Below are 72,089 nucleotides of genomic sequence, written 5' to 3' on the forward strand. Positions count from 1 at the left end.
AAAATCTACAGGTAGGCACGTTGCAAAAAACACCTCTGTTTTCTTTCAAAAAATGTGATGTGTCCACGTTGTGTTTTGGGGCGTTTCCTGTCACGGGCGCTAGGCCTACCCACACAAGTGAGGTATCATTTTTATCGGGAGACTTGGGGGAACGCTGGGTGGAAGGAAATTTGTGGCTCCTCTCTGATTCCAGAACTTTCTGTCACCAAAATGTGAGGAAAATGTGTTTTTTTTAGCCAAATTTTGAGGTTTGCAAAGGATTCTGTGTAACAGAACCTGGTCAGAGCCCCACAAGTCACCCCATCTTGGATTCCCCTAGGTCTCTAGTTTTCAAAAATGTACAGGTTTGGTAGGTTTCCCTAGGTGCCGGCTGAGCTAGAGGCCAAAATCTACAGGTAGGCACTTTGCAAAAAACACCTCTGTTTTCTTTCAATAAATGTGATGTGTCCACGTTGCGTTTTGGGGCATTTCCTGTCACGGGCGCTAGTCCTACCCACACAAGTGAGGAATCATTTTTATCGGGAGACTTGGGGGAACGCTGGGTGGACGGAAATTTGTGGCTCCTCTCTGATTCCAGAACTTTCTGTCACCAAAATGTGAGGAAAACGTGTTTTGTTTAGCCAAATTTTGAGGTTTGCAAAGGATTCTGGGTAACATAACCTGGTCAGAGCCCCACAAGTCACCCCATCTTGGATTCCCCTAGGTCTCTAGTTTTGAAAAATGCACAGGTTTGGTAGGTTTCCCTAGGTGCCGGCTGAGCTAGAGGCCAAAATCTACAGGTAGGCACTGTAGGAGGCTGGACTGGCTTGTAGTGAGTACCAAGGGGTACTTGCACCTTGCACCAGGCCCAGTTATCCCTTATTAGAGTATAGGGTGTCTAGCAGCTTAGGCTGATAGATAATGGTAGCTTAGCAGAGCAGCTTAGGCTGAACTAGGAGACGTGTGAAGCTACTACAGTACCACTTAGTGTCATATGCACAATATCATAAGAAAACACAATACACAGTTATACTAAAAATAAAGGTACTTTATTTTTATGACAATATGCCAAAGTATTTTAGAGTGTACCCTCAGTGAGAGGATAGGAAATATACACAAGATATATATACACAATAGCAAAAATATGCAGTATAGTCTTAGAAAACAGTGCAAACAATGTATAGTTACAATAGGATGCAAAGGGGACACATAGGGATAGGGGCAACACAAACCATATACTCCAAAAGTGGAATGCGAACCACGAATGGACCCCAAACCTATGTGACCTTGTAGAGGGTCGCTGGGACTATTAGAAAATAGTGAGAGTTAGGAAAATAACCCTCCCCAAGACCCTGAAAAGTGAGTGCAAAGTGCACTAAAGTTCCCCTAAGGACAAAGAAGTCGTGTTAGAGGAATAATGCAGGAAAGACACAAACCAACAATGCAACAACTGTGGATTTCCAATCTAGGGTACCTGTGGAACAAGGGGACCAAGTCCAAAAGTCACAAGCAAGTCGGAGATGGGCAAATGCCCAGGAAATGCCAGCTGCGGGTGCAAAGAAGCTTCTACTGGACAGAAGAAGCTGAGGTTTCTGCAGGAACGAAAAGGGCTAGAGACTTCCCCTTTGGTGGACGGATCCCTCTCGCCGTGGAGAGTCGTGCAGAAGTGTTTTCCCGCCGAAAGGACGCCAACAAGCCTTGCTAGCTGCAAATTGTGCGGTTAGCGTTTTTGGACGCTGCTGTGGCCCTGGAGGGACCAGGAGGTCGCAAATTGGACCAGCAGAGAGAGGGGACGTCGAGCAAGACAAGGAGCCCTCTCTGAAGCCGGTAGCACCCGGAGAAGTGCCAGAAACAGGCACTACGAGGATGCGTGAAACGGTGCTCGCCGAAGTTGCACAAAGGAGTCCCACGTCGCCGGAGACCAACTTAGAAAATCGTGCAATGCAGGTTAGAGTGCCGTGGACCCAGGCTTGGCTGTGCACAAAGGATTTCCGCCGGAAGTGCACAGGGGCCGGAGTAGCTGCAAAAGTCGCGGTTCCCAGCAATGCAGCCCAGCGAGGTGAGGCAAGGACTTACCTCCACCAAACTTGGACTGAAGAGTCACTGGACTGTGGGGGTCACTTGGACAGAGTCGCTGGATTCGAGGGACCTCGCTCGTCGTGCTGAGAGGAGACCCAAGGGACCGGTAATGCAGCTTTTTGGTGCCTGCGGTTGCAGGGGGAAGATTCCGTCGACCCACGGGAGATTTCTTCTGAGCTTCTGGTGCAGAGAGGAGGCATACTACCCCCACAGCATGCACAAGCAGGAAAACAGTCGAGAAGGCGGCAGGATCAGCGTTACAGAGTTGCAGTAGTCGTCTTTGCTACTATGTTGCAGGTTTGCAGGCTTCCAGCGCGGTCAGCAGTCGATTCCTTGGCAGAAGGTGAAGAGAGAGATGCAGAGGAACTCGGATGAGCTCTTGCATTCGTTATCTAAAGTTTCCCCAGAGACAGAGACCCTAAATAGCCAGAAAAGAGGGTTTGGCTACTTAGGAGAGAGGATAGGCTACTAACACCTGAAGGAGCCTATCAGAAGGAGTCTCTGACGTCACCTGGTGGCACTGGCCACTCAGAGCAGTCCAGTGTGCCAGCAGCACCTCTGTTTCCAAGATGGCAGAGGTCTGGAGCACACTGGAGGAGCTCTGGACACCTCCCAGGGGAGGTGCAGGTCAGGGGAGTGGTCACTCCCCTTTCCTTTGTCCAGTTTTGCGCCAGAGCAGGGCTAAGGGGTCCCCTGAACCGGTGTAGACTGGCTTATGCAGAATTGGGCACCTCTGTGCCCAACAAAGCATTTCCAGAGGCTGGGGGAGGCTACTCCTCCCCTGCCTTCACACCATTTTCCAAAGGGAGAGGGTGTCACACCCTCTCTCAGAGGAAGTTCTTTGTTCTGCCATCCTGGGCCAGGCCTGGCTGGACCCCAGGAGGGCAGATGCCTGTCTGAGGGGTTGGCAGCAGCAGCAGCTGCAGTGAAACCCCAGGAAGGGCAGTTTGGCAGTACCAGGGTCTGTGCTACAGACCACTGGGATCATGGGATTGTGCCAACTATGCCAGGATGGCATAGAGGGGGCAATTCCATGATCATAGACATGTTACATGGCCATATTCGGAGTTACCATTGTGAAGCTACATATAGGTAGTGACCTATATGTAGTGCACGCGTGTAATGGTGTCCCCGCACTCACAAAGTTCAGGGAATTGGCTCTGAACAATGTGGGGGCACCTTGGCTAGTGCCAGGGTGCCCACACACTAAGTAACTTTGCACCTAACCTTTACCAGGTAAAGGTTAGACATATAGGTGACTTATAAGTTACTTAAGTGCAGTGTAAAATGGCTGTGAAATAACGTGGACGTTATTTCACTCAGGCTGCAGTGGCAGGCCTGTGAAGGAATTGTCAGAGCTCCCTATGGGTGGCAAAAGAAATGCTGCAGCCCATAGGGATCTCCTGGAACCCCAATACCCTGGGTACCTCAGTACCATATACTAGGGAATTATAAGGGTGTTCCAGTAAGCCAATGTAAATTGGTAAAAATGGTCACTAGCCTGTTAGTGACAATTTGGAAAGAAATGAGAGAGCATAACCACTGAGGTTCTGATTAGCAGAGCCTCAGTGAGACAGTTAGTCACTACACAGGTAACACATTCAGGCACACTTATGAGCACTGGGGCCCTGGGTTACCAGGGTCCCAGTGACACATACAACTAAAACAACATATATACAGTGAAAAATGGGGGTAACATGCCAGGCAAGATGGTACTTTCCTACACAACCCCCCCCCAAACGAAGGACATTAAGACTAGCCATGACCTGATGAGTCTTCATTGTCTAAGTGGAAATATCTGGAGAGTCCATCTGCATTGGAGTGGCTACTCCCAGGTCTATGTTCCACTGTATAGTCCATTCCCTGTAGGGATATGGACCACCTCAACAATTTAGGGTTTTCACCTTTCATTTGTTTTAGCCAAAGTAGAGGTTTGTGGTCTGTCTGAACAATGAAGTGAGTGCCAAACAGGTATGGCCTCAACTTCTTCAGTGCCCAGACCACAGCAAAGGCCTCCCTCTCAATGGCAGACCAACGCTTTTCTCTAGGGGTCAACCTCCTACTAATAAAAGCAACAGGTTGATCCTGGCCCTCAGAATTAAGTTGTGATAGGACTGCCCCTACTCCTAATTCAGATGCATCAGTTTGGACATAGAATTTTTTAGAATAACAAGGGCTTTTCAGGACAGGTGCAGAGCACATGGCCTGCTTCAGCTCCTCAAAAGCTTTTTGACAGTTTGCTGTCCATAATACCTTTTTAGGCATTTTCTTGGATGTGAGGTCATTAAGAGGGGCTGCAATGGAGCCATAGTTCTTAATGAACCTCCTGTAATACCCAGTGAGGCCTAGGAAGGCTCTCACCTGAGTCTGAGTGGTAAGGGGAACCCAATCAATAATTGTTTGGATTTTCCCCTGAAGTGGTGCAATCTGTTCCCCACCAACAAGGTGTCCCAGATAAACCACCTTACCCTGCCCTATCTGGCACTTTGAAGCCTTGATAGTGAGGCCTGCCTTTTGCAGGGCCTCCAAAACTTTCCATAGGTGGACCAGGTGATCATCCCAGCTGGACCTAAAGACAGCTATATCGTCCAAATATGCTGCACTGAAAGCTTCCAGCCCTTGCAGGACTGTGTTCACCAATCTCTGAAAAGTGGCAGGTGCATTTTTCAAACCAAAAGGCATTACAGTAAACTGGTAATGTCCTCCAATGGTTGAAAATGCAGTCTTAGGTTTAGCATCTTCTGCCAATTTGATCTGCCATTACCCTGCAGTCAAATCAAAAGTGCTTAGATACTTGGCAGATGCCAGTGTATCTATGAGCTCATCTGCCCTGGGTATAGGGTGAGCATCAGTTTTGGTTACCAAGTTGAGACCTCTATAGTCTACACAAAACCGCATTTCCTTCTTTCCATCTTTGGAATGGGGTTTTGGTACCAGTACCACAGGAGAAGCCCATGGACTGTCAGAGTGCTCAACCACTCCTAGTTCTAACATTTTCTGGACCTCTTGCTTTATGCAGTCCCTGACATGGTCAGGCTGCCTATAGATCTTACTTTTGACGGGTAAACTGTCTCCAGTATCTATAGTGTGCTCACACCAAGAAGTGGTACCTGGCACAGTAGAGAAGAGTTCAGAGAATTGATCTAGGAGATTTATGCAATTATCTTTCTGCTCAGCAGTAAGACAATCAGCCAAAACTACACCTTCCACAAGAGCATCTTGTTCTGTGGAAGAGAAGAGATCAGGTAGAGGATCACTGTCTTCTTCCTGTCCCTCATCAGTTGCCATGAGCAGGGTGAGATCAGCCCTGTCATAGTAGGGTTTCAGGCGGTTGACATGGAGCACCCTAAGGGGACTCCTGGCAGTGCCTAAGTCAACTAAATAGGCGACTTCTCCCTTCTTTTCAACAATTGTGTGGGGACCACTCCATTTATCTTGGAGTGCTCTTGGGGCCACAGGCTCCAAGACCCACACTTTCTGCCCTGGTTGGTACTGAACCAAAACAGCCTTCTGATCATGCCATTGCTTCTGGAGCTCTTGGCTGGCCTGAAGGTTTTTACTGGCCTTTTTCATGTACTCAGCCATCCTTGATCTGAGGCCAAGTACATAATCCACAATATCCTGTTTAGGAGCTTTTAAAGGTTGTTCCCAACCCTCCTTTACAAGTGTGAGTGGACCCCTAACAGGGTGTCCAAAAAGAAGTTCAAAGGGGCTGAAGCCCACTCCTTTCTGGGGTACCTCCCTGTAGGCAAAAAGGAGGCATGGTAGAAGGATATCCCATCTCCTGCGGAGTTTTTCAGGGAGACCCATAATCATGCCTTTGAGAGTTTTATTAAATCTCTCCACCAGTCCATTTGTTTGTGGATGATAGGGTGTTGTGAACTTGTACATTACACCACACTCCTTCCACATGGCCTTTAAGTATGCAGACATGAAATTGCTTCCTCTGTCTGATACCACTTCCTTTGGGAAGCCCACCCTGGAAAATATTCCCAGGAGGGCCTTTGCCACTGCAGGTGCTGTAGTGGTCCTTAAAGGAATAGCTTCAGGATATCTTGTGGCATGGTCCACTACCACCAAGATAAACCTATTGCCTGAAGCAGTAGGAGGGTCAAGGGGGCCAACTATGTCAACCCCTACCCTTTCAAAGGGAACCCCAACCACAGGCAGTGGAATAAGGGGTGCCTTTGGTGTGCCACCTGTCTTGCCACTGGCTTGACAGGTTTCACAGGACTTACAAAATTCCTTTGTGTCCTCAGACATCCTAGGCCAATGAAACAATGGAACCAGTCTGTCCCAAGTTTTCATTTGACCCAGGTGCCCAGCTAGGGGAATGTCATGTGCCAGGGTTAGGAGGAACTTTCTGTACTCCTGAGGAATCACTAATCTCCTGGCAGCTCCAGGTTTAGGATCCCTATGCTCAGTGTACAAGAGGTTGTCCTCCCAGTAAACTCTGTGAGAGTCACTGACATCCCCATTAGCCTGTTTGACAGCTTGCTGTCTGAGACCCTCTAATGTGGGACAGGTTTGCTGTGCCACACTCAGCTCCTCTCTGGCAGGCCCCCCTTCACCCAAAAGCTCAGCAGTGTCTGCTTCCAGCTCCTCTGGTGTAGGTTCTGCACAGGGAGGGAATTCTTCTTCCTCAGAAGTTGAATCCACTGTAGAGGGAGGGATAGTAGGAAGTGGTTTGCTTCTACTAGCCCTAGCTTTAGGGAGCACTTGGTCCATTGTTCCAGGATCCAAGCTTCCCTGTCCTTTTTGCTTTTTGGCCTGAGCCCTTGTCAAAGCAAAAATATGCCCTGGGATGCCCAGCATTGCTGCATGGGCCTCCAACTCCACATCTGACCAAGCTGATGTCTCCAAATCATTCCCTAATAGACAGTCTACAGGTAAATCTGAAGCTACCACAACTTTCTTTGGACCAGTAACCCCCCCCCCCAGTTGAGATTAACAACAGCCATGGGGTGGCTAAGTGTGTTGTTGTGAGCATCGGTTACTTGGTACTGGTGACCAAGTAGGTGTTGTTCAGGGTGGACCAGTTTCTCTATGACCATAGTCACACTGGCACCAGTGTCCCTGTAGGCCTGAACCTCAACACCATTTATTAGGGGTAGCTGCTTGTACTTATCCATATTAAGGGGACAAGCAACTAAGGTGGCTAAATCAATAGCCCCCTCAGAGACTAACACAGCCTCTGTGGCCTCCCTAACAAGGCCAACCCCAACTAAGTTACCAATAGTGAGCCCAGCTACTCCCTTGGATTGGCTATTAGTAGGTTTGCTCCCACCACCACTGCTATTAGTAGGGACACTAGGTGTACCAGTAGGGGTTGTAGTGGTAGGAGGCTTGGTGCCTTTCTTTGGACAACTGGGATCTGTTGTCCAATGGCCTTTTATTTTACATAAATAGCACCATGGTTTCTTTTCCTTGTTCTGATTAAAAGAGGATTTGGGCCCACCACCCCCACCAGAGTGTTTTTGTGGGCCTGATGAAGACTCATTTTTAGATTTGTCCCCACCCTTGACAGAAGACTTACCATCCTTCTTTTTGTTGCCATCTTTGTCACCCCCTGTATGAACTTTTCTGTTCACCCTTGTTCTGACCCATTTGTCTGCCTTCTTTCCCAATTCTTGGGGAGAGGTCAGATCAGAGTCCACCAAGTACTGGTGCAACAAATCAGACACACAATTATTAAGAATATGCTCTCTCAGGATCAAGTTATACAGGCTGTCATAATCAGTAACTTTACTGCCATGTAACCACCCCTCCAAGGCCTTCACTGAATGGTCAATGAAATCAACCCAGTCTTGTGAAGACTCCTTTTTGGTCTCTCTGAACTTTATCCTGTATTGTTCAGTGGTTAAGCCATAACCATCCAGGAGTGCATTCTTAAGAACTTGGAAATTATTAGCATCATTTTCTTTCACAGTAAGGAGCCTATCCCTACCTTTTCCACTAAATGATAGCCATAGGATAGCAGCCCACTGCCTTTGAGGGACATCCTGTACAACACAGGCCCTCTCAAGTGCAGCAAACCACTTGTTAATGTCATCCCCCTCCTTATAAGGGGGAACTATCTTGTGCAGATTCCTCGAATCATGCTCTTTTGCAGGATGACTATGGGGAATACTGCTGCTGCCACCATGGGTTTCTAAACCCAGTTTCTGTCTCTCCTTCTCTACTTCTAAAGTCTGTCTATCCAAATCCAGCTGTTGCTTCTTGAGCTTCAGTCTGGTTTGTTCCACTCTCAATCTATTGAGCTCCCTTTCTAACAATCTGTCATCAGGGTGGGTGGGAGGGACATGCCTTGAAACAGAAGTATGGTGAGAATGGACAGAAGGAGACCTGTCCCTTACAGAAGCCACCCTAACAGCTTGGCTAACAGAAACATCACTACCAGTATGGTGAGAATAAATGCTTTTGCTATGATGTGAGACAACACTATTTATATGGTGTGGCTCATCATCATTACCAACTATGCTAGACTGTCTAGTAATGGGCAGGCTAGGAACTTTCTTTCCTGAATCTTTTCCTGGGGGAGTCCCTGGATCAGATTGAGAACCATTAGCTACTTTTTCTACAGATGGGGCACTTATGGCCTTATCCTGTACTCTAAGCATGTTAATTAACAGTTCTAAGGAAGGATTGTTCCCTACACTCAAACCTCTCTCTATGCAGAGATTCCTTGCTCCTTTCCAGCTAAGGTGATCATATGCAAGTTTGGACTGATCAACATTTTGGCCTGTGCCAGACATTTTTTTTTTTAGAGAGTTAAAGTGATAGTAAAAGATAAAAAGTTTGTCAGAGCTTTTAGAAAGACAGAGAAAAAAAACTTTTAAAACTTTTTAGAACTTTTTAGAAAGTTAGAAGTACTTTTCAGCACTTAGAGAAGAGTGAAAAGAGGAAATGCAAAACTTTTTGGCTATGTGTATATACACTGACCTTGTTTTGTATATTTTTCTCTTATGAAAAGTACAATGACAAGAGTGGTAAGTAGTCTCAAAGCACTTATCCCACTGCTGCACAACCAATGTAGGAGGCTGGACTGGCTTGTAGTGAGTACCAAGGGGTACTTGCACCTTGCACCAGGCCCAGTTATCCCTTATTAGTGTATAGGGTGTCTAGCAGCTTAGGCTGATAGATAATGGTAGCTTAGCAGAGCAGCTTAGGCTGAACTAGGAGACGTGTGAAGCTACTACAGTACCACTTAGTGTCATATGCACAATATCATAAGAAAACACAATACACAGTTATACTAAAAATAAAGGTACTTTATTTTTATGACAATATGCCAAAGTATCTTAGAGTGTACCCTCAGTGAGAGGATAGGAAATATACACAAGATATATATACACAATAGCAAAAATATGCAGTATAGTCTTAGAAAACAGTGCAAACAATGTATAGTTACAATAGGATGCAATGGGGACACATAGGGATAGGGGCAACACAAACCATATACTCCAAAAGTGGAATGCGAACCACGAATGGACCCCAAACCTATGTGACCTTGTAGAGGGTCGCTGGGACTATTAGAAAATAGTGAGAGTTAGGAAAATAACCCTCCCCAAGACCCTGAAAAGTGAGTGCAAAGTGCACTAAAGTTCCCCTAAGGACAAAGAAGTCGTGTTAGAGGAATAATGCAGGAAAGACACAAACCAACAATGCAACAACTGTGGATTTCCAATCTAGGGTACCTGTGGAACAAGGGGACCAAGTCCAAAAGTCACAAGCAAGTCGGAGATGGGCAAATGCCCAGGAAATGCCAGCTGCGGGTGCAAAGAAGCTTCTACTGGACAGAAGAAGCTGAGGTTTCTGCAGGAACGAAAAGGGCTAGAGACTTCACCTTTGGTGGACGGATCCCTCTCACCGTGGAGAGTCGTGCAGAAGTGTTTTCCCGCCGAAAGGACGCCAACAAGCCTTGCTAGCTGCAAATCGTGCGGTTAGCGTTTTTGAACGCTGCTGTGGCCCTGGAGGGACCAGGAGGTCGCAAATTGGACCAGCAGAGAGAGGGGACATCGAGCAAGACAAGGAGCCCTCTCTGAAGCCGGTAGCACCCGGAGAAGTGCCAGAAACAGGCACTACGAGGATGCGTGAAACGGTGCTCGCCGAAGTTGCACAAAGGAGTCCCACGTCGCCGGAGACCAACTTAGAAAGTCGTGCAATGCAGGTTAGAGTGCCGTGGACCCAGGCTTGGCTGTGCACAAAGGATTTCCGCCGGAAGTGCACAGGGGCCGGAGTAGCTGCAAAAGTCGCGGTTCCCAGCAATGCAGCCCAGCGAGGTGAGGCAAGGACTTACCTCCACCAAACTTGGACTGAAGAGTCACTGGACTGTGGGGGTCACTTGGACAGAGTCGCTGGATTCGAGGGACCTCGCTCGTCGTGCTGAGAGGAGACCCAAGGGACCGGTAATGCAGCTTTTTGGTGCCTGCGGTTGCAGGGGGAAGATTCCGTCGACCCACGGGAGATTTCTTCGGAGCTTCTGGTGCAGAGAGGAGGCATACTACCCCCACAGCATGCACAAGCAGGAAAACAGTCGAGAAGGCGGCAGGATCAGCGTTACAGAGTTGCAGTAGTCGTCTTTGCTACTATGTTGCAGGTTTGCAGGCTTCCAGCGCGGTCAGCAGTCGATTCCTTGGCAGAAGGTGAAGAGAGAGATGCAGAGGAACTCGGATGAGCTCTTGCATTCGTTATCTAAAGTTTCCCCAGAGACAGAGACCCTAAATAGCCAGAAAAGAGGGTTTGGCTACTTAGGAGAGAGGATAGGCTACTAACACCTGAAGGAGCCTATCAGAAGGAGTCTCTGACGTCACCTGGTGGCACTGGCCACTCAGAGCAGTCCAGTGTGCCAGCAGCACCTCTGTTTCCAAGATGGCAGAGGTCTGGAGCACACTGGAGGAGCTCTGGACACCTCCCAGGGGAGGTGCAGGTCAGGGGAGTGGTCACTCCCCTTTCCTTTGTCCAGTTTCGCGCCAGAGCAGGGCTAAGGGGTCCCCTGAACCGGTGTAGACTGGCTTATGCAGACTTGGGCACCTCTGTGGCCAACAAAGCATTTCCAGAGGCTGGGGGAGGCTACTCCTCCCCTGCCTTCACACCATTTTCCAAAGGGAGAGGGTGTCACACCCTCTCTCAGAGGAAGTTCTTTGTTCTGCCATCCTGGGCCAGGCCTGGCTGGACCCCAGGAGGGCAGATGCCTGTCTGAGGGGTTGGCAGCAGCAGCAGCTGCAGTGAAACCCCAGGAAGGGCAGTTTGGCAGTACCAGGGTCTGTGCTACAGACCACTGGGATCATGGGATTGTGCCAACTATGCCAGGATGGCATAGAGGGGGCAATTCCATGATCATAGACATGTTACATGGCCATATTCGGAGTTACCATTGTGAAGCTACATATAGGTAGTGACCTATATGTAGTGCACGCGTGTAATGGTGTCCCCGCACTCACAAAGTTCAGGGAATTGGCTCTGAACAATGTGGGGGCACCTTGGCTAGTGCCAGGGTGCCCACACACTAAGTAACTTTGCACCTAACCTTTACCAGGTAAAGGTTAGACATATAGGTGACTTATAAGTTACTTAAGTGCAGTGTAAAATGGCTGTGAAATAACGTGGACGTTATTTCACTCAGGCTGCAGTGGCAGGCCTGTGTAAGAATTGTCAGAGCTCCCTATGGGTGGCAAAAGAAATGCTGCAGCCCATAGGGATCTCCTGGAACCCCAATACCCTGGGTACCTCAGTACCATATACTAGGGAATTATAAGGGTGTTCCAGTAAGCCAATGTAAATTGGTAAAAATGGTCACTAGCCTGTTAGTGACAATTTGGAAAGAAATGAGAGAGCATAACCACTGAGGTTCTGATTAGCAGAGCCTCAGTGAGACAGTTAGTCACTACACAGGTAACACATTCAGGCACACTTATGAGCACTGGGGCCCTGGGTTACCAGGGTCCCAGTGACACATACAACTAAAACAACATATATACAGTGAAAAATGGGAGTAACATGCCAGGCAAGATGGTACTTTCCTACAGGCACTTTGCAAAAAACACCTCTGTTTCCTTTAAAAAAATGTGATGTGTCCACGTTGCGTTTTTGGGTGTTACCTGTCGCGGGCGCTAGGCCTACCCACACAAGTGAGGTATCATTTTTATCGGGAGACTTGGGGGAACATAGATTAGCAAAACAAGTGTTATTGCCCCTTGTCTTTCTCTACATTGTTTCCTTCCAAATATAAGAGAGTGTGTAAAAAAGACATCTATTTGAGAAATGCCCTGTAATTCACATGCTAGTATGGTCACCCCGGAATTCAGAGATGTGCAAATACCCACTGCTCCTCAACACCTTATCTTGTGCCCTTTTTGGAAATACAAAGGTTTTCTTGATAGCTATTTTTCACTCTTTATATTTGAGCAAATGAATTGCTGTATACCCGGTATAGAATGAAAACGCACTGCAGGGTGCAGCTCATTTATTGGCTCTGGGTACCTAGGGTTCTTGATGAACCTACAAGCCCTATATATCCCCGCAACCAGAGGAGTCCAGCAGACGTAACGGTATATTGCTTTCGAAAATCTGACATTGCAGGAAAAAGTTACAGAGTAAAACGTAGAGACAAATTTATGTTTTTTTCACCTCAATTTCAATATTTTTCTTTTTCAGTTATTTTCTGTAGGAAACCCCTGTAGGATCTACACAAATCCAGCATTGGTTTCACGTCCATTTTTGTCACTGACTGGAAGGAGGCTGAAAGCACAAAAAAATTGTAAAAATGGTGTATGTCCCAGTAAAATGCCAAATTTGTGTTGAAAAATTGGGTTTTCTGATTCAAGTCTGCCTGTTCCTGAAAGCTGGGAAGCTGGTGATTTTAGCACCGCAAACCCTTTGTTGATGCCATTTTCAGGGAAAAAACCACAAGCCTTCTTCTGCAGCCACTTTTTCCCATTTTTTTGTAAAAAACGAAATTTTCACCGTATTTTGGCTAATTTCTTGGCCTCCAGGTTCAAGGGAACCCACTAAGTCTGGGTACCTTTAGAATCCCTAGGATGTTGGAAAAAAAGGACGCAAGTTTGGCGTGGGTAGCTTATGTGAGCAAAAAGTTATGAGTGCCTAAGCGCGACCTGCCCAAAAATAGCCAAAAAAAGGCTCGGCACAGGAGGGGGGAAAGGCCTGGCAGCGAAGGGGTTAAAGCACTGCCTACTAGTGAAGTAATGTAGTAGTACTTTAATAATTTTTAAAATACAATGTTTTAAATATCAGGTCATTTGCATAATACATCGAAACATGTAAAAGGTTTTCATTCACCAAACAATAAATATTAAGTGAATGAGACCGATAAACATCACGCCACACAATGGAACACACTACCACACTGCAGTCAGACGTGCTCTATCAGGAAACCTGACTACGTTACGTCAAAATTGAGAGCGGAAGTTGGAATCTGCGGCACCTTATACTAGCAGAACAGTCTGAGCCCAACGAGAAAAATAATGGAGCAAAACAGCAGTTCCGAAGAGAGCGATCGAAAGCAACGATGAGAGCGACGTTAGTTACGTATTTAGAGTCCGGGTGGCTACTGTCGGCTGAGAGCGTCTCAAAATAGCCAGGGAATACAGTCGCAATCAGGTCTGGCTCGCGGAAGCGAAGAGCAACTTCATGTGCATTGGTCATTTATCATGCATGGATCGCTAAGGTCTTCCCTCTGTTTTGGACCTGGATTCCAACTTACTGTGAGGGGCGATAAAACTCACTCAGCAAAAAGTCAGGGATCCGCCTGCTTAGAGAAGGTGCGGGAGTGCTTCTATGCGGAAGGAAGGAGACACAACATACTAGGGACTGCAGTTTCAAGCAATTGTTTGCCATGGATGTTCTGCGCAGAGGGTCACCCGTAACGGCTGTGGGCGTCTTTTTTGCCATTCTTGCAGGCATGATGGGAGCCCTGGCATCCGCTTCGGCAAAGTTAGCACTGGGTACGGGTCACCTGAGGGAAGTGTGCATCTCGACAGCCACGGTTTGGCAAACAGATGCCACGGCAATGTGTGAGTCGGTAAGTTGTGCTGGTGCACCTGTACATCTTTCCAGGGTCGGCTGACCTCAGGGGGGCGCTGTATTTAGGAATTACATACGAAACTTGCATCTAAAATCACCTGCTGAAAAGTTCTTTGTGCATCCAGCCTTCAGGAAGCAACTAAAATGTCAAGCTACCTCTTGAAATTAATGTTCCTGCAAGGAAGAGGGATGGGAGTTTCATCTAGCTTCAGCTTTGACTCGCCATAAAGTAGCACAGAGGGTTAATGTGCCTGCTTCAAAGAACAGAACAATATTTAATGTGGATAGCTGAACGGATTAGTAAATCCAGCCTTTACTAGCGCTTTAAAACAAATGAAATGTGTGTGGAGGGGCATAATGGAGACATGAGGGGCACATTTGCTGTGGGTAGTGAGCAAATCCGAGGACGTGGTCAAGGGGTGGGGCGTGCCAAAAAAGACTATTGCACAGGGAGCCACCAGCGCTAAAGCTGGCCCTGCCTCTTTCCATATTCGCTGCACTGAGCTTTACCTAGCCAAACTCGTAGATGCACATTGGCCATATAAAGATTGACTGTGGCAAAAAGTGTGATGGTTAAGGGTAACTTTGAATTTTATCATAGTTTCTCACGCATTGTGACGCAAGCATTCCACAGGAAGTGGAATGATTCATCAAACAGCCAATGTCAATCAGTTCTTGAAATGGAAAACTAGAAGTGCAGGTGCCAGAATACTTGCTTGTTTCTGCCAGTATTCTCCAACAATAGTTATTGCGATAATGGACATCCATAATTTCAAGCCAGGCCTAAAAAGTTGGCATCACCAACTGATTCTTAAACTGAAGATGTTTTCTTCCGCTTTTGTAATGCACAAATGCTTATCAGCACACAAAGCAAAGGTACCACATGGCATCTGCAGGGCAAGTTCCTATTGAAGACAGGTAAAGCATGAAGATCACCAATGAAGGCTTTCATCTAGTGCAGGAATTGGGAACACTTTACTCCAGGAACCCGTAAATTGGGTGTCAAGGTGCAGCTGAAGAAAAGGGGAGGAGACATGAAAAGCATAGTCTGACAAAGAACTTACACATTTATATTTTAAAGCTGCTACAGAGAAATTGGCAGCAGGAAAAATTTTGGCTGTAAATTGGGGTGGGTGAAGAATTCCAGTGCGCTGGCGGAGTTTGTGAAGTTTTGTATACTTCTTGTGGAGTTCTGAAAAACTCTGCAAAGCAATACTGAGAGGAGTTTCGTTCTCTCGTGTGGTTCGCCAATGTTAAGTTGGCAAGCACGAGGGAGAGAAATCGCTATGTTGGTGAGCACAAGCAAGATTTCTGAACATGGGCGGTCATGGCAGGTTGCTACTGCCCGCGTTGAGAAAGCTGTCGCTCATGTTGAGGGAGCTGCACCTTGAGTAGAAAATCTAAAGTCTAATGAAAGAAGTTAGCGCCCTCTGGCACTCCATGTGATGCAGCTGGCACTGATTTTGCTGTACGACGGGGGGAAACTCCTGGCACTGACAATCGGTGCGAACAGTGACACTCTCCCAAACTCCGCCACTCGGGGAACTCCATGTAGCATTGCAGAGTTTTTTCACACTTCGTGGAGTTCACCCATGCCTACTGGAAATCATTTCTGGCACACTTAATTGGTAACAAAGAGGCAGCATTTTAAAATATCTTACAGGGCTAAGACACCTGTTGCGGAGAGCTTTCTGTACCCAGAGCTTTTCAGTGGATATTAAGAGTGATAATTCTATTGGTTATTGCACTTGCTGCAGAGATATGTAGTGTGTCTAGTCACAGTTTCACTCGAAATAGCACAAAGGGTTAATATGCCTGCTGCAAAGCACATCATGTAACATGGAGATCACAGCTTCATATTTTATGCAGATAGGAGTGAGTTACTTCTTTTCATGCAGCGATCATGTTTATGCTCTGATTTGACAGTGCAACTGTCACCAGAGAAATATTTGAGAATCACCAGGAGAGAGGTTTTAGCTCCGCTAACATGTTGGGATCCATTAGTTCAAGTTTTGATTGGGCACAGGTTGTGCGCCTCCACAAAAAATGCTTCCCCTTCACATAGCTGTGACCATTTTGTTAGTTTATCCAGCTGCTGAGCTTTAGGTTTCAGTGCCACACACATAACATTGTAATGATGTTGAAGAGTCCTAGATAACATATGGTGTTTTGCTCTGTCAGCAGCACAGTTGGGAGGAAGGCAGTCAGTAACCTTCCTGGATATTTAGGTCTGGTTTGACAATGCAACTGTCATCTGACCTTTTAACCTATGCCAATACTATTGCACAATTCTTTGCTTCCACACAAATACATATTGTTAGAAATTGGTTTACTGGTTGACGAGGGTGAAAACACTAGTAAAGCAGCAACCACAATCCTAGTCAATGCACTTCACAAACACACCCTAAATCAACCTGTGCTCACCCTATGGTGCTTGGCACAGAGCAATTAGGCTTAACTTAAGAGGCATTGTATAAAGTATTTGTGTAACACTTCAAACAGTAAAACATTGAAAAAACCACACAAAAAGTACCACACATGGTTAGAAAAATAGGACTTAATTTAATAAATAAACCAAGAGCAAAATGACCAAAAATCAATAAGTTGAACTTGAGTTCTGAATTGTTAAACAATAAACTGCAATATAGTGCCTAAAAGCTCTAACCGCGGATATCTTGTCGCTCTGGACTGGGTCAAAGTCAAATATTCAAGCTAACTGCGATGGAGCGCAGGTCGGATACAGTCCCAGATAAGGTCATGTGAAATAAGGGCAACCACAAAAAAGTAACCTCCGGTTCAGGAAAGGGGAAAAACAGCAGACTATAATAAAAATTGATACTTCCCACTTAACATATATATTTCAAACAGTGGACTTAAGTCCTACTTGGATATACCTACAAATAACTATTACATGTGTATTTCATTTATTTTCTATCACTTTTTAGTTATTTATACAGAAAAAACGTGTTTTAATTTTCTAAAAATTGATATGAATCATAAATGATGTACATAAAAAAAAAAATCATCATAGTAGAATACACAGCAGTATAAATATGCAACACCCCACTCATTAAACACTCTACCACTCATACACAATCTCCCATACACTCCATGTTGACTCACCCTTCACCCCACAGAGCTACATAAATTGTACATTGATATAATGGAGACCCTTCTTCTTTAGCCTTCCTTGATATGTCATGAACTGGGTTTGCAGTAACTGGTCAACGCACATTTAGTAGCCCGCAAATATTTTCAACCACCTTCTTCAGGTCCTAACACTATTAGAGATTCTTTTTTCACCCAGATCGACAAGTGGGGATGTCTCTATAGCATAGGAACCATATCATGGGTCATGACCATATTTATCTTGGAATGTAGCTTCTAAAATAATTGTAATTATCAGTGATCTAGACCAAACCGGTTCTCCCCAAATAGAAACTAAAAGATAAAGCCTTGTGAAAGAAAAAAACATTTAAAAAAAGGTTTGTGACAGGTGGAGATTCCTCTTATCACTTCCCAGATTAGTCCTGCTGAAGTCCCAACTTCTCAAGAGCTGGGCCAAGGTTCCCATTTGTGGGGAAGAAATTTACCGGAAGCAGGGAGGGCGTCACTGACGACGGTCAGTGGGACATGACACGTCGGCTGAACGTCACAGACTGGCAGGCTGGACCCTTTGCAGCAATACTTGTGCAACAAGAGGACCTTGTAGCTGCTTGCGATGAATTTGCGGGCAAGCTTCAAGGTTTCAGTGTGTATGGGCACTTTTGCGTTCGTGAACAGCCCACGGTTTGTCTTCAAAAACTGTAGCTCCACACCAAAGGTCCAGGTCCTGACAGTGGTTCTGGGGGATCCAAAACCCATTGAAGATGGGTCCAGTAGCTGTGAGGAGCCTGTTACGTCACAGAGGCTGAGATCAGGAGGCCAGCAGCCTAGCCCTTTCAGTCACCCTGGGATTCTGGGAGCAGAATGGAGGTGCAGGTCCAGGTCTTTTTTCACAGGTAGGAGAGCAGAAGCCAGCAGGTCAGCACACCAAGGCAGCTGCTGCTTCAGTGTAGCAGTCAAGCAGAGTGATAGTCCTTTCAGCAGCACAGCAGTCCTATCCACAAGTGTACTGGGTTGCGTTGTCAGAAGTCCAGTACTTATACCCATTTGTTCCTTTGAAGTGGGGGGATGTCAAAGAGATGTATTTGAAGTTCACAGAGTCCCTGTCCTTCCTGCCCTGGCTCCAGGCTCAATATATGGGGTATGCAGCCCTTTGTGTGTGAACAGGACACAGCCTATTCAGGTGTAAGTGGTCTGTGTCCAGCTCCACCCTCCCATCCTGCCCAGAATTGCAATTTAAAATCAGACTTAACCCTAAGTTGTGATTTTAAAGTGTGATTCCAGGCACACCAGACTCAAAAAATGTATCTCTTCCAGATTGTGAATTAAGTGCTATTAGTACAACCCCAACCATTGTACTAAATTTTAAGTCCTGACTTTGTGTTTCTCCTGACAAATCAATCTTACCAGTAAGGGTGATATGTGACTTCTACACCTGTAATGCTCTTTGGTTTATGTAACATTTCCTGTCGATTGATTTACAACTTGTATGATTTATTATTTCTGTATAATGTCTGCCTGTGATGTAAAGCTCTCTGAAACCCTACATTGGTTTGAGTGATGGTATTAAAGAATTATATTTTAATTAAAATGAATACGGGGTAAGATACATCTGACATCCGTACAGTGCATTTTCATCTGTTATATACAGGGCTTGAGCAAAGTAAAAAAAACGGCCTTAAAATCATATTTTGCCCTACATACATGAGAAGTGATAACAGGCTGTGTGCCTTTGTTGTCCTTCATTGCATCAGCATCTAGGTGTCAGGCTCCACATTCCTTCCAGCTAGGACGATACTTGACTATAAAGAACACTAATGGCCCTTTAAATCAGGCCTTTGTGTCGTGCCCAGTTGGTTGTGAAAATAAGAAAGCCCTATCACGGCCTGCAGGTTGTTGCTAGGAATGTAAAGCAGACAACATGCAGGCACTGCTGAATGTGTCCTGGTTTCAGCAAATGACACCAGGACAAATTCAGAAAATTTAACTTCGTCTAATACGGATTCTGGATCCAGATCAATATTAGCTGCCGGGGCTGGATCCCCCTCATTTCCTTCACTGCTTCCAACACAAAGAGCAACCCCAACATGTGTGGCTGCTATACATGCTTCCTTATGCACTGAGACAAATACGTCAGCAGAGCCCTAAAATCTGCATCTCTGACACTCTTTCTGCCTACCTGCACCTCACTAACTATCAGCCAAACAAATACCCCACACAACCAAAGCCTCACTCTTTCTTGGATCTCAAATATAAAAAAGCTGCTTAAAGGTAAGACAGCAGTGTGAGAACTTAATTGGCCCAAGACCCAAACACTTTCTTTTTTTCCCCCATCAAAACATTTCAAACTACGTGGGCTTTCCATTTCACGATACATAAACTCCCATTTTGGAGATAATCTCTTTCTGTTTCCAAGATCACTTGCTACGGTTACTTGCTGAGTTTGTATTCTGTTCTACCATTGATATTAATCATGTGTTGATGCATCGTAGATTTTGTGGGAGTAGGAGTTGGGGGCGTCCTGTTCACATTGGCACTGATATTGAAATAGGACCTTATCAGGCCCCACATGCATGCCCCTATTTTACAAGCAAAACAACAAACATAGCAGCAGGTTGTGCAAAAATAATGATATTGGTAAATTTACTAAGTGACAGACATGAAACATAGTTCACCTTGAAGGAAAAGGTACTTTTCTTCAAATTTTAAAAATTGATAGAATTCTAAACAACAGAATACAGTGTTTTAGGACACATCTCACATACTGATCTCTTTCTCAAAAATGAATACTAGAGCTACTACGGTAATCCAAGTCAGCGATACAGTCAATGTTCAGATTTCCATTACAATTCAAATTTACTTTATTTTTGTAAGTAGTTGAATTATTTGCTGAGGGGTGAGAACCCACCACAATCAACAATCATGATTCTTGTCAGGGTGATCTTTCTGAAAAATGAATAGAGCTACTACAGTAATCCAAGTCAGCAATACAGTCACTGTTCAGATTTCCATTATAATTCAAATTTACTTTATTTTTGTAAGTAGTTGGATTATTTGCTGAGGGATGAGAACCCACCACAATCAACAATCATGATTCTTGTCAGGGTGATCTTTCTGAAAAATGAATAGAGCTACTACAGTAATCCAAGTCAGCAATACAGTCACTGTTCAGATTTCCATTATAATCCAAATTTACTTTATTTTTGTAAGTAGTTGGATTATTTGCTGAGGGGGGTGAGAACCCACCTCAATCAACAATCATGATTCTTGTCAGGGTGAACAACTAAAGTCAATAAATAAATCTGTGCTGCACCATTCTGGAACGTTGGCAAAGAGCAGTTAGGCTTAACCTAGATGCAATGCATTGCAAGCCCGTTTTTTATCCTTCACAGAAATCAAAAGTTTCACCGATATCGACTGAGCTTTTGCCCCAGAAAGAGTATGGTGACTCATACACAAATTTACATTGACACCATGACCAATGTGGCCATGGAAGGAAAACTCCAAGCAGAGGAAAATGTTAAAAGCTTTATTTTACACCCACAAAGCTGATGTCATGAAGGCTGTACAGATTATAAAGATATATCGACACCATTGGCTGCGGAAACCGGCGAAACAAATTTAATAAAATTAGTATTAACACAATTAAGCATTCAAGAAAAATAATACATATCATTAAGGAAATAATTTAAAACACAGAAACATGTCACAGGTCAGATTGAATCAACATTAGTCAAGTTCAATTAAGCAGAATATGCAACTTTGGGTTGGACATAGGTTATCCCTACAGCTAACCAAATTAGGAAACGCATGTGTATGGGCCAACACATGCAGGCAAAAGAAGACAAAAATCATTTGGAAAAAATATATCTAGGGCTATAGATTACTAACAGGAAAATTAAAATAGGTGAGTGTCAGAATGCTAGCCTCTATTCTAGAAAAAAAAAACATGTCAAGGGAAATGGCAATCAGCAGGGAGATATACCTTTCCAAGGGACTAGGTTCAAGGATTCTTCATCAGCAAAGAATCAGATCAGCAGCAAAGTCTAGTCAGGCATCATCAGGAAAGTGAGAGCTAGGGCTCAAGAGGGCCCGAGAGCTGAGGAAATACTGTCTGAAACTTCTGAAGTTTATCCCTAGCGAAAAGCACTCAAATGGTTCTGATTTGTCAGTTCAGTGGCCTCACTTCGTGCAAAAGGGGCATCATCCAATCACAAAATCAATCAAATGTCAGGTTACAGTCCGGTATTTTATCAGGTTCGGTCTGGGATCATCTCCTCCTTTAGTGTGAATTCAAACGGTTCTCTAACAATTTGCTTTCACTTGCAATAATACAGTTTCTTCCCAGGGTTTACAATGGACTTGCCTCAGTCCCATGTGAATCCGTATGTCAGTTGAAACAAATTATTTCACCTAATGCCCTCAGGCGTGGTTGTTCGTTTTTCAAGGTTACTAAACTAAAAGTCTCTGTGCAATTGAACTCCGCATGGGAACGGAAGCTAGGAGAAAATGTCATGTTAGAAAGAACAATGATTCATCATTTTTACATGACTGCAAACATGAGCTCTACAGGCCTAGTTATGCTAACACAAGTTATATCAGTGCATTAATATATTAATAAAACACACATAATATGCAACTTGTAAATTTAGCATTAATAATAAACCATCAGAATAAGTAAAACATTTCATTATACACTGTAAAACTTTGTTAGTGCATCACATTATATATAACAGAGAAGTGCATTCAATTTTATGCACACGTCTATTTAAACGTATAAATCGTACATTAAACATTAGAAAACCAAATTTGTTTTGATACTAGCAATTAGTCTAGAGTCTAAAATATACTGTGGCATTATTTAAATCTTATTCACACATTGTTAAAACCGGTAGGCACAATTGTGACCACCACAAATGAAAATGTGAGCACTTTTAAAATACTTGTCAGCGCAGCTTTTCTACATACTTGAGACATAATTTGTCACCTTCTGCTAATGTCTGAGTCACCGAAAGCATTTATGAAGTGTTTAAACAGTAATAAAGTGAAAACACAACACAAAAGAAATCCCAAACCAATTTGGAAAAATAGAGGGTATTTTAATAAATATAAAGACATGCAACTGACAAAAATCCAAAATGTAGAACCGAAGATATGATTTTTTAAAGTTCGAGTTAAAAATAGTGTCAAAAAGCTAAAAGTGCCAACTGCGAGGATCTGTTCCTGCTAGACCGGGTCAAAGTCAAGAGTTAAGGCTGACCGTGATGGATCGTCAGTCGAATACAAGGATCCTGTTCATCCAGGTCAGAAAGTTACACTTGGACTTAGAACATTTTAAAGAGGCAGAAAGTCTTCCGGGGAGCCAGGCAGAAGACTGGGTCAGAGGAAAGGCTCAATGACAATGGGGAGCCACTGCGCAAGGTCTCTAAGTAGACCAGAGGCTACTCTGAGTCAGGCCCGGTGAAGCAGTTGTCAGAGGTTGTTGGCATTGATGCTTGGAGTGAATCATGATGATCAGGTGCTGCTCAACATCGATGCTCAGCATCAAGTGTGGTGGAGCTTTCAGTTAGACAGTGAGGACTGCACTCTGACCACAGAAGATGGTCCAGGACCTTGAGAACAGTACTGGGGGTCAGGACACAATCTAACAGAGGCCTGCAGGGGAGACCAGGTCAGGTCCAGCTGGGACTGGCAGCTGGAAAGGAGGAAAAGTCCTCTGGAAGCTCCTTGTAGCCCTGATGGTCAAACAGGAGGTCCACCAACTGACTCGTGGAGTACTTTCTTGGTTCAAGTCAAGCAGGTCTGGTCTTCCTTCAGGTTCCCAGACAGCAGAGCAGTCCTTCTGATTCTTCTCAGGCCCAGGACTATTTTGAGAATAATTCTTAGAATACCATTTTTATGCCCAGTGCCAGCCTGTGGGTGGTGGCCAATCCATTGTCTACCTTCTAAAACAGTTGTGCGTAGCCCCCTTCACACTGTGATTGTAGCAAGCCAGTCTAGAATGTAAATATTGAGGGAGGCCCATGTTGGAGCTTCATCCATCAGTGACAGTGTAGGCATCCGTTGAAGTTCAGGAAAAGACTGGCCACAACCCCTCAGGCCATCCTTTCGAGGAGAGAAAGTCCCTCTCATCACATTGGGCCCTTTATCCACTGTCTGGGAGCAATACACATCTTCCCACAGGGGAGCCATCAGTAGTCATGTGACAGTTGGACACTGGCAGAGAGGCCTTTTGATTTTAGGAAGGAACAAGACAAGTTGTAAACAGGTCTTTCCTGAATAGTAATGTAAACACTAAACTGACCTTTGAATTGGATTTTAAATTATAATTAAAATGAGTCCTGAAATAATTTTTGTAGCTGTTCCCAAACTGAATTTAGCACTTATTAAATGTAATAGTGTAAACCAGTGTTAGCAAGTGAAAGATATATCCTTTCCACAGTAAACAAGCATTTTCAATGCAACGGGTCTCGCATTTGCTCGAGTTAGAGATATTAGCGGTGTAAAGAAAAAAAAACGCAGCGCGATGGCGCTATGTAATATGCAGCGCAATGGCGCTGCGTGGAAAATAAACAGATAAAGTAGTCCGGACCCCCGGATCAAAACAGCGAGCCTCGTATGTTTCTAGTAGTTTACTGGTGCTGTGTAGGTTGGCTAAACACCAGAAAAGGTATGACGTATGCATGCCTTTCACAAATGAAAGCAAGCAGATTTTAAAAGGCAAGCCCTCAAACCAATGTAAGTGACTGACGTGGCTTGGGCATGGTTTGAAGCCCAAAGAGAGATTACTGAATGGACTGAGCGCTTTGCGCTTTTCCATAAAAATGACGGTGGTGGTTTTCCACTGCAAGGACATGTAAACCATTAAATAGACGTCCTACTTTTAAATACCATACAGCCTGCCCTATGTACATTTAAAGACTTCCCTAGAGGTGACTTATAATATTGAAAATGAAGGTTTTGGCTTGTCACAAGGGTCATTTTAACAGGTCGAAATGGAAATGGCAGTGTATAGCTTTGTTCATAATGCAACATTATGAGTCTTTGTATTTTACATACATCACCTTTAGGTGTCTGGGTGAGTTCATGACGTGAATGGGTATTTATGATTGAGAAATGTGGAGCTACACTGGTTAATAAAGTGTTCAGATGGCATGTTCATCCAAACCGTGGCCTTTCGGCAGAGTGCAAAATGTGATGGTCACATACGTGTCAAATTTAATTATGATTACATGGGAAGTGTGTGAAGGAGGTATGCAGCTGTCACAATATTGGCAACACCAAAGGGAAAAATGCAGTGCATTGAGGAATGGAATGTATGTGTAAGAGCGAAAAGATGGTGAAGCGGGGGAGAAAAGGAAGTCCTTAATAACACAGGTCAAGATTGTTAAAAGGTTCCCTTGTTAAGCATCTTTGGCCAAGTCCCTTTCAGAGACCCATGACCTTTTTCAACCCACTTCAGTGGTTGTAAATAAAAATCCCAGTGACTCTATCAACACCTGTCATGGTTAAGCACACAAATGCATATCTATTGTTTGTAAAATATTAAGAGTGTAATACAATAAAGAGACAGATAGTTTTCCCAAAATCTCCAAATATTCCAGCCTAATTTCATATTACATGCCTGTAAAATCCTCTTTAGCCTTTATCTTTCACAGTCCTTCTAATGTATTAAATCTATATACACTAATTACGCTAATAAAGTGCCCACTTTTGGGATGTATGAAAGTGTGCTTCACTGGCATGTCAATAATGCACACAAGGCAATTGAGGCACTTTGATTTATGTCTGTAATGGTATAACAAATAACATTGGGGCTCTTTTTCTTCCGTGTCGTGGAGTAGTGCCAAACTAGATTGTACCACCAACTTCAAGGCGATAGCTGTGAGAAGTTACTAAAGGATACTCCTGCAGAAAGGGGCAATGTAGCCTTAAGTGCACACACGTGGAGTGTATGTCTGTGCGACAGTTAGGTAATTCTGAAATAGCTTAATGTATTCAAAGAGCCTTACATAAGGCTGGTAAGGCAGTTTAGGAACTGAAATCAGTGGTTAAAGCTAAGGTTACTGTAACCTCTTGGTAACCCTTCGGCCGTAGTGAGTTCTCTTCTAACATTCCTGCTTTGGAACGCATTTTACTTTTATATTATGTTAACATCTTTATTAGCAAGTGCATACTTACCGACATGCGTAAAAGATGAAACGGCATACGTCAAGGCTTCTAGATAGCTTTCAACTCTAGGTCTTATCGTTACAGATACTTATAACTTCCAAAACCCAACTTGGTAAACCCAGTTTGCTTCGCAGGTGGAAGAAGAAGGCAAACCAGTATGAGATTGGAAGACAGAAGGAATCAAGCGTATCTCAAAAGTAAATTACATTCTAGGAATGGACTCACCATCACTATTCCTCTCCCACCCTCTGCTGGTAGTTCTTTTACCTCTTCTTCTCAATCTCCAGGACAGTTTCCAGGAACTCCTTGGAAGTTTCATTTTGGATAAACACCTGAGCCTTTCCATCGTGCATCAGTCACATTCTATTTGGATGCCAGAGCGAAGCTTTCATAGTTTGTCTTAACATTCCCTCTTATTATTGGCAGCTCTTTACCTTGCAGGTTTGTTTTCCCACTCATACTAGGGAATGGCAACACCTTTTGACCTGTTACTGACCTCTCCTTCTCCTTGGCTAATTATCCCTCTACTGTAACTATGGCCCATATTTATAATTTTTTAGCGCCGCATTTGCGCCGCTTTTTAACGCAAAAAACGGCGCAAACTTACAAAATACAATTGTATTTTGAAAGTTTGCGCGGTTTTTGCGTCAAAAAGTGGCGCAAATACGGCGCTACAAAAGTATAAATATGGGCATATGTTTTCTCCTAAACCGTGGGAGGACCTCTCATGCTGTTATGGACTCCAGTTGGTAATGATTTATCGTAAGGCACTGCCAGGCATTCTATTTTAGTACTCAGACATCTTCACTTTCCACTTGAGCTTTTGCCACATCTTTGACCTATGCTTAAAGCTGTATCATCTGAACACTGTTCAGATCCATAACTCTGCTGTCTAACACACCAGTAATTTTGGTACTTGCCTGTATTTCCTTCTCAGTATCTGCATCCCTGGCCTTTAGTTCCCCTCCTTTACTTTCATTTGAAAATTCTGTGGCAGATTTTGCAACTTCTGAAGTACATTTCAGAGCATAGATTGCCCTTGCTTTTACTTAACGTAGTGGTAAGGCTTAGGAGCAATTTACATACATCAGTGATTATATGACAAGATGTGCAGGTTTAGTCGCATGGATATACGTTTACTTAAGTGCGTTTGGGGGAATATTATCGGTATGCACAAAACAGATCATGTGGATGAGCTGGAAAATGGAGTAAGGAAGGAAAATGAAGAAGAGGGATTTGTGTTCTTTCCTGACTATCAGAATTGTGTAAGCAGCCCCAGAAAGAGAGGATATATTTTCAGAGGTTAGGGGTGTGAAGGGAGAAGGTCAGTCTTCTTGATTTCTTTTTCTTTGTCTTGGAATCTCCAGTTTCTTCAGATTTGTATTGGAGGTGGCACAGAAGAAGACAGAGCAGATACATTTTTTTAGCCAAGTTGTCTGGTTTGTTGTTGTGCATTGCTTTATAGGTAAAAGTTTGAACTTGATTCATGTTGTTCAGATAATCCAGTGTACATTTTTTAAAGGGCATGGGGGCTGGGGATGTGCCCCCAGTTTGTTAGGATAGGATTTTCCCGTGCAGGATGTACATTTGTTTTCCCATTGCGCTCAGTGCTCAACTGCATGTCTCTACTATCCTGTTGTTTGATTTTGTCTCTAGCATCCCACTAATCTTGCATGTGTGCAAAGGCCTTGCTCTATCCCAGTCCCTTGACATGAACAAGATCCCAGACTTTTTCTTTGACCTGGAGGGGTGCCCCAAAAATGCCATAATTGACTGACAGACGACTACTGTCCCTGTTGTGGTTGTAGCACATAAAGTGATGGTGGCAGTGTACTGTGTTCTGTGAGTTCATTGTTGTAGACAGACCTTTTCATCTGGCACAGGATTGGAGGCATCATGGCCACTGCTGTAAAGTTTTGCATCTATGCACTTGCCCAACATCTGCCACAAATGCATGTTTGTGTGTGTGTAGCCTGTGTCTTACATGCATAGCTTGTGAGTGAGCCAGAGTAGACATTTGCGATCTATTTTGGATACCCCAAGCCTGGAAATAATGGAGGTGAGGTTGTTTTCCCAGACTGCAAATGTGTTACTGATGTTTCTAAATGTAAAGGTGAGAAGACCTAGACCGTGAAGTGAGGGGAGTGGGGAAAGGGCTCCTTTGGAAATTTGCTTGGCATGTAGTTGCTGGTAAGCCTCTAGGAATACTGCCATTTGGTTGATGGTAGGAAAGAGTGGTGGATCTGGCGACTCTGTTGTGTAAGGTGAGAGGAAGCTTTAGGTGTGGCCTAGCCTTTTGTGTTTCCCTGATTTCACTTTCAAATGTCTGATGACAGCTTGGTGCAGAAACGTCACACCTCTTTGTGCTTCTGTTGTGCATCCTCCAGGCTGGAGACTACTCTTATGTGAAAAGCATTACTGTACACTGTGGCTGTGGAACAGCCTGGAAAGGATACTTGGGAAAAGAACCACCCAAAACCTGGTCTGAAGTTACAGGCATTGATCCCACATCGCCTATCTGATCTTGGTGTATAACATGGGGCCTCTGTACCCCACTTGTTGTTTCAATTCCTCTATGGCCAAAGAAGGTAGTACTCCGCAGAGTACTGAGAGGATTGCTGTGTTTCAAGACCTGGTGTCTGTCTGACAACCAGATTCCCATAGGTGAGGGGACATCACATAAGACTGAGGTAGACCTCTGGATCTGAAATGGATAATAGTGGGGGGTTTGTAGCGTTACTTTAATGCAATGCTAACTATAATAATCAGTGTCTCTTATGGTGAGAGTGTTCATCTATACATAATTCAGTTGTTGATTTTGTTCCTGGATGATCAGATGAATTTAGTAAACACAGACTCAGGTGCTGATTACAACTGGTGGTATTTCGGAAAGACAGCCGTGCTGGCAGTCTCCTGACTGCCATATCATAAGTACACACAGGAGACTGCCAAAAATCAGGCCGAAAACTGCCACCGCCAGGCCGACTGACGGCAAGGAAGAGGCAGTACAAGCACCTCCACGCCGCAAGGACTCTGCTCGCCATATTATGAGTAGCAATAGGGCACGGCAGTCCTTGCACGGCAGTGCAGCATTGGCAGTTCGAACTGCCACCATCTACCCTCTCCCAGACGACCACCTCAACGTGAGCTGCTGTGTGGCCCAGACAGGTAGGTGGCCTGACTGAAATGGTTGGGGGGCAGGAGGGGGTGTATGTCATAAGTGCATGTGTGTGCATGTATATGTGTGTGAGTGTGTGTGTGTCAGAATGGGTGTGCAAGCATTTGTGTGTGTCTGTATGTGTGCGGAGGAGTGGGAGTGTGTGTCTGTATGTGTGCGGAGAAGTGGGGGCTGTGTGTGCGGAGGAGTGGGCGGGGGTGTGCCGGTGGCAGGAATGAGGTTTCTTGTTGCTGGGTGCGTTACTGCCAGAGTTTTAGTGGCGGGCGACCGCCGCAAGAAGCCTGGCGGTTTGCTGCCTTGTAATACGGTCGGGGGTCTTAGGCATGCCGCCAGCTCGGAGGAGCTCACCTGTCGGCTGCGGCGGTCTGCCCGCACTGGCCAGACTGGCGGCGTTGTGGTAGTTTGGCTCTGGCCAAGCCGCAACACTCGTAGTGCGGCAGTCTTAACCACTGGTACCACGGTGTTGGGACCGCCACCTCCACCATGGCGGTACACATACCACCAAACTCGTATTAAGCACCTCAGTCTTTACAAAGTAGTAATTCACATATATTTGTGAATACATTTCCTCCACTTTCTTGCATCGATAAATTAAATTACAGCTGAATTAACAATTTGTATGCTCTGCAGTGACAGTCCTTATGTTTTAATATACTAAGCCATTTAAATAATCTCCTAAATGCATCCTGGAGTAATTATATGTTCTGCCAAAGATAGATTTGAACCACTCGAAGCAAGAAACATCTTAGATTTTAACTTTTTTTTTCCCCCTTTGTAGCTGCATAAATTGCTTCTTCTGGGATGCATCGGCCTCGTGTTTGCCTTTAATGCAGTCATGTGGACTTTCTTCGTAAAAGCCCTCAGGTTTTCCTCATCTTCAGCAGCAGCAACAGTTACATCAACTGCCTCAAATTTCGTTTCTTCTGTAAGTTGACTGTCAACTATTCCAAGCTACTCACTTATCTAATGTTCTCCTTTCATTAAGGCAGAAATGAGAAGGGTACATCTAATGGAGGAGAATATCTTTGAAATACTGGATGATTTTTCCATTGCCTTTGTCATTTTATTAAATTAATTTTTAATGGGAATCCTGATATGTAGTCTTCCAGTGGTATCATAAATCAGGCCTTTGGAAACTGCATAATGTTTCTCATTAAATTGAAAAAGAATGATTAGCCATATTCATTCTACCAGCTTTACAAACCTGCTTAGAATAATGAATGAGTGTTTTTTAAGTTATCACACTATTGTTAGAAGTACGTGAGTGAAAAAGCCAATAACTAATCAAGAAAACATGGAAGTATTACACCCACCTTACACACCGTGAAAAGTGATTCCTTCTCAGCCTTTCAAAGCAGACAATTTTTTTCGAAAACGGAGCCTGAGTATCAATTACTTCCCAGGTTTGAGACCATAACTTTAGATTTGTGTAACCCAGCATAGACCCTTTCACATTTGTTGAAGCATTGATTCTTGTAATTAACATTCATTGCACTCATGCACGATTTATTTTTGGCTGTTGCTTACTAGGGGTGATTATTGCTTCATTCAGAACTGGTTCCGGAGCACGGTTTTGTTTTTAAGGAAATAAAATATAAATATCATGGACTGTCACTAATGACCTATTTAGCCCACAATTCTTTCAGAAGCAGTGCAGCCGCCACCAGAGGAAAATACATTTACCATCCCACACAGAACACTCATTGCACGACACCTCAAGGAGCTACACTGTGCTCAGTCAGACTCCTCATACACACGTTCAAGGCACTCCACAACTCAGGCCCCACTTACTAGAACAGTTGCATCTCCTTCCACCAACTCTCCAGACTCCTCGGCTCCACAGGACTCATGTTTGCCAACCTTCCGCGCTTACACAGAACGAAATCAGGAGGACGAGGGTTCTCTTACATCGCTTATAAGGCATTAAGAATGATACAACTTCCCTCTCCATATTAGAGTTTCTTCCTCCTTTCTTCTTGCATTGTAAAAGAAGTTGAGGACCTGGCTTTTCTATCAACGAACCTACCATAGGTAGGACTAGGCATACTTACCTACTTAGCACCAGGATACCCTTACGAATAATAGTGCGCTTTACAAATAAACACAAGATGACACCTGTTTGCCACACTAAGAGTTATGATGGTCTAACATGGTAAACTGTGGAAGGGAATCTGAACAGAGAAAACACAGGGTTAAAACGCAGGCCCTGACCAGCTCTCGCGCCTCCCTAACTGCTGTTGTAGTAATCGCAATTGATAATCCGGACTTCAACCGAAATGGGATCACAAGTAGTCTGATCCTTTCCTGGAAACATATTCATCTGATACACGGGTGCAGAAGTATGCATGAGAATTGGACCGGATTGTGGGGAAAAACATGCAGAAAACTGTGCAGTAATACCTCTTTCCACTTGTTAGTCATCATTCCAGATGTTAGAACGTATAACGGCCTGGTAAAGGTAACCCCTTCTTGCATCAGTAACGCAGTGTGCAGTTTTGCCGTGATTTATTATTCAGCACCTTGTAATTGACCCATAAAAAGTGTTTCCTAAGGCTTGGTGGGTGTGAACGGAAAGATGGATGATTGGGCTAATGGAACCAGAAATAGTTACCCATAATACCGAAGTTTTTATTAGCAGCTTTTTAGTGTAACAAATTCCATTCGCAGCAAATTTCAATATTTTCGTCATTGCTTCAATCAAATTATGGGCTTACACAAAAAGACTGAATATTTTTTTCAGTTGTTGAGCTGAAAGAAAATAATGACACAAATGTGTATATTACTGCATAAAAGAAATTGAGAACAAACACACAAACAACGTCAACGGAGTCAGTTGTTGCTAGTCATGAACAAACCACGAGCGTTAAAGTCAGACGGACACTCCCTTAGTGCTTACTACGATTCCTACTCATGGGCCTGATGGCTTTCAATATTCCCAACATCACCAGTGCCAGAAGGGGCGCGGAGCTGAGCTGCTGCTTGATGGAAAGTTCAGAGGTCTAAATATGGTAACCAACAGGAAGCATAGAGGGTTCACCTGGAAGCCGCATCCTTCCTGAAAATGAGCTTTATACTGAGTGCTGGCTTTCGGATGTTATTCCCTTTTGTAGAGGGTACAAGGGACTTGTTATGTTTATTGTGGGATACCTAGTCCGAGTCGCAGTTGCACCCAAGTCTTCACTGCCACCATGATGCATGCTTTCCACAGTCAGAGGTTTGATATGAACTTTCCCCGATGTATTTATATTTCTCCGTTTTTGGTTCCAATCAGCTCTTAATATTAAGTCTCTTTAAAAGTTATGGATTGAAATGCTTTCTGGTATTATGGGGCATTTCAGAAGATGAGCTTAATAATATTAAACGTGTGGGTGTCAGGAAATTCCCCCAGTTTCATCCAGTACATCTGACTAGCTCGGTATTTTAATCCATTATTCCCATAAAGGGAAAGAAGGTTAACAGTCTTTGCTAAATTAAGCTCCCACATGATACAAATAGCTGACTTAAGAGGTTTTGCTTTACCGAGCACAGTGCTATTTTGAGTCCAGTGGCTTGAATAGAAGTACACTTACAAAAGCGAATTGGCTCTTTTATGAGGCACCTTTCTATTGTGTCCAGCCACTTAAGCGTATTTAGAGTTCAGACTCCTGCACAAAATACAAAATAATATATTAACTTGGCATGATAGGCTTTTGTGAAGCATGCATTAGATTCGTCCCCCACACATACAGGGAGTGCAGGATTATTAGGCAAATGAGTATTTTGACCACATCATCCTCTTTATGCATGTTGTCTTACTCCAAGCTGTATAGGCTCGAAAGCCTACTACCAATTAAGCATATTAGGTGATGTGCATCTCTGTAATGAGAAGGGGTGTGGTCTAATGACATCAACACCCTATATCAGGTGTGCATAATTATTAGGCAACTTCCTTTCCTTTGGCAAAATGGGTCAAAAGAAGGACTTGACAGGCTCAGAAAAGTCAAAAATAGTGAGATATCTTGCAGAGGGATGCAGCACTCTTAAAATTGCAAAGCTTCTGAAGCGTGATCATCGAACAATCAAGCGTTTCATTCAAAATAGTCAACAGGGTCGCAAGAAGCGTGTGGAAAAACCAAGGCGCAAAATAACTGCCCATGAACTGAGAAAAGTCAAGCGTGCAGCTGCCACGATGCCACTTGCCACCAGTTTGGCCATATTTCAGAGCTGCAACATCACTGGAGTGCCCAAAAGCACAAGGTGTGCAATACTCGGAGACATGGCCAAGGTAAGAAAGGCTGAAAGACGACCACCACTGAACAAGACACACAAGCTGAAACATCAAGACTGGGCCAAGAAATATCTCAAGACTGATTTTTCTAAGGTTTTATGGACTGATGAAATGAGAGTGAGTCTTGATGGGCCAGATGGATGGGCCCGTGGCTGGATTGGTAAAGGGCAGAGAGCTCCAGTCCGACTCAGACGCCAGCAAGGTGGAGGTGGAGTACTGGTTTGGGCTGGTATCATCAAAGATGAGCTTGTGAGGCCTTTTCGGGTTGAGGATGGGGTCAAGCTCAACTCCCAGTCCTACTGCCAGTTCCTGAAAGACACCTTCTTCAAGCAGTGGTACAGGAAGAAGTCTGCATCCTTCAAGAAAAACATGATTTTCATGCAGGACAATGCTCCATCACACGCGTCCAAGTACTCCACAGCGTGGCTGGCAAGAAAGGGTATAAAAGAAGGAGATCTAATGACATGGCCTCCTTGTTCACCTGATCTGAACCCCATTGAGAACCTGTGGTCCATCATCAAATGTGAGATTTACAAGGAGGGAAAACAGTACACCTCTCTGAACAGTGTCTGGGAGGCTGTGGTTGCTGCTGCACGCAATGTTGATGGTGAACAGATCAAAACACTGACAGAATCCATGGATGGCAGGCTTTTGAGTGTCCTTGCAAAGAAAGGGGGCTATATTGGTCACTGATTTGTTTTTGTTTTGTTTTTGAATGTCGGAAATGTATATTTGTGAATGTTGAGATGTTATATTGGTTTCACTGGTAATAATAAATAATTGAAATGGGTATATATTTGTTTTTTGTTAAGTTGCCTAATAATTATGCACAGTAATAGTCACCTGCATACACAGATATCCCCCTAACATAGCTAAAACTAAAAACAAACTAAAAACTACTTCCAAAAATATTCAGCTTTGATATTAATGAGTTTTTTGGGTTCATTGAGAACATGGTTGTTGTTCAATAATAAAATTAATCCTCAAAAATACAACTTGCCTAATAATTCTGCACTCCCTGTAGTCGTCCCTCAGTAAGCCCATTGTGAAGAGATGCCCAGGACTGCTTGTACAGTAGCAATATTCCTTCTCAATGCTCACAGAAACTCCAAACTGGCACTGCTTACTGAATAACAAAGATGTGTTATCGGGGCTAAGGAGCCCTACAGAACAATGTAGGTTCATTAAAGTTAGGCAATATTTTTCCAATTAGCAGAGCAAAGAAATTGTTGGTAGTGCCTTAAGGCTTGCGGAAACAGGTTTGAGTCTTAGGTTGGAAACGACTTTCCAATGCAGACCCGGGAGGGCAGTTAAACTCACAAATTCTTTGCTAGGTGAATATTACATGGCTAAAAGGTGATAGTTCTGTAGTGTCTCTTTTGCCATTTTTGTACACCATACTTTTCCCATCCTACTCTCTTGGAATTCTTACCTGGTGCGAGACAGCTTTTTTGTATACTTTTAAAAAATACGCCTCCCACTCAGCAAAACAGTGAGCATCAGTCCCTGCCCATCCTTCAGGACTAGACCCTGTAGCAAGCTTGCTGAACATATTTACCGCTACCAGATTTCCAAAGGAAAATTTTGTCTGACAGAAAAAAAACTGTAGTCGCAGGAGGGTGGAGTAAATGTTCACCTTATATAACAAGTGTTAGACCTTACAGCCTTAGGATGGTCACCCCTAACTTTTTGCCTGCCTCCCTCCACTTTTTGGACACTGTTTTTGCTGGTTTTTAGACTCCGCACTTTACCACTGCTAACCAGAGCTAAAGTGCATATATTCTCTCCCTTTAAACATGGTAACATTGGATCTTACCCAATTGGACTATTTCATTTACTTATAAGTCCCTAGTAAAGAGCACTATGTGTGCCCAAGGCCTATAGATTAAATGCTACTAATGGGCCTGCAGCACTGATTGTGCCACCCACTTAAGTAGCCCTTTTACCTTGTCTCAGGCCTGCCATTGCAAGACCTGTATGTGCAGTTTCACTGCCAGTTCGACTTGGCATTTAAAAGTACTTGCCAAGCCTAAAACTCCCCTTTTTCTACATATATGACACCCCTAAGGTATGCCCTAGGTAACCCATAGGGCAGGGTGCTGTGTAGGCAAAAGGTTGGATATGTACCTATGTAGTTTACACGTCCTGGTAGTATAAAACTCTTAAATTCGTTTTTACATTGCTGTGAGGCCTGCTCCCTTCGTAGGCTAACATTGGGACTGCCCTCATACATTGTTTGAGTGGTAGCTGCTGAGCTGAATGGAGTAGGAAAGTCATATTTAGTATGGCTAGAATAGTGATATAAAATCCTGCTTGCTGACTGGTGAAGTTGGATTTAATATTACCATTTTAGAAATGTCACTTTTAGAAAGTGAGCATTTCTCTGCACTTAAATCTTTCTGTGCCTTCCAATCCACGTCTGGCTGGGTTTCGGTGACATCTCCTTTTGCATTCACTTAGAAACACCCCAAACACAGGATTCTCAGCCTCACTTGCATGCATCTGCATTTTGAATGGGTCTTCCTGATCTGGGAGGATGGAGGGCCTGTTCTCACACAAAGGACTGCCACACCCCCTACTGGGACCCTGGCAGACAGGATTGAACTGAAAGGGGACATTGTGCACTTCTAAGCCACTCTTTGAAGTCTCCCCCGCTGCAAAGGCACATTTGGGTATATAAACAGGGCCTCTGCCCCTTCAAACTCGGACACTTCCTGGAGACAATAACTGGAACCAGAACCTGCATCCTGCCAAGAAGAACTGCCTGGCTGCCCAAAGTCTCACCTGACTGCTTTCTGTGAAGGGCTGCTGCCTTGTTGTTGGTCTGCTGCCTTGCTGCTCTCTGGCTGTGGTGAAGAAGTGCTCTCCAAGTGCTTCGATAGAGCTTGCCTCCTGTTCCCTGAAGTCTCAGGACCAAAAAGACTTCTCTCTTGCAACTGGACTCCTTGTGCGGCAAACATTTAACGCACAGCTTGCTAAAACCGACGCACAGCCTGCCCCGTGGTGAGAAATTCACTGTACATCGAACTGGAAAGACGCAGCGCGACTTTGCAAGGAGAAGATCGCGGCGCCTGCGACCGGAACTTCGCCGCGCGGCCCACCGGATCGACGCACAGCCGACCTAGGACGCCGCAGTCTGACTTCCAGAGGGGAAATCGACGCAACACCTGGTGTGCAGGAGAAAATTCCACGCAACGCCCACTGGATCGACGCAGAGCTTGTGACTTCGCTCCGCAAGCCCAGGATTCCACGCACAGACCCCGGGGCGTCTGAAAACCCCGCAACTCAAAGAGGATCCACGACCCAGCACCGGAAATCGATGCACAGCCATCCCTGCGTGGAAACTAAACGACACATCGCTGTGTGCGGCCAGAGAAATCAATGCACACCCCTTTGTTTCCACGCTTCTCTTCCTCTGCGGCCCTTTTCAGAGATTTTTCATGCGAACCAGGTACTTTGTACTTGAAAGAGACTTTGTTTGCTTTAAAAAGACTTAAGACACTTTATATCACTTTTCAGTGATATCTCTACATTTACATATTGCATCTTTGATCGTTTTGACCTGCAAATATCCAGATAAATATTATATATTTTTCTAAACACTGTGTGGTGTATTTTTGTGGTGCTATATTGTGTTATTGCATGATTTATTGCACAAATACTTTACACATTGCCTTCTTAGTTGAGCCTGACTGCTCAGTGCCAAGTTACCAGAGGGTGGGGACAGGATAATTTGGATTGTGTGTGACTTACCCTGACTAGAGTGAGGGTCCTTGCTTGGACAGGGGGGTAATCTAACTGCCAACCAAAGACCCCATTTCTAACAGAGAGCTTACCTTTCTTTGCTAAGTGGTCCTATTTATCATCCTTTCTATCTATATAACAGCATGTGGGTTAGAACCCTCCTTTAGTATCTGCAGATGACGACACTGTATTACTATGAACATTTGAAGCTATCTTTTTTCAACATTTTTCAAAAACTTAATCAGGTTTACTGTCTCCATTTTTTTGTATATCAAGGGGATACTAAATATTTCAGCTAATAATGCATGATTGATGCAGTAATGGCAGTCTTCCATTAAGGAAGTCTTCTCCAACCCATCCTTGACAGAGTTTTTACCTCCATTTATTCCTGGTGTCATCCTTGATAGCCAGTGCAGAAGCATGTATCATAGATTCGTAAAGTTCATTGTACATTTCAGTATTCCCGCCAACATTGATGCCCTTGCTTTATAACAAGACATAGTGTGATTTAGATCTATTATTGTGTACATACTTTTCAATGATCGTGCAGGCCAGGATTTAGCCATTGTTTGTAAAAACCTGTTTTAGAACACTTCAGTGGGTGCATTTGATGATATTAACTAGAGATTGGTGATACTTTCTACACAGGGCTGTATTCTGAGAAAAGTGTGCATGTTTTTGTTTCTCCACATTAATGAATGAATAATCAAGAGTAATAGGGCCAGTTTGTCAGGTCCGTTGGTTGGCTGAGATGGCTCAAAGAACTGAGCCGTTAGTCATCCTTTTTCCTTTTGGAGTAGCCAGATTAGTAATAGATTACACAATGAGATCTGCATCGTTTGTTGAAATTTCACATAAGGAATAGACCACAATTGCTTCAAGGACAGACTCTGATGGTCACCTTCGAGATTAACCATCAGACTAGCACTGATGTCCTCACTAGGGCGTAACTGAATAATTAGTCATGTTCAGTTTAATCAAAACCTTTTCCATCTTCACAGTAGCATGCTTAACTGTCACAATTTTTTCATTTTTCATTTTTTTATTCTTGTTTTTTGGGGCTTAAGTTGTCACGTTGTTTTGCCATTATGACTGCTATTCTTTGGGCACTCCTCTGTGAAAGTTTGCTTGGCACTTAAAACATCACGTTTGCTTGGGAGAATCTCTGAGTTAGACATGAGGCACAGAGCCATTCGACACAAGAGTTCTTTCCGATGCCCGGGGAATCACTAAGAATAGTGCATTCAAAAGTAGCTACCTTATGAAATTAGAAGCAAATTCACATTTTCTGTTAAAGATGCAATTTTCTTCTGATGATCAGTACGTACTACAGAATTTGATGGGAAAACGTGACTCTGTTGCTTCATTTTGTTTTTTGAGCAGCCCTTATGCAGCTGAGCCACTGATAGTTGTAGTAGAAATTTATGAAAACTGTTGTGATTACTGCATGCTGTACACATTGAGGACGCAACTTCATGGACATTTGATGAAAGAATAAAAAGAGTAGCCATGGAAGTCAAGGGCAACACTTTCCCCTTCTGGACCATTTGTGTCTGATACTGTGTATACCTGGGTCCCTGGGTTATTGGTTATTTCCCCATGTTTTAGACTTGTATATCTTTGGCAGTCGCTGGACTGCGATGGTTATGCATCCAAGTAATTGACACGTTAGTTAGCACCAAGAAACATGACACACACAGATGTTCTCTTCTATAGAGATGATTATATTGTTAGTCTGTTGAAAGGTCCCTCTTTTCATGCAAGGACACCTACAAGAGTTGTAGATGCCCTTCATGAGAAATTAAACAAACTAGAAAGGATCAAAAACAAACTAGTGAGGGCACAACTTCATGGACATTTGATGAAAGAATAAAAAGAGTAGCCGTGAACGTCCAGGGTAACACTTCTCCCTTGGGGACCATTTGTGTCTGATACTGTGTATACCTGGGTCCGTGGGTTATGGGTTATTTCCCTGTGTTTTAGACTATATATCTTTGGCAGTTGCTGGACTGTGAGAGTTACGCATCCAAGTAATTGACATGTGAGTTAGCACCAAGAAATATGACAGACCGAGATGTTCTGTACTAAGCAGATGATTATATCGATAGTTTATTGAAAGGTTCCTCTTTTCATGCAAGGACAACAACGAGAGTTGTAGATGCCCTTCAAGAGAAATTAAACAAACTAGAAAGGATCAAAAAGAAACTAGTGAGAACACAACTTCATGGATATTTGATGAAAGAATAAAAAGAGTAGCTGCGGAAGTCAATGGTGACATTCCCCCATTGGGGACCATTTGTGTCTGAAACTGTGTATACCTGGGTCCCCGGGTTATGGGTTATTTCCCCATGTTTTAGACTGTAAATCTTTGGCAGTAGCTGGACTGCAAGAGTTACGCATCCAAGTAATTCACACGTGAGTTAACAGCAAGAAATATGACAGACAGAGATGTTCTCTGTTATACAGATGATTATATCGATAGTCTATTGAAACCTCCCTCTTTTCTTGAAAGGACACCAATGAGTGTTGTAAATGCCCTTCAAGAGAAATCAAACAAACTAGAAAGGATAAAAAAAAACTAGTGAGGACACAACTTCATGGACATTTGATGAACAAATAAAAAGGATAGCCGTGGAAGTTAAGGGTGAGCCCTACCCCTTGGGGACCCTTTGTGTCTGTTACAGGAACTGTAGTAGCCACCATCGGATGAGTCAAGGTCCTCAGCACGAGAACCCAGACGCTGTTAGGTGAAGTCTTTATTGTCCCTGAGACTTCTTTACAGGAGGCAAGCTCAGTCTAAGCCCTTGGAGAAACCTCACAAGCGGAACACAGCAAAGTCCAGTCTTGGTCCTCTCCAAAACAGAAGCAGCAACTGCAGTTCAACCCAGCAAAGCACATGCAGCAAAGGGGCAGTACTCATCACATCTCTTCAGCTGTTCTTCTTGGCAGAGTCTCCTCAAACATCCAGAAGTGCTGTAAAAGTCTGGGGTTTTCGGTCCAATACTTGTACTCATTTCTGTCTTTGAAGTAGGCAAACTTCAAAGGAAAGTCTTTGTAGTGCACAAGACCCTGCCTCTCCTGCCCTGGTCCAGACACACTCTAAGGGTTTGGAGACCGCATTGTGTAGGGACAGGCACACCCCTATTCAGGTGCAAGTGTCAGCTCCTCCCACCACTCTAACCCTGGAAGACCTTTCAGGATATGCAAGGCACATCTTCGCTTCCTTTGTGTGACTGTCTATAGTGAATCCCAAACCAGCCTAACTATCTTCCTGACCCAGACGTGTATTCTGTATCCAGGAAGAGGCACAGAATGATTAAGCAAGAAAATGCCCACTTTCTAAATATGACATTTTCAAACCCGCAATTTAAAAGTCGCCTTCACTAAATAATATATTTTTAATTTGTGAGTTCACAGACTCCAAACTCCAGATCTCTATTTGCTCCCAATTGGAAATTACAATTAAAAGATATTTTAAGGCAATTTCATGTTAACCTATGGGCGAGATAGTCCTTGCAAAAGTGAAAAAACAAATTTGGCAGTATTTTATTAGCAGAACATGTAAAACCATCAGTACATATCCTACCTTTTAAATACACTGCACCCTGCCCATGGGGCTACATTGGGCCTACCCTAAGGGTGCTTTACATGTACTAAAAGGAAAGTTTTGGGCCTGGCAAGTGGGTGCACTTGCCAGTCAACATGGCAGTTTAGAACTGCACACACAGACATTGCAGTGGCATGTCTGAGACATGTTTACAGGGCTTCTCATGTGGGTGGCACAATCAGTGCTGCAGGCCCACTAATAGCATTTGATCTACAGGCTCTGGGCACACGTGGTGCACTATACTAGGGACTTACTGGTAAATCAAATATGCCAATCATGGATAATCCAATCACCAATCCAATTTAGACAGAGAGTGTATGTACTTTAGCACTGGTTAGCAGTGGCAAAGTGTCCAGAGTCCTAAAGCCAACAAAAACAGGTCAGAAAAAAGGAGGCAAAAAGTTTGCAGCTGACTCTGTAGAAAGGACCAGTTCTAAAACAAACCCCCACCTAACTAAACCCAGGGGAGACCAATCAAAACCTTGATTGATTTTCCTGATTGGGGCGATAGAACAGACCCTGGCCTGGGACAGCAGGGGTCCGTTCCCGTTCTATGCCTTTCTGAACCCAGCTGGACCCCTCTGTCTATACTCTCATGGCCCACTGAGCTAAGCCAGGGGGGGACCCCTCTCCTCACCTGCGAATACCATCTGTGCTGCACCTATCCTTACTTTGCTCACTGATGTATCCCAGTGGGCAGACAGTATTATCATGGCCATCACAGTGGGGTGGCTCACTCCATCTCTGGGTGTAACTCCTGTCCCCAACCCAAGGGCAACTGTGTCCATAAGGACAGCAACCCACACAGGCTTCTGACAGCTGTCAGTGATAATAGCCCGGTCTCAGTCCCTCCAGGGCAGTCTAACCTTGGTGGTTTCTCAGAGTAGGGGGGCGTAGCCCCAGGTGACTGGCACTCTTCATCCACTCTCTCTCCCACCAGTTCAAGGTTGATATCCTGAGACTGGTATTGCAGCCCAGGGTCTGTACCCTTAGGCTGGAAAGGAGTCAGGGGTGAGTTCTTCCTGCCCCTGTCCCCCTTCCTGAGGCTCTGTCCCCTCCTTTTGGAAGTAGTACCCCCAGAATTCAGAATTGTCAGGGTGCTTGTGGTAGTCATCCTGCTGATTCTCCCACCAGTTCAGGGATGGCGCCTTAGCAGTGGTGCCCCAGCACAGGGCCGGTACCCTTAGGCTGGACAGGAGACAAGGGTAAGGCTTCCCTCCCCTTGCCCCTCCTTCCCACCTGGAGTGGTACCCCCAGAAGACAACACAGTAGGGACACTGTTAGCAGTCACCCCACCCTCAAAGGTCATGGGGGATACCCTGAACCTGACCCTCCAACCTAGGGTCTGTACCCTGAGGCTGGACCTGTGCCTGGCAAGCCAAGATGTGTGTGGGAGTAACCTTACCCAACCTCCACCCCCCCAAGGGAAACACATTGCTCCTGTTTTGGGTAAGAGTCGGCCGGGCGCAGGTCTCCAGCCCCTTGTCTATCTGACAATGTGTTAAGGTCCCATAGGCCAGAAGCGGCTTCACCAGGGTCAGCCATGGGATGCTCTGACCTCAGAGCTGGCAACCCCTGGTCCCCCAGTCCTCCCGCTGGGGAGTGTCTCCCACCTCAACCCTTTCTCTGGACTTCTGCACCCTCCCACCAGGCGTGGTACTGCCAGACACCAGAACTGGTGGGACGCTTGTCCTTCCACCTCAGCCCTCCCCTCCCCCAAGTTCTCCTGTGGTTCCCCTCAGCAAATGGTGTCCCGGTACAAACTAGGCTCTCCCCCTGGTCTTCTCTCACAGAACCCTCCAGGCTCTGGGACTAGGTATTGGCCAACTTGGGCCTCTGGCCATCACTACTCGCTCTCTTCTGAGACAGGACGTGAGACCCCTAACCCATCCCACTATACTCGTACCTACCTGGGTCACTGCTAACCTCGCTTGCTTGGGGAAAACCTGAGCCAGTCCCATCAGGAGCACCCCCAAATGCATCTTCAAACTCTCTGGTACTTACCCAGAGGTCTGCCTCCAGTGTAAGTGTCAGAGTGTGGTCAGAGAACTCCCCTTCCACCTTGTGTTGGTGTAGCTCTGGAAAACAGGGATTGAACATATGCTCTCTAGCAATCACATCTCCCAGCCCCTTACCTGGGTTAACCAAACTGCCGTCCACCTCACCATCCAGTGTTTTGGAAAAGTACCCCACATCACCCTCTTGAGACAGTATCTGGCTGTCCCTGGCACTCAAACCCACACTCTTCTTGGGTGTCTCCATACTTTACTAGCAGGACTTCTACCAGGGGGAACTCCTCTCTGTTACTCACATCTAGAGCCAGTAGAGGGTCCCTCCCACTACTAGGAATATGACTCCACATGCCAGTTCCCCAATCTACCTCATGGTCCCTGCGCACCACTGGAGCTACCTCATAAACCTGAACCTCCTGGTTGTATGTCATCCCCCTCCTTCAAGTTGGGCACCAAGGTTCTGGGCAAATGCACTTCTCCCACAGTGCTAGACATAACACGTTTGCTGCGACCATCTGAACTGGACTCCGCCCTCATGGCTTCCAGCTTTAGCTCCCCAAGGCTTAGTTCATGAGCTACAAACATTACTTTTCCCTAGCTAAGGATCGCAGCCCGGCTCCCTCAAGCTCTTCATTCAGCTCTCTCAGTCTCTGCTCATGAGCTAGAAGCCATCCATCTTTTTGTGTTTCCCACTCATGGCCACTGTCCTCACTTTCAGAGCAGCCCTCCTCCTCAGAGTCATTTGGTAGTGTTGCTTGCCAGAGTTTTAGCTTCTAACAAAACATAACAGCCTCTGGATACTCCCTTGTGCACCTTCTCTTCAAAACTAGCCTCCTTTCCTTGCAGAAAACTTTTACCTCCCTTATTGTATAGATGTACAGGTGCCAGAAGTTGATTTCCATTCTGCCAAGGCCTCACACGTTTCATCAATAACTAGAGTCCCAAGTATCAACAATACATCCAGGAGGACACCGGAGACCATAAAAGGGAAAATAGGATGAGGTTACGTAATGGCTTGCACTATGCAGTAGTGTACACCAATCATTGTATGTCAGGTAGAAGCACAAATCCTATCCTCCCTACTGATCACCAATGTTAGAAATGGGGTCTCTAGTTGGCAGTCAGTTTGCAACCCGTCCAAGTAGGGACCCTTACTCTAGTTAGGGTAAGGGAGTCACACTCCTAAGAAAACCCCTGCTCTCCCCCTGGGTAGCTTTGCACTATCAGTCAGACTTATCCCGGAGGCAATGTGTTAAGTATTTATACCCACACACAGTAGCACAGTGAAAATACTACACATGGACACCACTCCAATTTAGAAAGATAGCTTTTATTTATCTAACTAAAACACAACCAAAATGACAAAAATCCAACATACACAAGCACAAATATGGATTTTTTAAAGATTAAATCTCAATAAAGTGCTTAGAAACACAATAGCTCCAACTGGTGCTATCACGGTGTTGTGACGGAGTTGTTGCCAACTAGCCCAATGCCAGTCACGAGAGAGTGCTGCGCCAGTCACTAAGTAGCACGAACCCCAGGTACAGTACCTTAGAAACTAGACAGAGTCAAAGACATAGCACGGAGTCGGGGAGTGGGGGGGGGCGCTGGAGCCAGTGCAGCGTTGGTTCCATGCGGCTACGCAGGAGGCAAGGTGTTGGTTCCTTATGGAGGTGAGGCATCAGTTCTTTCAGAGGCAGGGAGGTGAGACCACGTCGGCTGTGAGGCATCGTTTCCTGACAATCCGACGGGGTCGATGAGTCCAGCGGGCCAATATGCGGTGAGGTGACTTTACAGGGGTGTGGTCACACCACGGGCCTCAGCGGAGTTTGGTGTCACGGACATTGGTGACACGGCATTCAGGGCTCATGATATCATGGGACTTCAGAGACAATGCAACAGCGTCGGGTCAGCAGCGCCAGGCCTGTGGCATCGGTCATTGCACTTTAGAGGGGAACAGGGCTTTGGGTGTAGGCAGCAGTGCTGCGTCGGGCAGCTGTGCCAGTTCTGGAGTCATCCGGAGTCAGTGTGCCTGGTTTTTCTTGTTTTTATGCCAGTGTTCACTTCCAAGGGCTCAGGAACTGGAGTGGGCACCACCTGGCAAGTTAGGGTCCTCACCACGAGAACACAGAGGATGATAGGTGAAGTCTTTATTGTCCCTGAGACTTCTTAAGAGGAGGCAAGCTCAGTCAAAGCCCTTGGAGAAACTTCACAAGCAGGATACACAGCAAAGTCCAGCATTTGTCCTCTTCAAAGCTAAAGCAGAAACTGCAGTCCAACCTAGCAAAGCACACACAGCAAGTTTACAGTACTCCTCCTCACAGCTCTTCAGCTGTTCTTCTTGGCAGAGTCTCCTCAAGCATCCAGAAGTGTTCGAAAAGTCCGGGATTTAGGTCCAAAACTTATACTCATGTCTGCCTTTTGAAGTATGCAAACTTCAAAGAAAAGTCTTTGTGGTGCGCAAGACCCTGCCTTTCCTGCCCTGGTCCCAGGCTTGCTCTAGGTGGTTGGAGACTGCATTGTGTAATGACAGGCACAGGGCTAGTCAGGCGCAAGTGTCAGCTCCTCCACCACTGTAGCCCAAGAAGACCCTTCAGGATATGCAGGGCACATCTCAGCTCCCTTTGTGTGGCTATCTTAAGTGAATTTACAACCAGCCCTACTGTCATCCTGACCTAGACGTGTATTTCACAGCTAGGCAGAGGCTCAGAATGGTTAAGCAAGAAAATGCCCACTTTCCAAAAGTGGCATTTTCAAACATGCAATTAAAAAGCCACCTTCACTAAAAGATGTATTTTCAAATTTTGAGTTCAGAGACCCTGAACTCCACATCTCTATCTGCTTTCAATGGCAAATTACACTTAAAGGATATTTCGGGGCAATCTCCATGTTAAAATATGGGAGAGATGGGCCTTGCAATTGTGAAAACTGAATGTAGAGTATGTCACTAGCAGGACCTATAAAACACACCCGTACATATCCTATCTTTTAAATACACTGCACCCTACCCATAAGGCTACCTTGGGCCTACCTTAGGGATGCCTTACATGTACTAAAAGGGAAGGTTTTGCCTGGCAAGTAGGTGCACTTGCCAGGTTAACATGGCAGTTTAAAACTGCACACACAGACACTGCAAATGCAGGTCTGAGACCTGTTTACAGGGCTACTCGTGTGGGTGGCACAATCAGTGCTGCAGGCCCACTAGTAGCATTTGGTTTACAGGCCCTGGGCACACATGGTGGACTATACTATGGGCATACTAGTAAATCAGATATGCCAATCATGGATAAACCAATTACCAATATGACTTAGGCAGAGAGCATATGCACTTTAGCACTGGTTAGCAGTGGTAAAGTGTCCAGAGTCCTAAAGTCAACACAAACAGGTCAGAAAAAATAGAGGGAAGGAGGCAAAATGTTTGGGGCTGACCCTGCAGAAAGGGCCAGATCCAACATTAATACATAATCCATTACACGGTTCCTTGATGTACTGTGCTCAAGGTTAGTGTGAAAGGTTTACTATGTGCAAAACAATAGAACATCTATTACCAAGCTAACTTTCTCATGAGAACAATGTCTGAAAGGAAAGTTCACCTTAACAAAAATTAGTAAACATTTTCTACACAATCAGTAAACAGGGCCTTGCAGTCTACTGGTCACAAAGCAGAGTGAATTAAAACAGCACATTAATTTATGCAAATAAGGCACTTTAACACTCAAAATTATGAACCCAACATTACTAAGCTATGGCAGTGCTCATGTTACAATACATTTGAACGAAATAACTTATGACAGTGAACTACAAACCTGAACTTTTACATATAATATTTTGAATTTTTTTCTTCAAAAAAACATTGTTTTAATGGAAACTGTCAATTAACATGATAAACTACAACATATAAATAAATTAATTTGTTAAACATAAAGTTAGTTATTAGTTAAAGCCTTTCGATGACCTTTTCTACAGTGAATGCACATTATTATGGCTTTCAGTGTACCACATTACAACTAAACTATTAATATTTTAATAAACAAAATGCATATATTGTCACATATTGATGAACACTATGACATTAGGGACAGTACTAAAATATACGCTACCTCGTTGCTCATTATTGTTTGAATGATCTTCATAAGAGATACCTGGTCTACCTGAAGCTGAAGTACCAGCTACCTCTTTTCTTCAAGAGTCTCCACACATATCCTACTAGCTGTCAACAGGGACCATAATGAACACTTGAGATGCAGTGGTGGGTGGAGATGTTGGTGAAGCGCCTCTTGCCCAGTGGCAGCCAGCATTCACTCTTGCATATACACCAGCATTACTGGAATAGATGGATCTGAGCAGCTGTACAGGAAATGCAAACTGGCTTGCAGTCTTTGAACCAGACAGCAAAGAAAAGCAGTTCAGGGCAACAAATGAATCACCATAGTTACTGTAAAATGCACCCCCAACCTCTGGTGTATTAATCCCTAAAATGATGAACAAAAGCAAGCACTCCAGAAGTTCACGATTCTTTCATTACACTTTGCATCAGCTCTTTTTCCCTAGTTGAAAGACAAACAGGCCCCTATATAAGCACCTCTAGCTTTGTCTAGAGATATGTGAAGCTACAAGTCTATGGGTCCATTGATGAGTGATGCCGCTAGTGGCTATAAAGTCAACACAACATGATAAGCACTAACATATTGTAGTTATTTTAACAAATACTTCCATGGAATATCAAAGTAAGAGTATCAGGTTGGTACTGCCTACTGTCACTAACAGCAGTAGTGTAACTCGGCTTGCATACCACCCTCTTTTCTACCATGTCTAGACAGGTCTGAGCGACTGCATATTGGCAATTCTAGAGCTTTTCTTGTGTCCTTCTATCTACAACACAGCCACACATAAGCCACAGATTGCATCAAATGCCACCTTCTATCCCTCCATGTTTTGTCTGCCTTGCATGATCTCCTGGCTTCTGAACAAAGTGGGGGATGCCAACGTGGAAAGCAGGAAGCAGATGAGCATGCTCAGTGACCGGGCACAAGTGCATTCATCTGACTCCATGTCAATGGGGATAACGATGAGGGAGGATGAGCGATTGCCAACCTGTATGTGATCTACAAAATTAACGAGCAGAAAAAAAAGTTGAATTTCACCCTAACCTTATTCAAAATTGGGCTAGGCCTTTGCATACAAATATATAATTACTCATGCAATCAGAGGACTTGTTTCAATCTCTTCAAATTGAGTATCTTTATGAAAATCGTAGTTCTATACATATAACTCTTCAATTTATTTTTTTGTTAATCCAACCTGTGGTGAAATGTTTGTTCATCTACCACGAGGATGCGCAGTTCTGTCAACTCCAAGCCCCAAAATAAGAGGATCACAGGACAGAGTAAAACAAAAGTTAACTGAAATCTCTGATTGGTAGCCTATAGTTGTAATGGTCAGCATGCTGTGGCTTGTCTGATGTTGGACGCTGTTCAGTCTGGTTTTGCTAATTTCTATTGTATTCTGAGAAGGCTCTGAACTCATGTAACCTGGAATCTTCAGAATTGTGTATTTGGGATAGCCCATGGTGAAGGAAATATATTGTGCATAGAGAAGGAGCTTGCTGAAGCTTGTCCTTATGATCCTTCTCAGTTCCACCTTGGTGCAGGGCATTCTATCCAGTGCATGTTTTGATTGGTCCCAATGCCTTTTGAATATGTGCCATTACGGTGTGGGAAGTGCAGGTAGACGAAACAAACAACATCTAGACTATCAACCACCAAACAGAGTTTTAATTAAATTAATTGTGTTAGAGTTCCAGTAGGGTTGTGAATACATACACTCATTTTTAGTAATTGAGGTGTTTCGCAATGGTACATACCCAGTGTGGCATTTGGATGTTTGGTATTCTGTTGAAATGTTTTGAGTTTAAGGAGGGTCCTGTGTTGTCACATTTTTCCCAAAACGGCAACATCCTTCCTGTATATCTCTTTTTTCCAAATGCGTGTTTGGTTTATTAAAATGTACCAGAAGTTCCATGCTGTTAGACATTATTCTACCTTGACCATGTCTCTAATTATAGTTTGTCCCTGGAAAAATAAGTAGTCATACATATTTAAAACGAAAAGACCAAAACAAAATGTTAAACTGCAGGTCGGGTATTTTGAAGCTATAAATCTGACTCAAATGTGTTGAACAATAACCAGAGGTAAGTGGCCACTATTCTTCCTGCTTTGCAGCGATTGGTAGGTAGCTACAACAGTTTAGCATTTTTTTTCTTGTGGCTGGTGAATAATGGCTTCGTGTTGGAACAGGCTATTCCTAATACATGTTTATTTATATCCACAGGCTTTCCTTGGCAAGATCCTCTTGGGAGAAGTGTGTAATCTGCTATGGTGGGTAGGGATTTCAGTTACCCTTTTCGGGCTGCTGTTGCTGCATACCAGGCCACCTCAAGCAGATCAAATGGATTCTGAGAAAAAAGAAAAGTAGCGTTGCTGAAAGCGTAGTCATGAAAGTGGAACTTTATTCAGATATTTATTTTGAAAAAATGCGTATTTTATAAGGCGAGCTAGACAAATTTGTTCTGAACTATAAATAATGTACATTTATTAAAGTGGGCTCATGATAATTTCTTCTTGACTTTTTGTCAATATCTGTTCCGGTAGTGAATTGGTCACCTGAGATGAAAATCAATATTTCAAAAATGAAGGACTGTAGCAAGTTGTAAACAACCTAAATGAATACATAGACATATGTTAAAATAGGGTGACACTGAAGCAAAAGATAGCAACTTCTATAATGGTGTTGGAGTTTTTAATGCAGATTTACGTTTTGCTTGCATACTGGTAGTATACAGCCTCATGAACCCCTCCAGCGCAGTAAAGCTTCAAATTAGTGTATGTCCTGTGTTGATGCTGAACTATGGCAAATTTTAAACACAAAATGTTCATGGTTGTTACCCCACTGTTTGTGTCATACAAATACATATTGTGGAGGGAAATGGCGACTCTCAGACACTGCTTCAGTATGCTGTGCTTGGTGTTGGATAGTGCATTAAAAGCATGCATGAGCAGGATGCTGAAGTTGTCCCAGATGATGGTATCGCACTTGTGATCAAAATTAATTGTCAAATGTAGGTAGGTATATAATACGTCAGAAAGTGTTTGTGGACAAATAAACCTGGAGTAGAATGTGGTGACTATTCTGGGGGAATATTTGAGGTGAAGAGAACACACAGAATATTAAGTGGTTGTACCAGTTGGAAATTATGTTCATCCTGAAATGGCCTACAACCAGGATGCAAAGAAAACAACAACACAGAATTTCAGAGTTAAGTTACATTGTTTGACTCACCTTATTAACAAATAAAAAAAGCATTCATATTTTCTCAGAAGTTGATAGTATTCTTGCTAGTGAAATGTACTAGAACGGTAAAAATTAACAAAAAAAATAAAATTCTGTTGCCTCCACTAGTGGATTTGTTTTTGTTCTTGATTTTGTGCCATTAGGTGTTCCCAAGAGCTGTGGCCAGGATTTCAGTTATGTCTGTAACATTGGTAGAGTTAAATAATTGCATTATTTCCTTAGCTTATCCTTAAGGAGGTGGTACAAGCGTTGGCATAGTTTCAGAGAAATATTAGAGAAATCGCCATAGTTATTGAAGTGAAACCTTGTTCAGCCTGACATTAGAAATCCATTGCTATTCATGTTTCCCTGCACCAGAATACATCCCAGTATTACATCTGATCTGCAACATGAACATGCATTGCTACTTGATCAGTGTCAACAAAATTGATTGGAACTCCAACCAGACTAAGAAAAGGAATTTGTCTCAGTCAGTAGCGGAATAGAGATACAAGGCCCATCAAGGTATATTAAAGCACCTGATGTGGAAATGCATTGAAACTAGCGTCTTCTTGCCATAGGTATCAATGGGCTTAGTTTCATCTTTGACACCGAAATGGCTTTAGGGTTTTTAAAATTTATGCCATGAGAAATACGGTGGAATCTCGCTCCAACTGGTGGAAATATGTTTTTTAAGGAGCAAAACCTCTAAAAGAATTAATGTACTGATGTGTGCTGGGTGATACGTTCTCACTGTCACTGCTGCTTGCTTCTTGTTTACTTCAGTGTTTCTGGTTGTGTGCTTAGCATATTGTGGAAGGCTGAGTTTGTTGCCAGAAATCGTAGTAATTCCCTGTCTTGATGTAGCAAAGCTGAAGGGATACGGGGACCGCTGTTTCCTGAAATCTCTTAGGAATAAGGTAAATGTTGCCAGTAGCTTCTGAGACAAAGCAACAGAAGATACATGGAAAGTAGGCACATTTTTAAAACACAATGGGGATAGTAGCTTTATGCACAGTGTAGACTGACAGTGTAGAGCCTCAAAATGGCCGGAATGTCCTCAGCAAACCATAGAGAAATATTTTATCCAAAGAAGCCTGTTCAAAGAATAAAGTGAACAGGAGAACATCTTAAAAATGTGGCTGCAAATGCAGTTGTATTAGGATGTGAAATGAAATTGGTTCACATATTTGTAACCAGCAAGCTCAGCAACTCAAGGGTAGAACGTTTGAACTTGAAAACTGTCCAGGATGTGTGTGAAACAAGACAATTTAGAAGTGCAAAGTTGATCCTGTTACCTTCATGGTTTAAGCTGGAAAATAACTTTTACACAGAAAACACACATTGGTGAGAAGGAAACTGGAGGACTGAGGTACAAGCAAAGGCACTTGATGTGATGTTTCTGTGCTTGAAGGACAGGAAAGAGGTAAGAGCATGGATAATGGGGAGTCCCCCACATCCACTTATTTTGCAACACAGAATGTGCTAACATGAGGCTTCGGGCCTTTACTACTGAGGCCTTTGCTACTGAAGCCTTTGCTACTATCTGTCGTTTTTGCATTTGAGGCATTTAAAGTTGACACATCGAACTCAGAGTTTTTCTCAGTTAATGTATGAATTTTAGACAGAACAAGTCAATTAATGGTGAGCAGAGATTAACTCTCTCTGTTTCCGACTTGTTCTCTATGAAGGCGGAGAAAAAGGGGTGGGGTAAAAAAAGATGTGTTTCCTATGTTAATTTTCATAGGGTTTTTTAACAGGTCTACAGCCCGAACTGCTGGATGGAATTACACCAAATTTGGTAGAAAGTTGGGTCTTGGTCCAAAAAGTGTCCTTTTTTGTATTTGGTGTGAATCTGTTCAGTAGTTTTGTAATTGTTAGGTGATAACCAAATTTGTATATATAGGGATTCAGATCCTCCATGACTCTTTTGCTGTGATTGGCTGGCCGCAACATGTGCAGAAATTTGCAGCCGCCATTTTATAAACCTGGAGCACGGTCCCGGGGGATTATAGCAATGGGTAAAAAGTGCACAAGGGGGTCTGACCCCATGGGTACATTTAACGGGTGTCTGAAGGACCCGATATTAGTTTAAAAAAAACGCAAAAACCTTTTTTTTACCACATGCATGGTATTGAGACTCTCAGCGCAGCCTGTGTAACTACACGAGGGGGTCGCAAATCTTTCCGAAAAACAATACACTCATGCACCCACTCACAGACCCACTCACACACTCATGCACCCACTCACAGACCCACTCACACACTCGTATACCCACTGAGACCCACTCACACACTCATGCACCCAATCACAGACCCACTCATGCACCCACTCAAAGACCGACCTACTAAGACACTCATGCACCCACTCATTCATACACTCATACACTCTTGCACCCACTTACAGACCCACTCAGACACTCATGCACCCACTCACAGACCCATTCAAAAAGCCCTGCACCCACTTATAGACCCACTCATTCACCGATTCACAGATCCACTCAGGCACTTATGCATCCACTCACAGACCCACACACACCCTCTCACACACTCTTTAACACACACACAGACCCACTCACACACTCATTCACCCACTCATACACTTTTGCATCCACTCACAGACCCACTCAGACACTCATGTACCAACTTACAGACCCCTCATTCACCCATTCACAGACCCACTAAGACTCTCATGCATCCACTCACAGACACACTCAGAAACGTATGCACCTACCCACTCACACACCCACTCAGACACCGATACAGCCACTCACATACCAACTATAACACAGACACATCCACTCACACTGATATAAAGAATAAGTTTGGTGTGTTTGCTAATTTTACATTAAATGTGTGCTTTTGGTTTGCAAATTCTCAACAGAGTTGGGACTCCAATACCTTTTAAAGAAATCAGATGTTTAGACAAAATGAACTAGTTTTTGGGAAGTAGGGTGGCTCTAAGAAGAGCCTTTGTGTTAACTGTTGATGCAGAGTTTGAAGTTACTCAGAAAAACCCTGCTGCCTTCATCTGTAAAGTGAACATCGTCTCTTCTATATGTTTCTTGCATGTCAAAGCGCAGGTTATTATTGTATATAGAGCCCATATTATGCTCTCTGAGAATGCCGAAACAGTTTTATTAACATGTTTCATGGATCTCTCAATCTGTGGACAGAATTTATTTAATCAGTTCCATTTCTGCCTCTGGTATATTAGAGTGCACAAAGGCAGTGTGTGGGAAAGAGTGTAATTAAATGACCAAAGGTATCATTCATTGGGATTTCAAGTATTATCCCGGTGAGTGTGCCCAGGTCGTAACCACCACATCATGAGGTGAGGCGGTTGTAGTGAAATGTGTATTTTGACCACTGACTTCATGTTGCACCACTTTGCACTTGGCTTAGCTGTCCAGTGTTCACCAGTTACAGACTCCATTTTGTATTCAGTTTAGCTTTAGCTTCATTTTGCCTATTGACTTTATTGTAGCATTAGACACTGCCATGTTAAAGGCTGCCAGTGATTTTCCATATTGCCTGTCTGTTTTCGTGCTTTTTTCCTCACCAAGGGTTTGGTTGATAAGAATGAACTCATACGGCAGGGAACAGCCTTGCTTTGACTTGACATCTTGGGATGGTGGCCAAATCCCAACGTGTTATTTTCAAAGCATACCTAAACTAGCCAGCATGTTTGAATACTTCTTGCACAACTTGAGGGTTTTTTCCAGAAAGCTCCTTCTTGTTTTTTTAGATATAAAAGAGACCCAGTTTGACAGTAGGAGATTCAGAGACCTCAATCAGTATTCAGACGTTGGATGCCTGATATAGATTTTCCGTGAGGGTAGAGATCTCTCTTTCTCTCTCGCAGTCGAACGGGGTCATCGGCCTGCTGGCAGAAGAAAGATGAAGCACCTGACAGGCCCTATGGTGATGCATTTTTAATAATTATTTTCTTTGCATTATAATATAGATACATATATTTGCTGTGTATATTGCAGTGGAGAATCATTGGTGTATGTTTTCATTTCATTGTTGTGACTATTTTTAAAAGTGTGCTTTCAACATGCTAATCTCTTTTTAGGAACCTTTAGTAGTGAAATAATAAATGTCTTCTTTTGACTAAGAAGTGCATTCCAGAGAATTTCTGTTAGTTCATGAGTATTTCAGCTCGGTCATTAGTGAAAAGCAAAACAGGGGTTGGAAATCTCTAATGCTTTTTACCAAATACAGCAATTAATGCTACTTTAACCCTCTCTGGCCAAACAAGTCATATCCACATTCTGCAAACCTAGGTCCCTGTCAGTGCCACTCTTTCTAGCTGTGAATTACAATTCACCCTCTGACCATTTGGAAGGGAAGGAGTAGTAGCACACAGGAGAAGGCTACATCTGAATGAGGCAGTTTCAAAATGTGAGGTGGTTAAAATGGAGGGAAGCACCAGGTTTAAAAAAGCACACATTTGATTGGATGTTGTAAAAACATTGGTAGATAAAAGTAGGTAGTCATTTAAAACATTAAGTTAGTAGATCTGTGATTGGCTGTGATTACTCCACAAACAGCATATGGCATATGGGATGTGCTTATTTTCTGTAGCAGTCAGCCACACCTGCTACAGAAGAAATTAAAGCTAGTATGCTGCTGGTAGATAGACGGTGCTGTGAACATTTGACCTACTGGTAGAGTGGAGTGTTCCAAAGGCGGTTGCTATGGCGGCTGAGGTGAAAGACTGTGGAAGGAAGGGTGGTTTCATTAAAGCAGATCTAAAATGTTCAAAAAAGAGTGTTTTTGGCAGGGTATCAGTTGGGAAAAAAGTAATTTTTCCAATTAAGTATTATAATGATATTATATTTACATAAAAAATGATTGAAACACAATTGTAAGTACATTTTCGAATGACTCTGTTGTGAAGTTACACACGGGGCGTCGCTGAGCGCTGCAACAGTGTCGCGAGTTCAGTGCCATACACTACCAAATTGGGCTTCTTTATAGAATGAAAACAAAGGGTTAACAGCCACTAAACATTAAAATGTTGGATAATAGAGGGGGGGTGGCCAAGATGGTGGCCGGAGCGGACGCTTGAACAGAGAGCTCCGCTCACGGCCCACCTTAAGAGAAAATACCACGGTCCCTGCCGTGCGAAATTTTAAGTAGTCTTCTCCCCACTACCGGGGGGAAGCCCAGAAATCACCTGGCACGAACGCGCTGACTCCACGGCGGCCCTGCGGCGGAGGTCGGGGCGCGGACGAGGCTCCGGTACTGCGGGCCGGCTGCCCTGACGGGAGCGGGCGCCAGCCAAGCACGACAGTGGGGAGGCCCCGCCGGCCCTCCCCGCATTTTCTCCTGCAAAGCTGGGGCTCCGAAGCCCATTGACTCCTGGTGGAGTCTTATCCGACGGCCCGGTGCGCGACTCTCGCGAGCTGCGCTCAACGACTTGACCGCGCCCCGCTCGGTCGGCCTTGACACGGGGTGCGCGAGGTGAGGAAGGGCTGCCCCTGCCGAGGGGTCATGCCCTGAGCGGTCCACCCGGTTGGCGGTCCCCGTGCCCCTGGGGGGAGGGGGGCGGGCGGGCTCCGGCCGCGTGAGGGCCCGGTCCAAGCGCTCTGGTCTGCCGCGGGTCCCCCGCCCTCCGCTTGGTGCCTGGGCCCGGGCGTGCTCGCCTGCTGGGGATCCGGACCCCGGGGGGCGTGCCGGGCCGCAGCGCCGGGCTCGGGCGGCCTGAGCCTTGTCCCCTGGCCCGCCGCAGCTTGTGGCCTGGTGCGCGCCAGGACCTGGTGAGGTGCGGCGGCCTACTGCCAGCGGTCGCCCCTCCCTTCACACCGACAGTACAAATGGGCCTGTCTGAGGCCTAGTGGTGGCAGCACAAAGGGGAAGAGAAGCCTTGACACAGCGGCGACGGCCGAAAGCCTAGGATTGCACAAAGCAAACACTAACTTGGAGCAACCGAAAGAGCAACAAGGAAAAGAAGGGAAAATAAATAAATAAATAAATAAATAACAAAGGAGATTCCCCAAGGGGATTGCACACCACACCAATAAAACACCACTGGCACGGGATAAAACCTTCTAACCACAACAAGAAGAATCCACGGCTACTGGGACAGCGCCAACGAAGACACCAGCGCCTGGGTGGAAATCAGGACCACGTCAGCATCACAATGTCACAGAGCTTGTGGCGTCTCTCTAAAGCCAACCTCCGCGCTGCCAATCAGGGACTATCACCACAGTAGCACCATCTGGCCCACAATTAAACTATCTGTTCATTGCAAGTGAGTTGCCTGGCCTGTCCTCCCAGGGCCTGCAGGAGACTTTGTCTAGCCCGTCCTCCTCACACCACGCGGAGTGCGACATGGTCATACTGAAACACCCCAAACCGGGGGCCCCCACAGATGGGGATCCCCCCCTGCTGCTGGGCACTCTGACACTCAAGCTGCAACGCTGCTACAACTAAACGAAACTCTACGAATGCACTCCCAACAGTACGACAAAATCATGCAAGCAATAATGGAGACCAAGACCTCAGAGGAAGGGAAAATCGACGCTACGACAATGGAAGTCTCATTGCTCCACGCTGACCACAGCAAATTAATAGACAGAGTGCAAAACACAGAATCATCGCTAAAAACTATCCAACCAGAGATAGCAGACATGAAAAACAAAATCCAACAAATGGAAACGGAACTAGCGCAGTTGCAACGCAGGACTAAGGACGCGGAAGGGTGCTCAAGACGCAATAACATCCGATTTATTGGCATCTCAGAATGCTTGGAATTACCTTAAGCCAAAGATTTTATAGAGAATTGGCTGAAGGACATTATGAACATACAAGGTGCCACTAAAGCTCTGATAATAGAACGAGCCCATAGAATCCCTGGCAGGACCCCACGACCCGGAGCTCCAGCCCGCCCTCTGATAGCCCAATTTCTTAATCACAGAGAGAGAGACTCAGTCCTCCAACATTTCAGAACATCCAACCCAATCAGCCTGGAAAACTGCACTGTATCAGCTTACCCGGACTACACGTTGGAAGTGCAACGCAAAAGAGCGGCATATATCAAGATAAAACAACTTCTGCGGGAACACAACATCATCTACTCTCTCATGTTCCCAGCCCGCCTGCGAATAACCATAGACGAGAAAACACTCATGTTCCCCACCCCAGAGGACGCATGGACATGGATCCACGCAAAGGGTCTGACCGGCTCCCCCAAAGGAAAAGAAACAACCGAAGAATGGATCACTCCTAATGCCAGAAGGAAAAAGAAAACCAAAAGAATATCTCACCCAACAAAATCACAAATGGAAGCCGACCAAGCACAAAGCCTAAGGGAAACTAGCGCATTCACAGGGTCCCGGACCGACGCCAGGAGCGAAGTGGACATCACCGATAGCGGCTCTCCTGGCGGGGAATCCACCTCCTCCCTCTCTCCTCTATTTGTCGGCCCCCACCTCACCCTGCGTTCGGCGGACGAACTTTAATGCCTGTGGGCACGTTGGCGTTGCGCCCTCCTTGGGGGAATAGCTGGGGGGAGACTGGACCCCTCTCTCCACGTAACCACAAGCGGAGAAACATGGCTGCCCCATGACGGGGCCAGACTCACTGCCAGCCCGTTGATTGTTCGACAGACCGCCGTTGGAGTACGCGACCACGACTTGATGCACACAGGTAAAGAACTATCCTGGAGGTGGCACACATGTTGTCCGACCTCACCAAACCCACGCTCCCACCCAACTAGACTATACCCATATGGAACTTAACTCTTCGAACTGTTATTTAGGCACCGGTTGTGCCACCTTGTTTCACATCGGGCTTTTCCCAACATATCCTTTTTTATGGTATTGTGTTCTTTTTCCTTCCTTTCTTTCTCCCTTCTTTACACTATCCCCCCACCTCGTGACTGGTGGGGGGGGTGGGTGTGGGGTGTGTTGGTGGGCGCGCGGGTCTGGCTGACGGAGATCGGTGGACGATATGGGGGCTGGGATCCCGGACTCACAACACGTGCGCGTTACAATTTAATATAACATGACGCACATGGAACCTATATATAATTTAATGACCTGGAACGTAAAGGGCATGGCGGGAGCAAAAAAACGCAATAGGATACACGCTCACTTAAAAAGACACTGTATCCACATAGCCATTCTTCAAGAAACACATATCCCCTCAGAGGAGATCCCTCAGCTAGCAATGAGCTGGGCGGGACAAGTCTACAGCTCTGGTATTTCAACTTTCGCTAGGGGGGTTCTGATATGGATAGCCCCAGGGGTCCCATATGTGGTACAACGCAGCATAACCGACAGAGATGGAAGGTACATAAAACTGGTGGGCCACTTGGACGGGGAGATATTAGTGATTAATGGACTATAGGTCCCGAATGTTGGTCAGGGCGATTTTTTACAAAGAACAATCTCTCACATGTCAAAAGACTTACCTTCAACATGTATCTGGGGCGGGGACATGAACTGCGTACCACAAATCGACTTGGATAGATCACACACCCCCATAGCGTCCACCCCAGTTACAAAAAATTCACAGATGTTGCGACAGTGGATGTCAGATCACCGACTGACAGACTCTTGGAGACACCTACACCCTCAGGACCGGGAATACATCTTCTTCACACTCGCATAGATCTTATCCTCACCACACAGGATCTGACACATAGAATCATGAGCGCTGAATATACTGCTAGGGTTATCTCTGATCATTCCCCACTTATAGCCCTTATCAGATGGGGTAGACCACGTGCCTACATCCCTACTTGGCGCCTGCAAACTCAGTTACTACAGGACCCGCCATTCAGAAAAGAATTAGCCGCACACATCTCCTCTTATTTCACTCAAAATGATGGGTCATCGAGCTCCAGAGCAAACGAATGGGACGCACACAAGGCAGTTATAAGGGGAGCATGCTTAGCAACAACGGTTGGAGTGCGTCAAACACTAGTGTGTGAGCTTCGCAATCTAGAGAATGAAGTCCACTCTTCTGAAAATAAACTCGCTTGTGGCACAATCACCCAGGCTGAGCTCACTGGAACGCGTGCACAATGGTACGACACAGACAAGCGACTAAGTCTGTTTGACTACGGTCACCACATGGCCCGGGCGCATGCAGAGGGGGATAGATCAGGCAAACTACTGCCATGGCTTACACGATCCGAACCCCGAAACTCCCCTATAGGAGACATCCGCTTGGACACAGGTCTATTAGTAAATACCCAAGCAGATATCAACAGTGCCTTCGGAGAGTGTTATAGCACACTATACAAAGCTCACCCGCCACCCTCCACAGCGTTAATGGACGAGTTTTTCAATGATATCACATTAAACTGCCTGACTACCACGCAAGCAGTGGACCTAGATAGGCCGATAAATACCACGGAAATACAGCGGGCTCTACAACAATTATCACAAGGCAAGGCACCCGGCAGCCATGGTCTACCCTTGGAATACTATAGCACGTTCCCATCTCAAATATTAACCCCATATCTCACGATGCTATCCGAAGCCTTAAAATGTGGTCAACTTCCAGACACTTGCCGGGAGGCATTGATAGCGCTACTGCCGAAGTCGGGCCGTGACCCATTAGACGTACGATCATACAGACCACTCTTGTTATTAAATACAGATTGTAAATTACTCAGTAAATTCTTAGCTAATCGGTTACTCCCATATATGACCGACTTGGTACACCAAGACCAGTCAGGCTTTATACCGGGTCGTAGCACCTTCAATAACATCCGGAACTTACTGCGCCTAATGGCAAACTCCCCAGAGGGTGACTACCACCGGGTAGCTGTGTCTTTAGTCATAGAGAAAGCATTTGACACCCTAGGGTGGCCTTTTCTGATGGAAACACTTCACCGCATGGGCTTCGGACGGGCATACATTGATTGGGTGAAGGTGCTTTACACCAACCCAACCGCGAGGGATAAAACTGGTGACACGATTTCCCAATCATTCAACATAGAAAGAGGTACTAGACAAGGATGCCCACTGTCCCCTCTTTTGTTCGCTCTCGCGTATATTTCCCATGCGCCCTGTCCCTGAGGCACATAGGACACTCTCCAACCCGGGCGATCTGAAGTGGTGCCACACCACTTTTAAATATCTGGGCATAAACATATACCACGACACACGCAATCTCAGAGACTGTAACCTAGGGCAGGCGATCAGATCCATTAGAGGATCCCTGCTCTTCTGGTGCTCACTCCCTCTCTCGCCTCTGGGCAGAGTGGCCATAGCAAAAATGATAATTCTTCCTCGTCTGTTATACTTTTTCATGGCCCTCCCACTGACCTTGCCGGCTTCCTTCTTTGGACCACTAAATAGCCTCTTAACAGCTCTAATATGGGGCAACGGTCGCCGGCGCGTGGCACTGGCTAAAATATACCAACCACTAAACATGGGGGGGCTGGGCGCTCCCAGATTCGAACTATATTATGCAGCCACCCAAATCCAATGGATATCTTCCTGGCTAGGATGCCCCGACAATGCGGAATCAAATTCGATCCTGTCAACTCTGGGAAATGGGGAAGTACTACATTACCTTATGAATCGCGAGCACCCCAAACACCCACAAAACATACTACTGAAAATCGCACATTGGATATGGGGCCGCAATGTCCTAACCGGTGACCAAAAGACACAGTACTCCCCCAGGATTCCACTCCTGGCCAACTCGAAACTTGCAAATATAGCTCCCAAAGTGGGTCTAGGTGGGTGGTACGATAAGGGCATACGTACAATCGGCGATATATACAATGAAGGTCACCTCATTACATTAGACGCTCTTTCCGACAAACATAATTTGGGGCAGGGTGGCTTCATAGCGTTTGGAGCTGTGCGACAGGTAATACGCTCTTGCTGGAATAGTGGCAACTTAGAGCCCAACGTCTCACCTATGCTTCACAACATACTAGGTAACATTACAGTCCCATTAAATGTATCTAGTACATACACGATCCTTGCTTCCCACCTTGAACACAGTCAAGAGCAAGCTAAAAACAGGTGGGATAGCGTGTTGGCAGCACCCCTGTCACAGCAAGCATGGACTCAGGCCATGAATATGATCAAATCAGTGTCACGAAACCTGCGTTTCCGCTTCACCCAGTTTAATTATTTGCACCAAACATATCTCTCACCTCACCACATCACGCGCATGTTCCCTCAATCGACGCAGGCGTGCCCAAGATGCTCAATTCCCGATGCCAACTTTTTCCACATGACCTGGGACTGCCCCCCAATCCGAACGATATGGAACAACATAATAACACTGCTGACGGAATGGACCGCCGTCGCGCTACCCACTACACCTGAAATGTGCCTACTCGGTATAGGCCCCTGTCCTAAAAACCATAAGCATACATTCAGATGCATAGCATTGGCACTGGTCATGTACAGACCCCTCATAGCAATGCACTGGAAAGCCCCGGCCGCCCCCGGGATTGACCTGTGGCGTGCTGAGCTGTCGCGGTGGGCCAAAGCCGAGGCGCAGACGCTGCAGCTCCTGATGGACAAGGGGATCCCAGCTAAGGGTTTAAACACTTGGAACTCCTTTGAGGAAAACCATAGAAAGCAAAGACGACGTGCGACCACCATGAATATCTCATGAAACGTTAACCCCCCTGAGCGTAACTGATAACAATTAAGTTAACATAGCTAAACACCAACACAAGAACTACAAGGACGCACCCCGACAGACGAGCTCCCCCCTTTGGTTCCCTGCTGGCCCCGAATCGGCATGCCGTGCGGTGCGCCCGCTGCCCCCGGGGTCGGCTGTTGGGGAGGTGACGGGGTCTGAGGCCTATTTTCCTCCGTGCTCCCCCCTCCCCTTTCCCCCGCACGTGCTATCTGGGTCCCTTGCCCTGGGTCCTCCTAAATCCCCCCTGTTCATAGATTCTCACTCTTCAAGGCTGATTAGACTAATGCTCCCCCCCCCCGGACCCTGTTCCTCTGGCCCAGCGCGCACTCGTGGGAATGCTGCCACAGTTACATGGGCGGGCGCTAGCGACTACACCTGCTCTGAGATGTTGGGGGTGACGGGCGGGGGCCGTGCAGAATGTGCCATTACTTGCATTGTATCATGATCACCTGTATTTTTTTCTTTATGTTTATTCGGTGTGCAATATAATAATAAAAACATATTAAAACAAATAAAAAAATGTTGGATAATAGAAATAAAATATGATTGCCAGTTTTTGATTTGTTAACTAGCACAATATCACTCCTACCAAAGTTGAAAAGGTTGCCAATAAGGGTTCTTTCGTGTGAGAGTTGTGTACCATTCTTATGCTGAGATTTCATGCTTATCCAAAGATAAGAGTTTAAAGTGATATTGTGACAGTATGTTTACTATCAACTAAAGCTATTTAAGAGGTATGTGAATTAGAGTATATGTTTACAACCAATGTATATTCACAGTTGTGTGTCAATATAAGAGGGATACAAATGTATATGATATAGATAAAAGTATAGTGTGTCAGAGAGAATCAGAAAGATATTGGTACCCTCATTTAAATGTGTAGTAGGGTATTTATTTTTTGAAAAAATGTGTAGTTTTTAATTCTTGATTTTTCCATGCTACAACAGACTACAAATACCAACTTCAGTTTTCATTTCTATCCACTTTCCAAGATTTAGAGTGTCTTTCTAGTTGAAAGAAGTTATATCTAAAGGTTACTATATGTAGGTCATAGAGACTATGGTATGTGCTTACATGGTAAGAGATACAGTTTGAATTTGTTGTTTTTCACTTCTGCTCTTTGAGAGTCTCATTTACTAAGTTTTGGCATAGGGTTTTCGCTGTGTCCTGCATCAAAAGAAAAGATTAGGAATGCACAGTATCTAGAAGGTATGGCACACAAAATGCTGTCTAGCACCAATGCTGACACGCTTCTACCATAGTGTAAGGGTACCTACATTGCACAGATGAGTGTTTATCCTCACATAAGCAATAACTAATGGTGTTTTGTCTGTCTATGTGTGCTGTAGAATGCATTACACGTAGAAAGAGAAAAAACAACCAGAAATGATGTTACTTTTCCCTGTTCTCGCACCTTAACGCCACACATGAGGTGGCATAGGAATCTGACACATTTCCAACTTTGTAAATGTAGTAATGCATCAGATTCCGTCATGTTGTGTGAGTGTTGCGTGGGAACACCCATGGAACACCTTTTTCATGCAGTATTATGCAAGAAAGGAATCCATGTTTACTAGGCCTTTAAAAGCCATGTTAGGTGGGTATGTGTGCCTTTGTAAATATTGGCTGGCACACTGCTGCACTGGAGTGTCAAGAAAATTATGCTCTGGTGTTGCAATGTGCTGCTACCACCTTGTAAAAGAGGCCTTTACTTCAATATGGTATATAATAGGTCCAGTATGTCATCTATTTTGTGTGTTAGAAACCTTTTTTGTAAATCTTAGTGCTACTCACCCAACCAGTCGAAAATATATTGAGAACATTATATATGAGGACAGAGCCGAACCAAACAAAAGCAACCTGCTGAGGATGTAGTTGATAAGGCATTTGCCTCAAAGAGGAAGCTTTTTATTTTGATACTCAAATGAATAGGGACGCTTGACAAAACAGTGTTGTGTATAAAGAGACGCAGCCAAAGGAAAAGCCATTAAAAAAAGTCATTTTTGTAAAATGTTTAGTGGTGAATGGAAGCATAGCTCCAGTAGAGACTTTCTTTAATGAAGAAGGGTACTTGCAAAAGAACACAGTAGTGCATGCAGTTGATTTAACTGGTCAATGTTCTGAGGTGAAAGACGGTAGCCCCATTGAAAAAGAAGAAATTGTGCAAGGAATGTTGAAGAAGTGATAGCTGAAGTGGTTCAGGGAAGGCGTAAACAGGCTCCTGTATGTAAGTGGAACTGTAGCCGGATTTGTAGTATTCGACAGCAATCAATTGACTGACTTAAACATTTTGTACGTGATTTTCTGTGCAGAAGTCTGAAGCAAAAAAAAACAATTTTGCAAGGGTTAGATCCATGCAAGTAAGAAAGCATAGTCATTTACAAGGACATTCATTAGCATGTCTATCAAAGAAAGTGTGCCAAAGCACCTTTCATCACTTTAGAATGTAGGCAGTTCACCACTCAAAAATCAGAAAATTAGTTAGAAGACTTTACTATATGAAGGCTCCAGCCTTATGTTTTGAAGAAATGAACTTTTGCTTGGTACAGTAAGAGAGGTAGAAAACGTTTGTCAGGATGTGCTGTCTCGTTTCTTTGGTTCTCAAGAAAATTCTGGGAAAAATTAGGAATTTGTAGGTACAGGTATTGAGGAACAGAGCACAGGTATTAGCACTGAGAATTTTGAACAAGAGATTATAAAGTGTAACACAGCTTGTTCAGAAAAACCCAACTATGTTTGTATTTGTTGTTGACGCACTCACTACAAAAGTCTAACACAAAATGGAGATGTATTTTTCTAAACTGAATGGGAAAACAGAAAAGTGGCAAGAAGTTGCTGGTTATTTATTTGTAGAGGAGCGGTTTGACTTGTCCATGCAGGAAGTTAAATGTAAGTACTTCTATGATAGGATAGAGGATCATAAAACACCAGCTAGATTAGTACATAGAGGGTTGCAACTTGTGACAATTCCAGAACAACTACGATAATTAAATGTATATGAATCAATCCTTATACAGTGTGTACATCCATTTCAAGCAATTATACGATTGGAACCAAAAACAGGTCAATTACATTCTACAGACTTACAGGAAGGAAAGAGTAGTGTATTTGTCATTAGACTTTAAAAAGAATATTGCAACTGTATGGGTAGGCAAAAGCACTGATGAGCCACATTATTCTAGTAAATGGTGTGCCAGCTAAGAATTAAACAATTTGGCAAGACTTAATTGATGCTAATAAAGTAAGACAAGCAATGTTACACCTGGTACAAAATAATGTTTATTATAGAAATGTTGATGTTGAACCTGATTGTGAGAAAGGGCTCTTTTGACATGGTAGCCCCCCTCTTTATGCCTGGAAAATGATGTGGTTTCAAACTGTAAGTGCCATAGGCTCCTGCTAAATAGGTGCCCAGGGCCAAATCTCTTTCCCCAAAACTGTACTAGGTTTGGCACTTCAGCCACCTTTGTAAGTCCCTTGCAAATGGTACCCCTGATACCTAGGGCATGGGTACTGAAGAGTGCACCTCAGAGCTGCAGCACCAATGGTGCCACACTGAGACGCCTCCCCCCAGCCTCATGCAGACTGCCATTGCAAGTGCATGACAAGGTGAATCTAAAAGTTGCAACTTTGACATAGCGCTCACCTAGCGAGCCATGCCCACTAACACTGCATGCAATATAGGTAAGTCACCCCTCTTGCAGGCCTTACATCCCTAAGGCAGAGTGCACTATAATGCATGTGAGGGCATATGTGTGCTTGAGAAAATATGCCCCTTCCTTGTCTTTGCTAAACCTCAAGACAGTTCGACCCTAGCAGTCCGAACACCACCAGGACCACGGTGGCGATCTCACTGCTGACGGGCCAGCGGTGAAGACTGCCACATTATAATTTATAATAAAATGTACCCAGAGGGCACCTTAGAGGTGTCTCCTGCAAATCCTAACAGCCCTGACTGGTCCTAACCAGCCTGCCACCATAAGACATGATTCTTGACTCCTGGGGTGAGAGTCTTTTGCTCTCAGGAGCCAGAACACAATTGCCGCTGAGGTGTCGCCTGAAAACCTGAAGGACTCTACAAAACCCAAGAGCAATTCCAGCCTTCTGAAAACCACCAAGAACCTCCCTAAGAGTGAAGATATCACTCTCCTGCACCCTGCAAGCATGGAACCAGTGAAGCCCAGTTCACTGACTGGCCGCTGAGCAACGAACCAGACTCAGCAGCCAGATCAAAATCCACATGACGGACCTGAAGGACAAAACCTACCAGAGTGCCAGGTTTGGTGGCACTGGGAATTTCAGAGTCTGAGAATACCATTACCCTGGGTTGTGGACCCCGAATGGCTGACACCCAAAAGCAAAGTCTACTCCGGATGCCCAAAAGCCCAGAAGCAAGTACCAGTTGAGAGACATCAGTACACCCAAGAACCACCCCCCAGAGTGGCCCTGCTGACCTACAATCTACCATCCAAGTGATCTGCCCCTCACTCCAAGGACTCCAAGACGCACAACTCCTGGCTGACCAATCTGCGCCCCTGCATTGACAAACCAGCTGTGTTCTAGAGGTCCCTAACTCTTTGTGACATCCACCCTCCAAGGGGACTCCTGGACTTACCTTTAAGTCCGTCTGTGCAGTGTGTTTCCATGTGGTCCCCCACTCCTTTGTGCAGCAGCTCCAAGACTTTCAGCTACTGCTCTTGCTTAAACCAGGAACCGTCCGAACTCCTCCGGCTGGCCCACTGGGCATCTCGAAGACCTCAACCTAAAAATAGAAGGTGACACTTGTGAGATCATACCCTGATTTATTTGCATTTTTAAAGATTTTCCCATTCGTTTCTATATTGTGTAATTACATCCAAAAACAGAAAATATTCTAAGCTTTGAAAAATCATAATTAAAAATGTACATACCGTAAATTGATGATCTTGGTCTCAAATATTTTATAAAAAACTGAATTATTTTTGTAAATTGGTCTTGTTATTCTTTTGAGTCTGTGTCCACATTTATTGAAACTGTGAATACAAAACATCCTTAGCACAAGATAAGCCTAACTGCTCGCCCACACAACCACAAAAACAGAGCATTAGGTGGTCTGCTTTTTACCTCAGTCTACCAAAGTGGGGTTGCTTGGACTCTCTGAACAGTGCACGTCTTTTTCGTACACTATATAGAGAGCCAGCCTACTACACTGATGTACGAATGTTGAAGATGACAGTTTGTCAGCAAGTGGACAAATAGAAAAAGTGGATTGATCCCAATTAGAACAGAATTATGAACATTACAAAGAAGTAATTGGTGATGCTATTGAGCTGTTTCAAATGAAACAAGCAAAGGGAGGTCCCATGAGTGTGTGGGGAAAAACGTTTAGAGGCTTGCTCTTTTCCCCATTTGTTTCCCACTGGAGTAGGTGGTCGCTGTGATGACCAGCCCATACAAATACCAGCAGCTGAATACCGATCAACATGATTATATTCAGAGGATCCAAGATTCAGACAGTATTGTATGCAATAAATCACATTCTAAAAACAGGACTTAATCTTCAAAACCTCTCTATGAGAGATTTTGTTAACAAAGTATAAGAAAAGGATGAAAACTTAGAATACAACTTGATTAATTTAATGATGTGGCAACATGGCACTACTGAATATTGGTTCCGTTGTCATGAAGAACTGAAATGTAAACTGAGAAACCTGGGTGCACCAACCTCTTTTCTGACACTCAGTTGTGCTGAGTATGTGTGGAATGACCTCCTTCAATTCTTGAGAGAGGCAAACTCAAACCTAAAAGACATCAATGTAAGGACAGCTGGTAAACTTTTCTCATTATATCCTGCTAATGTTTGTAGATATTTCAACCACAGGTTACAAGATACGCTGGGTTTTATCTGCAACAAAACAGTCCTCCTCTTGGAGAAGTAAATGATTTATTTTGGCAAAAAGAGTACCAGGCAAGAGGTGCTCCTCATATTCACATGCTGGTATGGGTAAAAGACGCACTCACATTTCAAGCAGACACTGATGAGTCTCTACTGTCTTTAATAGAACAGTATGTGACATGTACCATAGGAAAACACACTGGTGAAAGAGGTCTCAGTGAACAAGTTTTGCGTTTCCAAACACATAAATGTGGGAAATACTGCCATCATAAATACAGATCCAAAGGAATTTTTTTACTTAAGATGTCGATTTGGATTTCCAAGACCTGTCATTTCAAAAGGAAGAGTGAACAGCTCCTTGTCTTCAGTTAGACATACACTGACACGGAAATCACCAAAGAAAACATGCAACCTAAAAATTACAGAGGCTTCCAAATATATTAATGACTATCACCCTATGATTTGAAAAATGTGGAATGCTAATATGGACATACAATTTGTTGCAGACAACTCCATTGCTGTGGCTCGGTGTGTCGTGTCTTACACTACAAATGCTGGAAAAACAGAGATGTGGGCGAGATTTCAGCTAAAAAGTCACTTAGCAAGTTGCATTCCTTCAGCTTGAAAACACTTTCCCTAGGGAAATGGGATTCTTTGAAGCCTGTGACAGGTTGAGTTTGGCAAGTTTGTTCTCAAAATTAAAAGGAATTGTCTGGGTAATTTTTGGTCTAGCTAGTACATGAAACAGAGTGTGGAAGTCTTTCCTAGAAATTCAGTAGTTAACCGAGTTTGAATAACAAGGTATAGACATTGTGAAATCAAATGTGTTGGATATTTACTATACAAGAAGAAGTGCACATCTAGAAGACAAGTGCCTTCATGAAATTCTTCAAAACTACAGATATAGAAACAATGTAAATGAAAACATAGAAGAAGGGAAATACTGAATACTTAGATGTGACAGTTGTTTAGTCAAACATGCAAAAGAAAATCTAATTAACCACCGAAAAGTTTGTTTCCAAACTCCTGACAAAAGAGAGTTTGACTGCTAGAAAGATTCTTTTAATGCTGTCAATGATACTATTCAATGTTCCATTTTCACAAACTATTTACAAATGTTAAATTATGAGATACAAGAAGAAATGATTTCTGCTGAGGTAGCTAAGGATAGTTCTCAAAGCAGCCAACGTTCCTTACCACTAAGTCAGGATCCTCTTGGACAGCCTATTATTGAAAACAAAGCTGCAAAAGCTATGAATGAAGTTGAGATTGAAATGGAACAAGAAAGACAAGAATCTGTGGATCTAGAACAGTTAATTGCATAACAATGAACAGAAGGACATTTATATTGAAGTGAAAGACAAAATAGAACATGGATTTCTTCATGAGAAGAAAGAATGCAATTTCTCATCATTTAACCCAATACTTTTATATACCCGTGGACAAGCTGGTATCAGGAAAAGCTTTTTGATTAAACTTCTGTCCATTTACCTACACAAGACTACAGAATCAAATGTATCACGTGTAGGAACATCACCAACTGGATAAGCTGCTTACAATATCAAAGAAATAACTTTACAAAGATTACATATGCTACCAATAGAACATTACAATAAACTGGAATACCAGAAGTTATCTGCTGAAGCTTGTCATGAGGTGGCAGGAGTTTTGAAGAAATTGCAACTTGTAATTATTGATGGGAAAAGCATGGTTTAAAATTTATTACTGGCCATTGTTCACCTCAGAATGCAACAGATTTTAAAAACTGAATACAACATTTGTTTGGATGAAAGCATTTAGTTGTTTTTGGTGCACTACTACAACTTAACCCTGTATAAGAACAGCTTCTTTTCACGACTCTTTCACATGAAGAAACTCAGAACTCTGTGTAGAGTATTGGCAATGTAAATGTTTGGCAATATTTCAAATACAAGGAACTTGTGAAAAACATGTATCAAGCCTCTGACATGGAATATGGAATCATTCTACACGGGCATTAGAGTAGGAGTTCTCACAGAGGAGGGAAAACGTATGTTGGAAAGTCGACTTAAGAAACTTCCTGTAAGAGCACTGCAGCAGAGCTAATGTATAACGTTTGTAAAGAAGGGAAATCCATAGCTTCTTTAAAGCCTACACTTCAAGACTGTGCTGAATATAATAAACAATTACTAAAACTAGAGAATGAAGACATTTTGGAGATTAGGGCTATCGACAAAATGGAACACCAAGGAGTGACGGTGCTACTTAGTGGAAAATGACAAGATCATTTGAACTCTTTGGATAAATCTGTGTCTAGGACTGCAACTCTAGAAAAGTGTTTACGTGTGTGCAAAAACTGTAAAGTGTTTTTGAGACATAATTTAAATGTTTAATAAGGATTGGTAAACGGTGCGATGGAAAAAGTTATTGATTTCATACAATTCCCTAACTGTGATGAAGTTGAATACTTAGCTATAAAATGTAATCAGGTTTATGGTGTGAAGCAAATTGGTCGATGTGTTGTATGCTTTTTGCTTGTAAAAGATTTTTATGTGCAGCGGAAGCAATTCCCAGGTAGTCTTGCTTATGCTGTAACTATCCACAAATCATATGGTTTAAGTGTAGATGCTGCATCTATTAATATTGCAAGTATAGTATTTAAAGAAGGAATGTCATATGTAGCTTTGTCACAAAGTCGAACATTGTCCTGTTTGTTTCTGATTGTTAGTAATGATAAGAAAGAGCAGATGCAAGTTGTGCTAGATAGTATAACATATTAAGAAGCATATATGCTCCTCATTTGGGACAGTATCCTGTTTATGAAAAATTGATATTATGTCCTAAGTGAAAACTTTCAAAAGATTCAAGGCATATTCCTGAAAAGAAGGTAAAGAAGGAGAAACAAGAACCTGTTATGAAAAGAAAAATGGAAAATGAATGGAGATTTTGTAGATGTCCAGTTAGATAACACTAATGGTGTAAACTGCTGTGCTTATATTGTTCTCAGTGTTCTCTTCCATCTACCACATGTTGTAAATGGAATTCAAGAATAACCATGGAACACATTTTGCACACCACTGTTTCATTGCCTTTAATTTTTATCTTGTGACAGAAGTGTAATACATTCTGCTTCAGTCATTCGAGAACTACTAGACAGCTACAGTTGACCTGTAGTATTTACTCTAAACACTCAACAAGATGCACAGGGATTTATTATGGTGATCCTTGGAGTTTTAGAAGAAGATGATGTAAATATTGATGACATATTTAGACTAAGTTGTACATGGAGCCATGAATGTGAAGATTGCTCTTTCTCATCTACCACTGAAATCCAATCTGAGCGATTTCTCTATTAAACTCTGCCAGATTCCAAAAGTGTGATACATTAATAAAAAACAGTGAGTAAACCATGACCTGTCCTTATTCCAAATTAAACTTATTGTCTACCTTACTTATACTGAGAAGTGGTAAAAACATTATAACAATGTTTCAATGATGCAGAGCAGGTCGATCAAATGTGGAGACCAAAATTACAAACTTTAAAACTGGACAAATATCAATTTCTGGGGAAATATACTGTACCTTGGCTATCATCTTCAATAAAGGTCTTAATATTACACCTGGGCATTATACTTTATATTTGAAGACTCAAACTGAATGGACAGAATACGATGACAGCAGTTTGCAGTTCAAACAAAAACTACCTTTCAAGCTTCCTAATTCTTATTTATTGTTTCTTCAACCACTTTTCCAACAGGGATGTGTGCAAACAAATTGGATAAAGTGTTCTTTCTATGTGGCTCATCACTGCTTAAGACACCATTCGACCTATCAAAGGTGATGTCTTAAAAAAGATGTCAAAAAACAATGTGTGGATGAAATGTTTTCAAATGGATTTCAGAAAGTAAACCGGTATACAGTGAGAGAGCGTAGTTTAATATTACATATTATAGACATGAAATGCTTATGATTAACAATGCTGCATTAAATAAAATATTCATTGAAACATATTCATTAACGTAAAGGATTTTCATGTGTGTAAACTAATATCAACTGTAAGAAATAATCGTTCATAGATTGCCAAAGCTGTGCACATTAAAACGTATAAGACTGCATTCGTTAGAGCCATATATCTTAAGTTAGCGTGAGTCAAGGAAAGCTGTGTAGCTCTCATATTAAAGCGTATTTTTCTGTCTCTTCAGTGTACTGACTTGCAAAAGACCATGACCCAGCGATTGTTCTTTTTCCTTACTTATTCGCTACAATGCCCAACTCTCCCATCCGCATGTTAGTAGCTTCTAGCATAACAGATATGTACTTCGAAACATTAATGGACACTTCCAAGGACGATGAAGCGAGAAGAAGAGAACTTTTGACCTGATATGTGCAAAGACGATGAAGTAACCCCGGATGAGCCACCTAGGAAAATACGTCAATTATGAAGACCAATTAGAAATTAGGAAAGTATCAAGAAATGACAAAATGCATTACTTAATGTATAATTTGATAGGTTACAAATGGTGGGGTGTATTAACTGACCAATAGAATTTTGGGGGAATGTATTACGAAAAAAGGGATAAAAACCCATGACACAGGAGACAAACAGCATTAGGTAGGGAATGATATCGATTGCATCCCGAAACTCTGTCACTCTATTTGGTGATTTGAGATCTAGATAAAACTATCCTTGCCCATAGACTGCCCCATTACACTTTTCTCCTTATGAGGAAAGTGACCCTTGTCTTTAACTTAGATAGACTGACGGTGATCTAACTGATGTCCTGAAGACAAAGACTGATCCTGTATGCTGACCTATCTTGAGGAGGGTAATGATAAATGTTGCTAATGAAATCTACTTACTTGCTTTTCTTTCTAGGTACCAACTGCTGTATGTTTTTGATTAGAGACCTTAATTAGATGTTTTTTTCCAAATTGATGTTCTAAATTGTTTTGCATGAAGTCCAACATGCTAATGCTAATTAGAGGTTAGATGAGGCATCCTTTTCGACTGACAAACTGACGTGACTGACGTGGTTCTATGCTGAACTTGTATCTCTAGAAGGTTCTATGTATTACGATCTG

The 72,089-nt window shown here is 43.9% G+C and overlaps 1 protein-coding gene across 1 annotated transcript; it reads left to right on the plus strand.

Moving 5' to 3' along the window:
* The first annotated feature begins 13,471 nt into the window (after positions 1-13,471).
* Positions 13,472-49,642, plus strand: TMEM42 (transmembrane protein 42). The gene is made up of 3 exons (XM_069211511.1): positions 13,472-14,098; positions 29,334-29,480; positions 48,519-49,642. Exons 1-3 carry the CDS (start codon positions 13,913-13,915, stop codon positions 48,660-48,662), a joined length of 477 nt encoding a protein of 158 aa, XP_069067612.1. The 5' UTR covers positions 13,472-13,912; the 3' UTR covers positions 48,663-49,642.
* Positions 49,643-72,089: the final 22,447 nt, after the last annotated feature.

The sequence above is a fragment of the Pleurodeles waltl genome, chromosome 10 (assembly GCF_031143425.1).
Source record: "Pleurodeles waltl isolate 20211129_DDA chromosome 10, aPleWal1.hap1.20221129, whole genome shotgun sequence".
In the NCBI taxonomy this organism is placed as follows: domain Eukaryota; kingdom Metazoa; phylum Chordata; class Amphibia; order Caudata; family Salamandridae; genus Pleurodeles; species Pleurodeles waltl.

What these genes read in the sequence shown, in the direction of transcription:
- TMEM42 (XM_069211511.1), top strand. Translation starts at nt 13,913, where the DNA reads ATGGATGTTCTGCGCAGAGGGTCACCCGTAACGGCTGTGGGCGTCTTT. An exon ending in CCACGGCAATGTGTGAGTCG is followed by an intron (nt 14,099 to 29,333) that starts GTAAGTTGTGCT and finishes CCCCCTTTGTAG; the next exon opens with CTGCATAAATTGCTTCTTCT. An exon ending in CCTCAAATTTCGTTTCTTCT is followed by an intron (nt 29,481 to 48,518) that starts GTAAGTTGACTG and finishes TTATATCCACAG; the next exon opens with GCTTTCCTTGGCAAGATCCT.